The 72,089-nt window shown below is 40.1% G+C and overlaps 3 protein-coding genes across 5 annotated transcripts; 1 reads left to right on the forward strand and 2 right to left on the reverse strand.

Annotated features, from left to right (window-relative positions):
- Positions 1-7,931: 7,931 nt before the first annotated feature.
- Positions 7,932-23,024, reverse strand: LOC134819227 (uncharacterized). 2 transcript variants are annotated; one of them, XM_063829038.1, is made up of 6 exons: positions 22,942-23,024; positions 13,146-13,250; positions 12,768-12,874; positions 12,262-12,372; positions 9,246-9,321; positions 7,932-9,132 (listed from the first exon to the last, which is right to left on the reverse strand). In XM_063829038.1, exons 1-6 carry the CDS (start codon positions 22,960-22,962, stop codon positions 8,941-8,943), a joined length of 612 nt encoding a protein of 203 aa, XP_063685108.1. In that variant the 5' UTR covers positions 22,963-23,024; the 3' UTR covers positions 7,932-8,940. The 2 variants fall into 2 exon arrangements, with proteins under 2 accessions (XP_063685108.1, XP_063685107.1); XM_063829037.1 differs by lacking the exon at positions 22,942-23,024 and adding an exon at positions 18,838-18,986.
- On the forward strand, positions 22,393-29,687 carry LOC134819225 (uncharacterized). Its single transcript, XM_063829036.1, has 13 exons — positions 22,393-22,528; positions 22,668-22,744; positions 22,974-23,132; positions 23,695-23,877; positions 23,978-24,126; positions 24,237-24,728; positions 24,828-25,103; positions 25,988-26,091; positions 26,226-26,513; positions 26,620-26,748; positions 28,235-28,324; positions 28,576-28,758; positions 28,964-29,687. Exons 1-13 carry the CDS (start codon positions 22,399-22,401, stop codon positions 29,122-29,124), a joined length of 2,421 nt encoding a protein of 806 aa, XP_063685106.1. The 5' UTR covers positions 22,393-22,398; the 3' UTR covers positions 29,125-29,687.
- Positions 29,688-34,220: 4,533 nt separating this feature from the next.
- LOC134819122 (uncharacterized) lies at positions 34,221-59,655 on the reverse strand. Of its 2 annotated transcripts, XM_063828895.1 has the most exons (12): positions 59,556-59,655; positions 59,262-59,390; positions 58,733-58,837; positions 58,428-58,543; positions 58,186-58,259; positions 57,853-57,995; positions 57,515-57,634; positions 56,668-56,805; positions 49,772-49,890; positions 48,532-48,559; positions 41,933-42,003; positions 34,221-35,711 (listed from the first exon to the last, which is right to left on the reverse strand). In XM_063828895.1, exons 1-12 carry the CDS (start codon positions 59,599-59,601, stop codon positions 35,640-35,642), a joined length of 1,161 nt encoding a protein of 386 aa, XP_063684965.1. In that variant the 5' UTR covers positions 59,602-59,655; the 3' UTR covers positions 34,221-35,639. The 2 variants fall into 2 exon arrangements, with proteins under 2 accessions (XP_063684965.1, XP_063684964.1); XM_063828894.1 differs by lacking the exon at positions 41,933-42,003.
- Positions 59,656-72,089: the final 12,434 nt, after the last annotated feature.

Genomic DNA, 72,089 nt, shown 5'->3' on the forward strand with positions numbered 1-72,089 from the left:
ATAAAAGAGCAAACGAAATTCTCCGTTTGTTACACCAGTACATGAAATGCAACCTATTACATATAAATATAAAGAAATGCTGCTACATTCACTTCAAGCTGTCACGTACAGCTACTGATAATGAGGCAGATAACGAATCAGAATATATACTAACTCTGAATAATACGGTAATAAAGCAAGTTCAAGAGACCAAGTTTTTAGGTGTTATTATTGACCAAAAGCTAAAATGGGATGCTCAAATAAGAGCCCTCAACTCGAAACTTAGATGTGAGATCGGAAGACTCAGTAGAATACGACACGTTATCCCGAAAAAACACCACAAAGAATTGTACCACACGTTATTTGAGTCACGCCTAAGATTTGGAATATCGGTATGGGGTGGGTCAAGTAACAATATGCTTCAACCCATCTTCATCACCCAGAAAAAATGTATCAGAATACTATTTGGTGACCTTGAAGCATATCTAGATAAGTTTAGAACATGTGCCAGAACACGTTGTATAGATGAACAAATCCTAGGAAGGGAATTCTTTGTAAAAGAGCATACAAAGCCGTTGTTTAACAAGAACGGCCTTCTTACCGTCCACAACCTCTACAAATACACATGTCTATTAGAACTGTTCAAAATTGTCAGATTAGAATCTCCAATCTCACTCCTATCTTTACTCCACAGATCACCATCACAAAGACGTTCAGACCAGTTCATCACCCCGAACCCTCTCTCTCTCTCTGTTTTGGTCAACGGTTTCTGGCCTCCTAGTGAAGAGGGAGGCCTTCTCGCCGTGCCCACAGAGTGTGACTCCTGCTAGCCACACTCCAGGACTCCCTAAGTATATACAAAAACATAGAATAATAGATATCAACGCAACAGACCTCTGGAGTCTCGAAGCTGTTACTACCTTGCTCAGAGCAAACCCACTTCAGATGTTCTTCTTTGGCGGGCAGGCGAGGGACTTCCGAGCATGGTCCACACCTGAATATGTGTCACTATCTGGGATAGTCCTGTGTGGGTCTAGTGTATGATTGTTTATGAACCTTGGTGTATGTCCTAGATGCTTATCCAAATAGATCCTCTCTGTCAAACCTTGTTGACTGTTCCACGAATTTGATAATGTGGTCGAGTTTACTATTGATGAGTTCCTCAATTGTTAGGATGGGTTTACCAAATATCCTCATTCTAGTTGTCATCAGCTGGATGCATTTACATAGGAAGTGTTGTGATGTTTCTGCTTCCCCTGGGCAGTGTTCACAGTCTTGTGTTTCGAAATTGGAGTTGTTTGCTACCGTCTGGAAGTATGCTAGTGGGCTGTGTCCTGATAGTAGCCATGTTAGCCATCTGATGTGAGTACCTGTGATGTTAATTTTCTTGTACCTGTTTTTGTTGAGGAAAAATGTTAGTGGGGTTTTTCCTTTATCACTGAGTGCCACCTGTTTATACTTCTTGATATGGAGATTGAAGAGGTAATCTTTTATTTGGGTGTTGATTATAGTTCTTTACCGTATACTCCTTCATGTCCTGGAACAAAGTTCTACTCGATGCGAAAACCTAGCGAGTTGAGTTGGTCTGAAATGTTCAGAACGAACCTGGAGTTAAAATTGGTGCTGTTAAGGGCTTTAAATGCAGCCTGGGAATCTGAGAGGAATTTATGATTGATTGAGATCCTAAGTTATCATTAGTCCAGAAACTTGCCATGTATAACGCAAATAGCGGGTACGATTTCCTCAATGAACCTGAAGAAGGAATATCTGTCCTGAATTGATACCATGTAACGTCGAGCTTAAAAATGAATCAAAAGTTCGAGTAAATCGTTAAACGTTGTATGTCCTATTTGCATCCCCTAAGCATTGCATTGATGTTTATTCCTGGTCCGGTTAGCTTTGCGTTTCAGAAATAAAGAGGTCCACTATGCTTAAAGAGCTAAGCTGTCCACCAGGGTACTGTAGATCTAAGGGTTCCCCGTGTAATGGGGCAGGCTGTGATAAAGCATCTCTGCAGGATGTCCGAGATGAACTGATTCGAGTGTTGAGAACTTCCGCTGTAGAAACTGAATAGAACCAGTAAGGATGTCAGTCAAACTCTGCTGCTACTAGATGATTGTAGAGCGTCCAGTCACACTTCAATAAAGAGTGTGGCAAAGCTAACCCGGTCCCCTGAAAAGTGGTTACTGGAGGAAGAAGTTCCAGGAATTCTCGTTATCAGTGTGTTCTCGTAGTCAGAGTTGAAATCCCTAATTTTGTCTTATCACGAGCCTGTGTCTAGCGTGTGTCAGCCCTTACGCATTAGCTGTCTTAACTGAAAAGACCTGAAAAGTGGTTACTGGAGGGAGGAAGTGCCAAGACTACTCATTATCAGTGTGTCCTTGTAGTCAGGATGAGCGAATTGGAATCCCTAGCTCTGTGGTGGGTGACTTCGATGGGACCTGAAAGCTGGAAGAGAATTTCCTGGTGATTTAATAGCTCTTAGAGCTAGGTATCTGTGTCTAACGTATCGTCATTTGTGTGTGTACTATCTTGTAACCTGATATCTGAAAGAGAAATTTCCTGGTGCTTGGTAGCTGTTATTGTTGACTTCCTGGTTCCCATGGGAACTTTGAGTTGGCAAGTCCCAACCTTAGTACTCAACAAGAGAGCACACCACCCGTTAGTGCCAACCAGGCCACACCACGTGGAGGTTCGGAGAGGATTTCGTGACCCTCACCCCGAACCCATCCTCCTCTTTCATTTATCAATCAACAAAAATGTGGAACGACTGTCGAAAAATTGACAGTTTGATAAGCTTTACTAAGTCAACGAACTTAGTTAAAGTAACACTGAAAAGTGAGCTACTCAAGATACAGTCCAGGTACGAAGAATTAGAATGGACAGAATTAAACTTCAATAAGAATGAGCTTGTGTTTTAAAAACAGAGTCCTTTGACTTTATTATTTTGAAATTGAAGAAACGTTTGGCCATAACTCATTTTGTTCGCATTATAGATTCACATTCACTTTAACTTTCACTATCACGCACAGTACAGGGTCATACCTCAATACCAAATTATTATAGGGCACAAGAACAGATTTGTTTACAATTGTCAAAATTTGTTGAGCCCAGCAGCTTACTTCCTTTCCTCTCTTCCCCCGTCGTCTGGAGTGTGTGACTTTTGTTGATGTCCGAGCTCTTATATTTATCTTTAGTTAATGGTTAACTTTCTGTGATTGGACTCGGTATTTTCGTCCCGACCGAGTGGGACGATGCTTGCTCGCCAGTTAAGCCAGATAACACTAATTTCTACAAACCACAGAATATTAAATATAAAATGTGTCCAGTATGGCGCGAATGCATAATTTGATAATTTCTTGACGCCGTCGTCGGGGTGAGAGTTATCTGAACCAACTGCATGCCCCTACGATTGCGTCACCACTGGTGAGCAAGCATTTGTTTGTTGTTTAGTTGTGTTGAAAGGGAACATTACTTGATTAATTCATCCATTCGGATTTTAATAACGATGAGCTATGATATACCGTTCATCTTAGATTATTGGATCAATTTTATTATATGATTAGATTTTATAAACGAACTTGGCACACAAAAGATTATAATGCGGAGGTTGGCTGGCTCTTCTATAATAAATACGACACTCCAATTTACAGAATGCTTGCTAGAGATAAAACAAAATATTATCAGACTGTACATGCAGCATGAGTAACTGGTGGATAAGCCTTCGGTAAAAACGGATCCGGAAAAGTCAATGCGGCACTCGGGTCCTTGGTATTGTCGTCGGTATGTTGTCCATTATCTACGTTCTGCTTCCATAGTTTAAACAATAGTGAGTTCTAAATATACAGCTTTAAACCGATTAAGTATGAATGAATAAAATACCTGACAATCCGCACTCCTATAATTCAAAAGCATGAGTAACTCGTAGTGATGTATGATTTCTAGAAACTTTAAATTAAATTTGGCGCTCACAGGTCCTCGTGATCATGTGATCGCAGCATGAGGTTCTTCAAGCTTAAATTATTCACCTTACTGAGGCAGTCAACCAACGCGCGGCTTTATTTTTATGATATGATATGTTTTGATTGTTATTAATAAATACCAAAATTTAAATTTGTTTTCCTAAAATTTGTTTTCCTAAAATCGCCTAATATGTTCAATTTTAGGGAGGGGCACCAAAAGGGGAGGGGGCGCCAACAGAGGGGCGCCTTTTCGGCGGAGGGGCGCCAACAGGCAACGTTACGCCACTGAGGGCAGGGTCAATGATGAAAAAAAGCAGTCAAGCTTCATGCATATTATGTTGAGCATTATTAACCAATAAATGTGGGAACTCCCACAATCCAAGATAAGAACTCAATTTGATCAATTCTTGGAAGATACTTAATAAAATGGATGATGATTAATCACTCTACACTCGACTGTCACGTGACTTTTTCAACCCGTTCTCTAGCTGGTCCTGAACGACTATTCGAAATCCTAACCCTCTAATCTGATCCCAACCCTAACCCTAATATATATAACCTAATCCTTAGCAAAAGCATGTGCTGAAACCCTAACCCTAACGAGAAAAACAATCTCGAAGATCGACTGTAGAGTGATTTAGCACGCTCGGTGAATTGACATCGTCAATTAATATTTGATAAATTATTACTTTTATATTTGATGGAGAAATAGTTACTGTATATTTTTCCATGTAGAGCGATGACACTTTGTAGAAATTAGTGATGATGTTATGTCATAATTTTTACTTTACTTTACTTTATTGTTATTTGATTTTATTACGAGCGTGCTAAATCACTCTACTATACAGTCGATCTTCGAGATTGTTCTAAAAGGACCCCCAACAGTTGTAATTAACTTCAATCGATGTATTTTCGGACGCTGATTCCGAATCACCCCCATGACATGCATAGGGGTAAAATGCTCCCCTGACGAGATATTGGCGAAAAACTGTCTCGATCACGTAATATGACCGTATAAGGAAGTTAGTCTAATTTCTCGTTAGGGTTAGGGTTTCAGCACATGCTTTTGCTAAGGATTGGGTTAGGGTTAGGGTTGGGATCAGATTAGAGGGTTACGATTTCGAATAGTCGTTCAGGACCAGCTAGAGAACGGGTTGAAAAAGTTAGGTGACAATCGAGTGTAGAGTGATTAATCATCATCCTAAACGAACTACATGAATGTGTATATATAATTTTTATTAAAAGTGTTTTATTGCACACTTGATATGAAGGGAAATTATTAATTTGTTGTTTATAACCTTGCTCTAAGGTACTGGGCGGCGCTCAGCCGTACTGTCATTCCGCCGAATCTTTATTCGGGCTGAGTGAATTACGACCTCCATCGCCCTGAAAAAAGTGCGAATGCTCATTGGATGTCAGATCGCACGTGACTCGCATTCACGTGATCGTTCAAAACCAATTACAGCCGCGCAAAAGATCACGTGCACGCCAACTACCAATCAGAAAGAAGTGACGTATGCGCTAAAAGAGCCGCGCGCTGAGTTAAATTGTAAAATCTGATTATTTGTAAATTCGCATAAACGCGCCTATTTGCGCGTTTTAGTGTTTAGAGGGTTCAATTACGCCAGGCTATGTTTATGAACATAATAGCCTGGGGTCCTCAGGTAAGCTTTAAGCAGCGCTCTCTCGCTTGCAGTTGCGCGCGCGACCGACAAGCGCACCACGCAGTACGCATACACTCATGGCTATGTTGTATCATGTTGTCATACGTTTTATGACTCGCCGCGCACGAAGTGCGCGGCTCCCCTTGTATCGTCAGGACCTAGTGAAACGACCGTGGGTGTCACAACGTGATACAAGTATCATATATGTGAATTTATAATATAATTTATATTTGAACTACATATTTCACTTCCTTTATTTTCCATTTGTTAATGAACTGACCCGGCGCACGCTACTTCAAAGCTTCGTGCCTCGAGTTTTAACATTCAAAGAAAAAAGCTCGGCGCGCGCTACTTCGAAGAAAGTTAGACGAGTATCACATAGCAGCCTTCAAATTTTTAAATAATTAACTTCAAATGCAAATGTGCAATATATTTTTACAAATAATGAATGAAAAGAATATTCAGTTAGGAGGATTCCGCCGCTTCGACGCGCCGCGCAAACTATAAGTATTCTTGCTTTGTATCGAAGCAAGATTGTTGACAAAATCGTTGACAAGATCGTTGACGAAATCGTTGACCATTGTTAATATGATCTGGCCCGGCGCGCGCTACTTTGTAGCACTTGCCATCGCGGGCCATTTCTAGAAGAAAGCGGCGCGGCGCGCGCTACTTTGAAGAAATTTTGATGAGTAACATCCTTCAACGAGATCGTTGACGAGATCACGTTCGCGTTGACGAGATCGTTGCTATGCTTCGCAAAGCAACGATCTGGAAGTGTTGACATCGTCAATCAATTCTAAGTTTGATTCATACAAAATAGTTTTATAATTTTATTTTTTTATTTTTTAGTGTGTAAAGTGTAAGTTTTTAACTTTGAACTTACCAAAACGCGCCGAGTTGGAGCAACAATTTTATGATCAGTATCACCCGCGGTAAATTCAAAAACGATATTGTCTAGTATTTACTATTTATAATACCTTCCGGGAATTATATCCACTAAACACTAAAACTCGTGGACACTGAGAGCTTATAATTTGCAGATATATCCCTCAAAGGAAGCGAATGTATTATCAGCATAGACTCAGACTGGCTGGCGGCAAGTTTCAAAACAAATAACAGTAACACTGGCGTTATATATATATTACACATTATATTGTCAATTGTATCATGCGCACGTATCACATTATATTATTACACCCCTTCCAATCGGAACCAGAATGTATCATAAAATATAATACTAGGTAGTGCGCCATCGACAGTGAGCCGCGCGTGCCGACTGTAGGATGGTTTTTTAGCGCTAATTTCGGCCAGCACAATTTTCTTCAAACAAATAGATATTAAGTATCCTTCCCGACCTCTGATTGCAACAAAAATTGATAAGCTTACTTATAGACTTACAAGGAAGGTGTCCGAAAAGTTTAAAGCATATCCAACCATCAGACATTATGTTACAGCTAAAAGCAGCGTATTTTGCCCCATTTTTATCACTATATTAACTCCGATATCCATGTCCACCAAATTTTTCGGACAGTTGTGAAAGCCCTATTGGAAGGTCGTCGCCAATTTTCAGAATGATCTCATTCAAGGAACTGAAGATATATCCAAATAATACGACAAAAATCAACGAATTTGGTCAAATTTGATCAAATTACGCGACTTTTACAGCTAATTTTGCTCCAAAAGCCGCGCACCATCAAATATGGCACCCAGGCGAAACTCACTGATCTTTCCAAAAAGGTATGACAAATTTGGTATTGTGAAAATTCTCACAGTCTCTAGAAAACAATGGTACAAAAATTTTTAAAATCCGTTTTTTTCCGTATTTTTATGGTGCACCTCCTAATAATACCTTCGCTGTTTCGTGCCTTCGTACCTTCAGCACTCAGAATTAAGCGAAGGTATTATAGTATTATATTATAATTTTCGTGAAAAGTACGATGTAAATGGTTAAACAGTAGCTTTTGTTAAGGTTTAAAAAATAAGTTGTTCGTGAATAACGTAATCTCAAACGATTCCCCGTTCAATTTACGTTTTAACTTATATTAGCGTAGAATCTCAATTGACGATGTCAATCCTTCACATGAGTACTAGCTTGACGCGGCCCATACCAATAGTGCATCGCCATCATGCTACAAGTACAATGCCAAATGCAGAATCAAGCAATTTAAATAAACATTTCATACATCATACATCATACGCGCTTACCTGGGGACCTCAGGCTATCATGTTCATTATAGAGATTCGGCGGAATGACAGGCTGAGCGCGGCCCAGTAACATACGCACAAATTAAACATTAACACTAAATAAAAGAATTGATCATGTTTCAAGAACAAAAATGATTTTAAGCATTATACTTATAATTTTCATTACACATAAATTTAACGCCCTATAAATGTAAATAACAAACCTCAAGCTTTATGTAATTTAAATTATAAAAGCCGCTGATCTCGTCAGTGGTGTGAGTATATATAATTATATAACGTGTGAACGTGTCTTCATCGGTCAAAAGGTTAGTTGAAAATTAGGTTGGAAGACGATTAGAATACTTCATATTCAATTAATATATGCTTTGAATTATCTCCTCCGTTATATAATAATTGTTTAAAAAATGACTCTACGTGTACTTAGAGTTAGAGGAAAAACATGAATAGCGTCCAAATATAATACAGTATTGAGAAATTTGCTTCAGTATTGATACAGTTGACAGTATGCATATATGTACGTGACATTATGAGTTGTATAGTATCAGAAATTAAGATCGTTAATAAACTATCGTCCTTTAGAAATATTAATCTTTTACGGTAACTTTAAAATATCAAACAAATTAAATCTATAAAGCTTATTCAGCTTAGTTATGAAAAGAAAAACGTTATCAAACTGACTATAAGTATAATAACCGGTGATATGAAGATTAGAATAAAGAATTGGACCTATCCGTGTAGCAGCATGTACGTTTATTTCTTGAGATAGGGCCCTGGCCCCTGAGGGTATGAACACAACCTAGATCGATGTATTTTACACGCTGATTCCGAATCACCCCATGACATAGGGTGCTTCCCTGGGGAGTTATGAGCAAAAAATTGTTTTGGCCACGTGACATGCCAGTTAAACGCAAATTCGACTGTTTCACCGTTACGGACTACGGTTAGTGTTAGAGTTACGATAAGGGCTAGGGTTAAGGTACAACCGTTTGTACCTTGACCCTAACCGTAAAAAATCAACACATATGAACCTACAGTTACACTGATAGGTCCAATTCTAATCGCCATCATAACAAGCGACCTGCGGCGATACAACTGATTAATGATTGAGTAAAATGATAAATTAAATAAAACTATCCTTCTTTCTCTTTCTCTGACTTTTCGGGTTCCCCCACTTTTTCACGCTCCTGATCCTCCTCCTCTGCAGGTGGTTCGGGGGAATTATCTGGTGGTTCATAATCAATATCTCCAAATTCTTCTTCCATGCTGACACAGCACACTACCATGAACAGTCGAATGCAGCAAACTATCATAGCGTTTTTCACCTGAATTACAAAAAAACTGATAAACTATTCTAAAAATGAGAGAAATTATATATAGTTGTACTGTACGCTTTAAAGAAATAATTAAAGAACATAATATTGTTACATAATATAACCTGTTCTTTGGCGTCGATTTTAACCGGATCACCCTCTTCTTTTTTGTTAATGTTCATGGTCGTGTCAGCTATGAATCTGAGATATTTTACTTTTAGTAATGTAATTTAAATAGGAAGGTAAGATATATACATTATACCTAGTGAAAGTGCTGGTGACGATGAGAAAGACCATAAACCAGGGATTCCTTCGGGAGCATGTAAGATTATATCCAAAGTTTGTTCGCCAATGGGGTGTGTCTGGGTGTCAAAGATCTTCAAGGTGGGTGCTACTTGTGATGAACTCTAGAAGGATGGGATGGTAATACTCGGTCTGGCCGTCTGGAAGCCCATAGAATTCCAGTTCAGAAACCGAGTAAGGAGGTGCGGCTACTGATGAGAAGCCTCCTTAAAGTTTATTTGGGTTAGAAACGACATCTGGGTCCCTACCCTCGCACAAGATTATTCTCAATTTTCTTGTTGTGTCCACAACTATACCGTTGATCAGAGTCACATCTGATGACTTCAGTGAAAGGGCTGATGACTTCAGTGAAAGAGCTGGTGACCTAGTGAAAGTGCTGGTGACGATGAGAAAGACCATAAACCAGGGATTCCTTCGGGAGCATGTAAGATTATATCCAAAGTTTGTTCGCCAATGGGGTGTGTCTGGGTGTCAAAGATCTTCAAGGTGGGTGCTACTTGTGATGAACTCTAGAAGGATGGGATGGTAATACTCGGTCTGGCCGTCTGGAAGCCCATAGAATTCCAGTTCAGAAACCGAGTAAGGAGGTGCGGCTACTGATGAGAAGCCTCCTTAAAGTTTATTTGGGTTAGAAACGACATCTGGGTCCCTACCCTCGCACAAGATTATTCTCAATTTTCTTGTTGTGTCCACAACTATACCGTTGATCAGAGTCACATCTGATGACTTCAGTGAAAGGGCTGATGACTTCAGTGAAAGAGCTGGTGACCTAGTGAAAGTGCTGGTGACGATGAGAAAGACCATAAACCAGGGATTCCTTCGGGAGCATGTAAGATTATATCCAAAGTTTGTTCGCCAATGGGGTGTGTCTGGGTGTCAAAGATCTTCAAGGTGGGTGCTACTTGTGATGAACTCTAGAAGGATGGGATGGTAATACTCGGTCTGGCCGTCTGGAAGCCCATAGAATTCCAGTTCAGAAACCGAGTAAGGAGGTGCGGCTACTGATGAGAAGCCTCCTTAAAGTTTATTTGGGTTAGAAACGACATCTGGGTCCCTACCCTCGCACAAGATTATTCTCAATTTTCTTGTTGTGTCCACAACTATACCGTTGATCAGAGTCACATCTGATGACTTCAGTGAAAGGGCTGATGACTTCAGTGAAAGAGCTGGTGACCTAGTGAAAGTGCTGGTGACGATGAGAAAGACCATAAACCAGGGATTCCTTCGGGAGCATGTAAGATTATATCCAAAGTTTGTTCGCCAATGGGGTGTGTCTGGGTGTCAAAGATCTTCAAGGTGGGTGCTACTTGTGATGAACTCTAGAAGGATGGGATGGTAATACTCGGTCTGGCCGTCTGGAAGCCCATAGAATTCCAGTTCAGAAACCGAGTAAGGAGGTGCGGCTACTGATGAGAAGCCTCCTTAAAGTTTATTTGGGTTAGAAACGACATCTGGGTCCCTACCCTCGCACAAGATTATTCTCAATTTTCTTGTTGTGTCCACAACTATACCGTTGATCAGAGTCACATCTGATGACTTCAGTGAAAGGGCTGATGACTTCAGTGAAAGAGCTGGTGACCTAGTGAAAGTGCTGGTGACGATGAGAAAGACCATAAACCAGGGATTCCTTCGGGAGCATGTAAGATTATATCCAAAGTTTGTTCGCCAATGGGGTGTGTCTGGGTGTCAAAGATCTTCAAGGTGGGTGCTACTTGTGATGAACTCTAGAAGGATGGGATGGTAATACTCGGTCTGGCCGTCTGGAAGCCCATAGAATTCCAGTTCAGAAACCGAGTAAGGAGGTGCGGCTACTGATGAGAAGCCTCCTTAAAGTTTATTTGGGTTAGAAACGACATCTGGGTCCCTACCCTCGCACAAGATTATTCTCAATTTTCTTGTTGTGTCCACAACTATACCGTTGATCAGAGTCACATCTGATGACTTCAGTGAAAGGGCTGATGACTTCAGTGAAAGAGCTGGTGACCTAGTGAAAGTGCTGGTGACGATGAGAAAGACCATAAACCAGGGATTCCTTCGGGAGCATGTAAGATTATATCCAAAGTTTGTTCGCCAATGGGGTGTGTCTGGGTGTCAAAGATCTTCAAGGTGGGTGCTACTTGTGATGAACTCTAGAAGGATGGGATGGTAATACTCGGTCTGGCCGTCTGGAAGCCCATAGAATTCCAGTTCAGAAACCGAGTAAGGAGGTGCGGCTACTGATGAGAAGCCTCCTTAAAGTTTATTTGGGTTAGAAACGACATCTGGGTCCCTACCCTCGCACAAGATTATTCTCAATTTTCTTGTTGTGTCCACAACTATACCGTTGATCAGAGTCACATCTGATGACTTCAGTGAAAGGGCTGATGACTTCAGTGAAAGAGCTGGTGACCTAGTGAAAGTGCTGGTGACGATGAGAAAGACCATAAACCAGGGATTCCTTCGGGAGCATGTAAGATTATATCCAAAGTTTGTTCGCCAATGGGGTGTGTCTGGGTGTCAAAGATCTTCAAGGTGGGTGCTACTTGTGATGAACTCTAGAAGGATGGGATGGTAATACTCGGTCTGGCCGTCTGGAAGCCCATAGAATTCCAGTTCAGAAACCGAGTAAGGAGGTGCGGCTACTGATGAGAAGCCTCCTTAAAGTTTATTTGGGTTAGAAACGACATCTGGGTCCCTACCCTCGCACAAGATTATTCTCATTTTTCTTGTTGTGTCCACAACTATACTGCCACTGGTATTGATTCTCAGAGTTCGGACTAAAAAATGAATAAGTATAAAACGTTAAGTGGACTCAGGTTAAAACAAAGAAGGCTTAGTATTGAACAGCTTAAAACTAACCCAAAAGGCAAATTGAGGCTTTGCTGAAGAAAGTGCTCCAAGAACCCCCTCCTTTTTGATCCTTTTGTTCTGATTAGAATGAGTGTTTTTTGTCTGTTCATTTCTCTGACTCTGCAGTAACAGGTATTAGCGTTAGAACGAAAGATTTGTAATCAATAATATATTACAATACCTGTTTTAGTATTACAGATCATACCCTCTTTAATTTTCAATCTAACCAGACTCCGAATTAAATTCTGTTTCATGCAGGTTGAATGAAGAACTGTGATTCAAAAGTTTTAGAATAATTTACCTTATCGAATATAATTTTACCGGACATTCCGTGAACGGACAAAATTCTGACCGTAGTGGAATACTGATGGAATACTGAGAGTGGAAAACTTTTGGGACCAAAATTTAAACGAACTTTGACTTCATCTAAACGGACATAAATATGAACGCTAGGGCCTCCAGCGTCCACTTAATGTACGTTCCAATAAAGTCGGATAATGTAGAATAATATTTGCCTGATTTTGTTAAGGCAAACCCTCTTCCTAGGCAGGTTAGAGGGTATACACAGGATGTGACCGTCCTTCTCTGTCATCATCATCGGGGTGTAGATCTCGTTCAGCACCTGAATATTCATATTTCGTACATTACTAGCACCTGAATATTCATATTTCGTACATTACTAGCACCTGAATATTCATATTTCGTACATTACTAGCACCTGAATATTCATATTTCGTACATTACTTTCTATTGTGTGGACTAACATCATCATCCCATTCTTATCCTACGAAGCCTATCAACAAAATTTAACTTCGCTGATTACACTTCAGATTGTGACGCTCATCTCACTAAGCAAACTATAAAGTAAAAAATTAACAAGTTTCAGTATTGACCTTGTGAGGATCTTCGTTTCCAATGTACTCCTCCCAGTGCTGTTTTAAGGTCTTATTAGTGTACGTCAGTATAGATCCCCGCTTAGAGGCCTTTCTCTCCGCTTTCTGAAAAGTTTATAAAGTAGTCGTCCTGTGTTTTATTTTGCAATTACTTTCCAACACTAGTTGGTTCTCCAAGATTACAGATTATGAAAAACAGAAATTTTATTCGGCTTATAGCTGTATAATTTATTCTACGATCGAAGATCAAAAAGTGAACAATATGAATATGGTTAATCTATTGTCAATTTAATGCGGACATTAATTGGTTAGATAATATTAATAAATGTCTGATATTTGTATCACAGAACTAAAAATAACAATAAATAAGGCTGGTTTACAAAAGTCTCACAGTCAGTCTCACTGTAAACAAAGTAGAGCAATAAATTGATCAACCCTAACCGGGCAAGGATTCCATATTTAAGTTTGGAGATAATAATGATGTTGTACCCGATTGTTGATACGCGCTCTTTTCGGAAGTGAACTTCTTTCAATTTGATGGGAATCATCGTAGATTTTTGCAATTGTTCTATCAATTTGATGGGTAATAATTTTAGGTACCATCGACAACATAACAAGTACAACTGTACGACAACAGGCACGGCGCATAAATATTATTTAGCAGAGATTCGGCGTGTCATCAGGTGCTCAATAAACTGATTCGGAAAGTTGAGATCTGAAAGTGATGATTAGCACCTTTCTTCCGCTTTTAAGGCAACTTATTTTACCCCAATTTACTAATAATAATATAAAGACGACCGCCCTCAATTATTAAACATCTGTTTATCAACCCAGAAGCGTTGGCTATTTAACCTTTATTAATTATCAATTTTATGTTTAATTTATAATTATATCTATTACAAAGTTGTTAGAGTTTAGGGGGGCTTACATTTTGGATCAGACTGGGCGTCTTACTGGCTCCTATCTAAGGAAGTTATTTATGATTTGGAATGTACATGATAGGCTTCACCTCAGGGGTTGCATTTTCCGAATTTTAGGTATTTAGAAATAAAAAACGTTAAATTTGTGAATAATCCTGTCCAATTTAACGTTCGGTCGACGCGAAAACAATATTTGGATACAAAAGGCCCCGGGGGAGGGGGGCAAAAAAGAAAGCCTGATCTTTACTTAAGACATTAGAAAAATTTAAGGTGGGCGGCAAAAACAGATTCATTTTATATAAATATTAGCCAAACGTTGGGTTCTTCATTGGAGATAGAACACGATTGTTTAATATTAATTATTTACTTTTGTACGCATAATACCAAACCATTTGAACATCTAAATGTCTTGGCCCCTTCTGTTGGTACAAAATTATGTCTACCGAGGATGTCTATACAAATTGCCCGGAAATTCTAATAATCAAAGCAAGCTCCTCCTTTACCGGCAACCTTACTTTCACCCTGCTTAATTAATACAAAAATCTCAGAGTGATTATTATTTTCAGTAAAATAATATATTAGCATATCATTCAAAGTTTTATTATGAGCAATTTTGTACACTCAATTGTCATTTGTCCAAAGTAACAACTTATAGTGGCAGGGCAGTAATGGAGCAGTGCTACAGGGGTAACGCCAGGCCCTGGCGGTCAGGGTGACATGGCAGTATGGGGGCAGTGACAACAGAGTGACACGGCAGTAATCAGTATGGGGGTGGTGACACCAGGGACCAGGGTGACACGGCAGTATGGGGGTGGTGACACGGCAGTATGGGGGTGGTGTCACCAGGGTGACACGGCAGTGACATAACAGTGACAGTGGGGTAGTGATGAAAGACCCTTATAATAGAAAATAGAAATACCAGCAATCTTTGTTAAATGGTAATCCAGATTAAACAGCCAAAATTGGCATGCAATCTTTTAAAATGCTCAAAAGGGCTCCAACTTTTACATGGTTTTTAGCCCAAACAAAGTATCGACCATAAAAAGAACACAAAAATACAAATAAATTACGATTGAAAAGATTGAGAACCGAGATAGTATGACGATAACAAATACAAGCACCAGTAGTCTAGTGATAGGTCCCACACCATTTAAACAACATTTTACTCTTTTAACAAAATATTTCATATCTGGCGCTGCAAATGCCAAATGGTCCACAACTGCAATATTTCCATCTCTTCTTGAAATTTACCGAGAAAATAAAACGGAACGCAACAAAAAACACGCGAATGACCACTAAGTCACTGAAAAGTACTCTCAAAGCACTCTCAAACCTCTTCAGGAGTACAAGGTGAGTCGGATGAAGAGTAATCCTCCGAGTCGGAATATGAAGGTTCTGACTCATCATCACCATTACTCATTATCTCAGTTACTTCCTCCACCTCCATATTTCAATACTTTTAGCAGGAAAGCAAGATGTTTATTAAGAAGTATATAAATCTCAGCTGCAGGCTGGTATCGGATATTAACGAGAATTCCCAAGAACGGTAATAATGTCCACACATTATCACACAATATTAACGTACTAAAGTAGAAAGTAAAGGAATCGTGTGAAGTTTTATTATCTATCATTACAAAATGATATGCACACTCTGAGCATTATGCTCCATGAGTGACAAAGTTGCGGATGCAAAACGTTTTAACCATCAGCTAAACGACACTGTTTCCATTGTAAAAGCTGTAAACGTTAGTCATCTTAATTAAGGTACCTCCCTATTCTTATTTCTGTCAAGGGCCTTCGAATTATCCATCAATACTTATTGTCAAGATTATTTAACAAAAGCAATTTAGGCCCAAACAATTACAAAACACTATTAAATGTGCATACACGTGCATTGTACGAGCAAACGAGTGCAATTTATCATTATCAGTTAGGAAATTGCACCTTACAATCTTTTGATCCCCTTCCGCGGTTATTTGTCCTCGTGACTCTTTACAACCAACCACAACATACCTTTTCAGTGTTTATTAAAATACGGCCCCAACTGCATTGTTTCCAGAACCAGTCAAAGGGGCCACCTTCAAAATCTAAATTAGTTGCTAAAAGTAAACGGAAAATAAAAATATATAATCTCTATTTTTATCAACACTACTACAGATCACATGTATGAGTTTCCTGCAACTTTGAAGGGTTTGATTGTACGTTATTTTACTATTTTTCAGAGTGCAAACAAGAGTGAGAACTGATTGAGAAGCGGAAACCCTTCCAACCTGAAATAAAATAACTTTTTACTTAATATGATACCTTTAACTGATATTCTACAGTTTGATCCACTATCTTCTGGCTCGATGACATGTTGTTAAGGTCGGGAGAGCTGAACCTATCACCTATACTCGATCAAAGCAACAAGAACCCTCAATAAAACATGATCGCAAATAACAACTAATGCGATGTAGAGTCCTCAGCTAAGTAGAGGACAACTAAATAGTAATAAGGGGGTAGTAGTAGTAGTAATACTACTGATTATAGGGGCTGGTAGTAGTAGTACCCCTAAGTAGAGGTTGGAGACTGTGAAACTACAAACTAAGGACCCTATAATCCCTATAATGACACACCTGCACACATTTCCAGTGTCTCCTGCGGTTAAGTCTAGGGTGACAATAAGAGCAGTAGAGCTGGGCAAATCAGCAGAAATATTTAAAGTGTTATCAAATTATGATCATTATAGCAGCAGATCGCACGTGTTTCCACTTTCCATCTACTGATTGTTGAAAGTTCGTAGGATTCACATGCCTTACTGAGATACTTATAAAATTTAAGAACATAACTATGCAATTATAATTTATTTGTAAATTATAGTTTGATAGTTGGTGACGAAGTGAGAGTCTCCACACAGTGTTTCAAAACAATTAGTTGTCGATGTTTCGGCAACACACCTTTGTCGTAGACAGGACGTTACAATAACTTACATAGGCTGCAATTTACAATGTTAAAATAATTTATCAACATTTAAACATTGAAAATTGCAGCTATGTAAGTTATTGTAACGTCATGTCTATGACAAAAGTGTGTTGCCGAAACGTCGACAACTAATTGTTTTGAAACCCTGTTGTGGAGACTCTCACTTCGTCACCAACTATCAAATTATATGATCGACCCACTCATAAGAGCGAAGAAAGATTACCATAATTTGTAAATTGTTGCTATTATCATTAACTTCATCTCAGCAATTTTCCTTACAAATTCACGGAACCCGCTTATGGAAGGGATAAAATCCTGGTCAAGATGAGAAAAAGAACACGACTTTAACCATTTATGAAGTATCGTTAACTAGCAGTAGTTATTATAAAGTTGAGTAAAGTAAACGTAAAGTAAACGTGAGTATTGTCAGTCTTTACTCTTTACACGTTGGTGGCTATAAATCTTGTAAGGGACCTTTTTTATCTTTTTTTTTTAGAGAGGCTGGGCCTGGTTGGCCCACGAGAGGATAGCATATGAATGCTTCGCCTACCTCTGGGGTATGACAGTCCTGTGGGAGGATGCCAGTGGAATCAAGATGTGTAATCAAGGATGATGGTAAGTGTTGTGGGGTGTGTCATAGATAAACGCTTAAGTGGTGGTTGAGTGTGGAAGAGAGAGGCGAAATAAGACGGCGTTGTAAGGGACTGTTTGTTAATATAATATAATATAACGGAATCCAGTTCATAATCATGGGGAGTTAGCTATTACCATCATGTGTATAATAGTAATAGCGGTGGCATACCCCCACCCCGGCACCCCTCCCACCCCTCTTTCTTGGCGCCCCCTTTGGAGCTTTTTGTACCTCCACTTATATATTTCGCGTTGACCGAACGTTAAGTTGGCTGGGATATGGTATATTATGCTGCCAAATCGGACGATTTTTCGTTTTAAAAAAGAACTTCAATTCGGAAAAAGGCGTCCTGTGGTACGAGAAGCCTTTGTGATGTGACCTAATTGATGATAGAAGACACTTTGAATCAACTGATCAAGCTATAACATGTATAAGTTACTCAAACTAATCTACGTACCGCAGAGAACCATTCTTCCTCTATGAAGCGACTCCAGCTGAACGACATTGTAGGCTCACTTTATCTTACAAATAACAAGAAACTCATTCAAACTGCTGTAAACTAATGTCAGCGCTATAAAATAGAGTTGTAATAGACAGTCCCCGGAAGCCTCGTACATCGACCTTTATACATTGAGCCCTTATTTTGAACATGCCACGTGACTGTTACAGCTCTTCCTGAATCATAAAATTGTACTTCAATTAGTGACATATCTCAGGAGGAGGGGCCGCATAAGTATTTACAATACAAACCACAACCCAGCTACCATAATCTAGCTGAAGTGGGGTAGATAGGAAATCCTTGTGGTTATCTAGAGCTACTTGAATTATTGGCGGGTTTTTGTCGTGTTTATAACGTCTACAGTCGCCATAGATCACATATTTGCGACTCATTCGGGACAAACGGATATTTTCAATTCGTCGGACATGACTGATAATTTCATAGAAAGAGACGGATAATTAAATAAATAGCACATTTAATGACAGTTGACTTTATTGATGAAGGATGTTAAGCGAATACTTATGTAGTTTAGTCAGCAAACATACTTACAACTACACGTGAGGGACGAAAGTATAATTACGGTAAGTGGCGAAAGTAAAGTGACAGTAAACAGACAGTATACAGACAGTAAACAGACAGTAAACAGACAGTAAACTGACGTTAAAGATTTCACACACTCACTGTCAATAGCTCAATCTCCTCTTCTTCTACTTTCGCTTCTTGAGGGTTGTCTGCCAGGAACTCCAGAAACCACATACCAAAACAGGTTACTGTCTTCGTAGCAGGGAGGAGCTTCGGCTCCGTTATAAAGTTCATAAAATCCATCTTGATACACTGTACGGGTCGGCAAACTATAATTCTTACTCAGGGGCTATTGCTAGAAACTACAATTCTAACTCAAGGGCTATTGCTGAAAACTACAATTCTAACCCAGGGGCTATTGCTGGAAGTGGAAACTACAATTCTAACTCAGGGGCTATTGCTGCAAACTAAAATTCTAACTCAGGGGATATTGCTGCAAACTACAATTCTAACTCAGGGGCTATTGCTGCAAACTAAAATTCTAACTCAGGGGATATTGCTGCAAACTACAATTCTAACTCAGGGGCTATTGCTGCAAACTACAATTATAACTCAGGGGCTATTGCTGGAAACTACAATTCTAACTCAGGGGCTATTGCTAGAAACTACAATTCTAACTCAAGGGCTATTGCTGGAAACTACAATTCTAACCCAGGGGCTATTGCTGGAAGTGGAAACTACAATTCTAACTCAGGGGCTATTGCTGCAAACTAAAATTCTAACTCAGGGGCTATTGCTGCAAACTACAATTCTAACTCAGGGGCTATTGCTGCAAACTACAATTATAACTCAGGGGCTACCTATTGCTGCAAACTACAATTATAACTCAGGGGCTATTGCTGCAAATTACAATTCTACCTCAGGGGCTATTGCTGGATCACAAAGCAAACTACAATTCTAACTCAGGGGCTATTGCTGGATCACAAAGCAAACTACAATTCTAACTCAGGGGCTATTGCTGGATCACAAAGCAAACTACAATTCTAACCCAGGGGCTATTGCTGGAAGTGGAAACTACAATTCTAACTCAGGGGCTATTGCTGCAAACTAAAATTCTAACTCAGGGGATATTGCTGCAAACTACAATTCTAACTCAGGGGCTATTGCTGCAAACTACAATTATAACTCAGGGGCTATTGCTGGAAACTACAATTCTAACTCAGGGGCTATTGCTAGAAACTACAATTCTAACTCAAGGGCTATTGCTGGAAACTACAATTCTAACCCAGGGGCTATTGCTGGAAGTGGAAACTACAATTCTAACTCAGGGGCTATTGCTGCAAACTAAAATTCTAACTCAGGGGCTATTGCTGCAAACTACAATTCTAACTCAGGGGCTATTGCTGCAAACTACAATTATAACTCAGGGGCTACCTATTGCTGCAAACTACAATTATAACTCAGGGGCTATTGCTGCAAATTGCAATTCTACCTCAGGGGCTATTGCTGGATCACAAAGCAAACTACAATTCTAACCCAGGGGCTATTGCTGGAAGTGGAAACTACAATTCTAACTCAGGGGCTATTGCTGCAAACTAAAATTCTAACTCAGGGGCTATTGCTGCAAACTACAATTCTAACTCAGGGGCTATTGCTGCAAACTACAATTATAACTCAGGGGCTACCTATTGCTGCAAACTACAATTATAACTCAGGGGCTATTGCTGCAAATTACAATTCTACCTCAGGGGCTATTGCTGGATCACAGAGCAAACTACAATTCTAACTCAGGGGCTATTGCTGGATCACAACTCGATATAGCTGTCTGAAAATGCTATAAAACAAATAATGAGGTTTGTGAGGGAAGATGACGGCGTTACTGGCAGGTGACAGGTAATATCCGGATATTACTAATAGTCACTGGCATATTAAAATAAAGTTTAATAGAAGTAAGTGCATATTTAGCGTTATCTTGTTAGTTTATCCTGGCCAGGGACTTGTAATAATTCATTATGCTAGGGGCAGGGGCCGGCTGGGGGTACTAGGTCCTCAGTTTAGGGCTAATGAACGTTTAGACCAATATTTTGCAATTAATCGTCGTTTAAATATTACAGATATAATATCTAATAAAGTGATATTTTTATAGCATATGCCACTTAGGATCATAATGAGATTTGTGGAGGATAATAATTGCATAATTAAAATCTTGAAGTATTATTGTTCCAACTTACACCATAAAAAGTAAGTCCTCCTAAAAATGAGGCAGTCCTCCTGAAACTGCAAATTGCATGCATTGGGACAAATCCCCTATAATTATACTTAGCAGACGTCTCATCTTGGAATACTTTAGCATAAATTATTTAGTATTTTTTCGTTCATCTTCAATAATAACGTGAAATTTGGGGAAATTTACATACACGATTTTATTACTACGTCTCATGAACAGGATGTAGCAGCTGTAACAGTACTAATTTAAGTTACACTTCATAAACTCCCCTGATCCAGCTACTGCAACCAACAACACTGCTAAGCGCATCACGTCAGCAGTGTTTGTACACAAGAAGCGTGGGCAGCTCCCTACATTTCACCCAGATCACGTGACTCTAAACACGGCTTAACATTCTGCCAACAATCAATCTGCGCTAATTTCCTTTCATTTCGTTGGTTAACTCTGTAAGCTTTGAACATGACGAAGGGTGCAGTAACAACTGCAACATTTAATCCGGACACGATACCGTACTCCAACATAATCAGCCTTCTCCACCTGAACCTGCCTAATGTAGGGTACCCCATCACTAAAACCCACGTGGCAGGGTTATTCTGGGCAGTTGTACTGGGGTGGACCTCTCTGGGAGTGGTGGGGTCAGGACTGGTAGCAGATGTGTTAGCTGTAGTGTACCCCGCCTGTCAGAGCTATAGATGTGAGAGAGACAACACCTCCCCTTCTCAATGGCTTGCTTACTGGACTGTGTATTCTCTCTTCTTCATAGTAGAGTCAGGTAACCTGTTCACTCAGCTGGTCCCCTTCTACTACTCTATAAAGCTGGTTATAATGATGTGGTGTATGTATCCTGGTCCTGGTAATGGAGCTGCTGTTATCTACTCTGCGCTTAGACCTCTACTAGCCTTGTTAGATTCCCTCATGTCTGGTAACCATGGTAACTCCACTGCCTCCAGGCTCAGGAAGATTTCCTTTAACGAAGCTCCCCCGAGACGTGCTAGCAAGGAAGAGATGAAACATATGAAGGATGAAAAGCACGCTAAGCCACCCAAGGACGATCATGGTAAACATAAAGATGGGAAAAATTCACCGAAAGACAAACACAAATAACTAATTTTCTGCTGCCTATAGAATCATATTAACGTAAAAATACAATGAATTAGAGAATGATCATAGTCTATAATCACTATTACTACCCACTTGATGCCCATATAAGGAGTATATAGTTTAATTTTAAGTTTCTATCTTTTGTTTTGTCAAATTGAGTAATTTTCAATAGTAGAAATTTCCAAGCTAAAAGAATACTTTTTTGGGGATGTTTGATTGTTTTATTGTAAATTGATTGCGACGGTAAAAACATTTTTATAATTCACCGACGACAAAAGTTTAACTTTTTAGTAATGAAAGTCGTTTAAAAATTAACTTTTAGCTGAAAAAATAATAAAAGCTGATGATCCCGTTTACAGACAATCACAAAATACTTTCCTAGGATTTCAGGTATGAAATGGACCATGAAAAAGCCAAGGTTGAATCCAGAAACTGCGTTGATCGTGAAAAATGCTTTTGGAGATTTGGGCAAAAAAGCTTGGAGCTTTGCCAGCATGATGTTTCTGATAACCCTTAAGCCAGGTTAGCGACTATTTATGATTTTTCTCATTTTCAAACTGTTTCCTTTCTACTTATCTAGAGTATGATGGAAAACGTAGGGCTGGAAAAGCAATCTTTTTCGATCTAGGAGCAGATTTTCAAACTTCCCCTTCCTCTTCAGGGACTATGGATATGGTTGCTGGACACACCATGGCTATCTGCATTGCTACATTCATTTTCGCTAATTCTATCGGCTCGGTAAGATATGCAAGTTGTGAACCGTGAATTGCAAACTTTGCAAACCTTTAATCTTTTATTGTTAATAATGGATTTTAAATGACAAAACATGAAATTGCAAAACAGGGTATGACTTTGCTCAACGTGTAACCAACATTGGTCAAATTTGGTTAACATATTCAGTATCAGCAACAGTAATAAACTGAATTTATACTAACAACTATCCACTGATCATCCATATTCCCCTCAGTTAATAGACCGGATCCAAAGGTTGACTGCTATCCGGCTCGCTATAGGAGGGCAGGCTGTGGGAGTAGCTGTTATAGCTGTGATGGCTATAGCGGTCCAAGTGAAGGGGGATATACTGGAGTGTGTTCCAGTAGAACTTTACGCTGTTTTTACACTGTTAGTAAGTAAATTCACTACAAAGTAAAAACGAACAAAATAACGACAATACATAATTTGCGGTATTGTTGTGTCTTGTTGTTGTTTTAGTGGCTCAGTGGCTTAGTTGGTTAATCCGCTTGTCTACTGGTCTGAAGGTTGCGAGTTCGAAACCCAGTTGGGCCAAAATCTCAAAAACTGAAGGGCAGCCGTCACTCACCAAACCATGGTGTAAATGGTAGTGGCTTTCATTAGAGCTGCGAAAATAACACGAGTGCATATGCCTGGGCCAGCGTCCCGACTATGCTGCAGGGAAATCTGTACCGAAAGGACCGTGGCCGAGCGCTACACGAAAAGGAGATCGGCCCCTCGTTCCTAGCTTGCTAGGTTCGCCATGTTGTTGTTGTTGTTGTGTCTTGTTGTTGTTGTGTCTTGTTAAGAGCAGCTACCTGCTACAGTTGCTAGTAATAATCAGCACCCAATTCTGGGTATGAGTAGAAGTGTACACTTACAGTAAATAGTATCGTGTTATAGAGGAGGGTACTTATGTACCCTCTCAAATTACTGAAGCTGATTTATATTTTCAGTGTGTGATGGATGTAATCTCAAAGCTAGCTAAAGAGGCGAGTAATATAATCATAGGGCGAGACTGGATAGTGACTGTATGTCGTGGGGATAGGGCTAAGTTAGCTAAACTTAACGTATGGTTAACCAGGACTGACGAACTGTTTGGGATTGTGGCTCCTTTAGCAATATCTTTCCTCAGACAGGTATGATAATAATTCTTCAGCTCAATTAATATAAATTGATTTATAAAGATCGGGATTTCCAAAAGTAAGCAGTTGTAAGAACCTCCGGACGTATTTTCAGGTTCTGTCCATGATCCAGACGACCCTTATTGGAGCAAGCTGCTACTTTCTGTGCACGTGTATTCAGTACTCTCTGATAATGTACGTGTATAAACATGTTGAGGGAATCAGAGCTAGAGACGAGGGCAAACGACCCAAACGTAAAGGAAGGTTTGTTTATTTGTTAACATTTCCTTGCCTATTTTTAATAAAATGTGTGAAATTGAGGCTGTGAAATTAAAGACACTTGGCTTCACAGCTTTAAAAAACTCTATTTTCAGGCGAAAAAGTGGACAAAATTCGGAAGCTGCAATATCAGGGAGAGACGCTAAACCAAAACTAGAACTGAAAAATGATATCGAAAAGGCTGACAAAGATGTAGCTAACAGAAAAACTACCAATAAAGACAGGTTAGAGCGGAGTTGGTTACCAAGTGACTTACAAAGGGCACCAAACAACCAGGAGCAACGTGATGCCCATATAAGGGAACAACGTGATGCCCATATAAGGGAACAACCCGGTTATAGGAGGAGGAAACTGTCACCTGACCCTGCTGAAAAGTGTGATATTGAGGAAGACACTCAGGGCAAGGGTAACAGAGGAAGAGGAAGAGGGAGAGGAGGAGGGAGAGGTGATCACAAGAATAGAGCTACAGAGCAGCAGAACTCTGGTACTCCACCTGACTACCCTTCAGTCGAGGTTCGAGGAAGAGGCAAACATTCTAGAGGAAGAGGCGGGTTGAAGAAACCAGGGAATGACTCCCCCGGACAATTGTGAGTTATTTAAATACATAAAAAAGCTTGTATAATTCTTAAAAACGTTTTAATGATTGATCATTAGTCGACCAAAAAACCTTATTTCCAAAACTTCAGAAAGAAATCCGAGCCACCCAAACGACAGTCAAGAAAACCCAATGTGTTCAACCTGAGGGGGCTTCTGGACAACTTTTCCAAATTCTTCTCCTACCGAATAGCTCTGGCAGGAGTCTGCTCCTCCATGCAGCATCTGTCTCTGGTTACGTTCGGGATAGTTACTATGCTCTATTTGAGGACTCAAGGACTGAATTTTGTGTACTTGGGAGTCTCCCGTTCGTTGTGTGGGGTTATCGCTATCATCGCTTCCTTTGTCTACCCTTCCTTCGTAAAAAAGTAGGTTTACATTTATATTTAATCCTGTGCTTCGTCAAAAAAGAGAGTTTACAAGTTTATCTTACCCCGTCCTCCTACATCAAAAGCTGCTTAATCACTCTACACTCGAGATATTTCTTGAAACCACCAAGGATCGATTTGAAACGCTGATTCAAATCACCCTAAATCACTATATGATATAGGGTTAAAATGTTCCCAAAGCGAGTTATTGGCGACAAACTGTTTCGATCACGTGATATAACCATATAAGGAAGTTGGTATAGTCTATCGTTAGGCCAAATTTCGGCAAAGTAGACGGCAAAAAAGCTTCTCTTCAAAAATCTTCCAAAATCTGTTCTTCTATCCTGATGATTTACCGTTTATCAAAGCTTTCTTTGGGAATAGAACTTCCAGTACCTCAATCGTATCTTTCGCCATCCTCATTGACCTTGAAAGAAAAATTCAGTCAAAACTGTAAAAGTTGGGTCGTGGAAAGCTGAAAATGTCCTACCGGTAGGACGTTTTCAAAATTTTCCTTCCATCAAAGTTTTCTCCAGATATACTGCTTCCAGTACCTTGAGGGCGACTTGTGTCACTCTCATCGACCTCACTGATTGGTCACTGGTCAAAATGCAGTCAAAACTGCGAAATTTCGGTCAAGGAGACGGCAGAAAAGCTTTTCTGCAAAAATCTTCCAAAATCTGTTTTTCTATTCAGATGATTTCCCTTTATTAAAATCTTGTCATTCATGTGAATCCCTCATCTAGAGAACTTCTATAAATAAATCACGTGATAGTCGAGTGTAGAGTGATTTATCATCAACCTCACAAATTGTTATGTTTGATATTGAGTGGTGTTTGCCAGGAATGAATTAATTCAAAGGACAGTGACAAATTTATTTTTAGGAATGGTCTTGTTTTGGCCGGGTGGTTAGGATGCTGTATTCAGTTCATTGCATGTTTTGGTGCACTTATCTCAATGTACCTACCCGCCTACGAAATTGCTTCAAGTATGTAAATTGGAGTTCTCTTTGAATAAGAAATATGTTGGGTTTGCATCACGAAGAATTGCCACTTTAAAATGAATTACCGCTAATTTCAATATCTTCCCTACTACACACTCTTCTTACTTCACACTTTTCAGGTTCAGCAGCCGGTGTTTCAATTGACAGGTGCTTTGTAAAAGTTCCGATCAATGAATCCTACCCTCTTCTAGACTACGACTCTAAGTTCGGGGTGGTTGATGATAACTTCTACCTCGGAGATATGACTGAAAGGAAAGACAGAAACAGAAATGGAACAATGCCTGATAATGTCAGGGTGATAGGGTTGCGACCCACCAACAATTTGAGTAGCCATATTCTACCTAAAACTCGTCCGGGACCCGTTAACATAAGTGTGTCCAACAACACAGACCAGAAACCTCCTAAAGGTTTTTTAAAAATTTACCATTTATTTTACTACAGCTAGTTTTTATTGGCTTTGCACCTAATAATGATTATTATAACCATGTCGAAATTAATACTGTTTATTATCAGGTAAAAAGAAACCTCCTCCCAAAGGAGGACGAGGTGATGACACTAAAGAACGAGGTGGTCCTAAAAATAACACTAAAAATACTGAAGAGGACAAAATGTCACCTTCATTAGCTGCTTTTGTACTACTAGGTAGAAACATTAAACATGATACACAGAAGTTATTTATCAAAAAATTATCAAATATTATTTACACATGTACATTCAAAATGTAACTCAAAATCACTCCAATAATCCAGAGAGATTATTAGAGCAGATAGTGTTCTCGTAGATAGTGTAGCTATTGCACCTCGAATAGCTAGAAACATCCAGTATTCTCTCATTCTCCTCTGGTAGATCCCCCGTAATGAAGGTGTGGTTGAGAGCTTGCTCAAATGTTAGCCTGTCTGCAGGTTTCCTCTGCATCATTCCTCTTATGAGATGCCGAGCAGAGTGGGACAATAGATCAGGAAAGAAGAGGTTAGCTTTAACAACGTGCTCCTCGCTGATGAAGGGTAGAGCTCCAGTCAGGGTCTCGAATAGAACTACTCCGCAAGACCATATTGTGGTAGGTTCAGGTCTGTAGGCTGCTCCGATCTGCCATTCAGGAGGAGAGAAGGCTGGGGTACCGTGTCTGCCTGTAAACTGATCCTTGTCTGCGTACACAGCAGTACCAAAGTCTATAATCTTGATGTGGTAGGTGTAGAAGTTTATGAGGATGTTCTCTGATTTAATATCTCGGTGGAAAATGAGAAGTTCGTTCAGGTAATCGCACACTGTTAGGAGTTGTTGGGCGATGTAGGAACCAACTGCGTCGTTCTGAGGGCCATATTTCTCCACAAAAGCTCCAACATCCATAGAAGATAGGGGTCTTTCCAGAACTAGGGCAAACTTGGATTTAAACTCGAATAGATCCACTAAAGAGATGATGTTGGGGTGCTCCAAGGTATTTAGAAGTACTGCTTCTGAAGGTAGTTTCTTTCCATCCACCATCAGAGTAGATTCCACATCCTTCCTCTTCACGTATTTCACTGCAACACTTCGGAACGTGAAATTATCCGTAGCTTCCACGATCTGACCGAATGTTCCAGAACCAAGGGATTTTCCGAGGGTGTACTTTGAGAGGAACTCTTTCTTGCTGTAGGACTTGAGAAAGCGAGTTGGACTGATTCCCATGATGAGGATTGAGTAGCTAAGTTCGAGATAAAAGTAAAATATAGAGTTGATTGATTGATAGAGTGGAAGTTAGTCACTACATTAAGTAGTAATCTAATGTGTTCGAGTTCTTGGCCTGATAGTTCGTCAGGACTTGATAGTTCGTCAGTGCAGAGGTGTCAGTCATGAAGTTGGTGACATGTTTCAGAGCCAGATAGGTGTCAACTATCTGGAGATCTGATGATATGAGCCGTACGGTTGATCTGACCCACATTCTTGGTGTCAAGGTAATGATACACAGAGAAATTAGAGGTTATCGGAGCATCAAAAATAACCGACTGAAAATACTCTGAAAAATTTTAAAACCCCTTTGTCTCCCCTTTTGAAAAGGGGAGACAAAGTTCAGAAAATACTAAATTTATAACAAAAATTTATTAAATTTAAAACATTTTACACAATACTGGGTAACCTCATAATTCGTTAGGATCCCTTCTATTTGGGAGATTTGGAACGACTCTCTCAAAGGTTTCAATACATCAGCTGTACCAAGAGGAAGTTCCAAGACACGAGAGAGGTAAGACATGACAGCTTGATACATTAAAACCCCGATTTACCGCGGAGTTTGAGGAAAAGGAACCATCCGGGTAAATCGGGGTCCGTGGTAAATCGGATTGTGTTTGTTAACACTATAAATGTTAAGCCCTATTTTGGGAATTTACCGCGGTAAATCGGGGTTTGCAGTAAATCGGGGTTTTGCTGTACTTTATTTGGGCATGTTTCAAGAGCGCTAGCTTGCTGGCTGTTCTACTAATATCTCCAACCCAGGTATGATAGCGGGTGTCCAGGTAACAATGAACACTTTCTTCACTACAATCTCAATGTCCCTGGTGCTCTACGCTAGCACCCCGACTAACTTCATCTACCTGGTGTGGATGAGCATTGTGGTGGAGGCTGTCATCTTCATTTTGTATTCTTACTTCGCTTACAGCTACACTTTCAGAAGAGGAGGTCTGTTGATATAACACGTGGTATCAGTTAGTACGATAAGTGATATTATGTGGTGCATGGTAAATTAAACATCAGGCATTAGCAGTTTGCTGCACTGCATGGTACAATTACGACTTTAGTTATAGCTAAATCATATTTAAGACCTAACTAAGTCTTACATACGCTGTTTTGCAGCAAAAATGATAATTAACCGCACGTCACTCAGGAATCAGTGATAGAGAGGGAACACAACCTAAAATTTTAGAGGAAGATGACAACGTCACTATAAGTCTGACTTCACTGACTCTTGAAGATGGTCACGAAGAAACACTAGAGCTTCAGGAAGATTCTTTGAGCACAGAGAAATGTCCCATATATCAAGTGTAACTGGTGGACACATTTATCTTGTCAATACCGGGTTTTTAAAAGAATTTTTGGATTACCGGATTATTTTTATGATCACATGGACCACTAACTAATACAAATGTGAAACATCGGTATACAATTCCCATTTTGCACTGATCAAAGATGAAACTTTTTAATTATCTTTTCGATATATTTACATACCGATACATCTTTCTACCTTTATTGGTTTCAAACAGTTACACTTTAATCAGAGGGCATTGTTCAGTGTATTTCTTATGTGTGTTCGCTGAATGTAATCGAACTCTCGAGTCTCGAAGTATTGTTTATATCACGCCAAGTAATTAACTTATGATTATGAAACATGTGGACTAATAATATAAGGAACCGCATATTACGTTCACCTTTGCGGCGTCATGCCAGCTTAGGACTAAGGGGATTTGGAGAAGCTTGGAACTTGTACACAATTCACAAGTGGCTTAGGGAGGAGAATGGGAGTCTAAAATGGCCAGAACATACGTAATATGTAAACGATCCCTAATATGAACACAATTCTACGATACTTTCATTTTGTATTATCACATGCTAAGAAAAAGACTTTTACTTTCAAACTACCAAGAGATTGATTTGAAACTGTAGAACTCATTTAACTAATACAGTAAGACCAATATTTTCCGTAAACCCCTATTTGCATTACTAGTGCCTCTTCCCTTTCGCCAGTATTTAAATTTTTAGTTTGATATCATATTAAAATGATATCACATTATGATCCTTTGAAATATAAATCGGTCGGTATATTATCGGCTTTTACATAAACCTTAACGGTAACCCCAACTGTGGCTGCAACCCCGAAGATAACCATAAGCGATAACCCTTGCCCTAATCCTAAACAACCGAATTTGCGTTTTTAGCCTGTCAAGTGTCACGTGACCAAAATAATTTTTGCTCACAACTCCTCAGTAAAATGTTTTTATCCTATATCATGTCACTCACACTGGACAGAACAGGAACTCAATGCTGGAGTGGGCCGGTGGCACGTGTCTCTGACGCGCTACTACCTGGCGGTGGAGATGGACATTCTTGGCCTGGTAGCACTCTAGCTCGGAACCCAACCCAAGTAACCCAAGTAAGTAACTCTGAATCAGCTACTTCAGTTTCAATTGTACATTCAGGGCCCTTTCACTAGAATTTTAAAGGATTTGGGGCTTGGGCGAGCGAGTGATTTAGTGGAAGCGAGTGACATGATTTCTGCCGTTCCCTGAGAAAACGCATTAAGTCCATTTTTTCGAAATTTTGAGATATTGGTACCAAAATTTTCAGGAGAAGATTCTCTACAACTTAAGCTATGAATCAAGTTATCAAAATACTGTTTTAGCTACCGCCAAAGGCATTAAGTCACACAAAACGTGAATATTTAGCTCGTTATTCTAAAACCTTCCCTGAGAAAAGGCATTAAGTCCATTTGTAATGCCTTCTCTGAGGGAACTTTTTCTGTTCCTTGAGATTCCCTGAGAAAAGGCATTAAGTCCAGACTTTATTTGCAGTTTTTATAGTTTTTGGCCTATAACTTCCACAGTTTTAGTTATATCGAAACAATTTTTATGTGGTCGTAATCAGCTCAGCAAGCAAACAATTTTGGTACTAATATTTCAAAATTTAAAGAAATATTATTTTCAAAATTTTTAAACCTGAACACAAGGGTCCCCCCTTGTGTGAATTATTGAAACATTTTTTGAAAAATTTGGTGCTTTAAATATTGTATGTTTAAATATTTGTACCCAAATTAATGCGTCTGACCGAGCTGAATACGATGCTGTAAAAATTATTCCAAAAGTGGAGCTGATCTCTGCAAAATGAACTACCACAGTAAACTTAGTAACGCCAGCACCGCTATCAACACCTGGAGTAAGAGAGACTTAACTCTGATAGGAAAGTGTACAATTATTAAATCTCTTATTCTTTCCCAGTTCACTTACCTTATCATACCACTAGAAACTCCTGATACTAACACCATCAGTAAAATAGACACTATGATATTTCACTTCTTGTGGGGTTGTAAGAGGGATAAGTTGAAACGTGATATTGTTACTTCTCCTCGTGAATGTGGAGGTCTAGGTCTCTTCTATACTAACGATTTTATTATAGGTTTAAAAGTGTCACTTATAGGAAAAGTTATCGATCCTAATTTCCAACATGCCTGGAAAAATATTATCATCAATCAGCTTTTACACCCAAATATACCAACTGTGTGTATAGAAAACTGTCTCACATTAAAGAATACTGGTTTTACCTTTAACCTTCTTCGCCAGTATAAGCTTTGGAAGTCTATTTCTTCACAGTCAAGTAAGAGTACAGTCAACCACTGTGTGTGGGGAAGCGACGTAATAACGGACATTGGCTCCAAGCTCTGGAACGATATTCTTATTGATAGAAATATCATCTATCTTTCTGATTTCGTTTCAGAGGAAGGTAACCTCTTAAGTTTTCAGCAATTTCTGAGAAAGTGGGGCCAAACAAGTAGTATAATCTCTTCGACTCAATATGCGAGTATAAAATTGGGAATACGTCGATTTAATAATACCGATACGTTTACAAGTAACATTACATTTATCGATACCCAACTTTCACTTCGCTTTTGGGGAGGTAGGAATACCCCCAACTCTAGAGATACTCCTCTCACTATCAAAGGTAGAAACATTAGAGATACCATGTCTAAGCGTTTAGATCCCAGCACCCTTCCTCCAATGAGGAACTGGAGTGCTAACCTCTCCTTAACGGATATTGATTGGATTAGTATTTTTACGGATATTTTTACTTCTTTCTCAAATAACTTCAAACTTATTCAGTACCAATATAAGCTCCTTCACCGGATTAGTACTTGTCGGTACATGAGATATAAAATGAAGATTGAAAAAGATAGTCCAAATTGCTCGTTATGTAGTCACAACCTCGAAACTATCTCTCACATATTTATTGACTGTCCAGCCACAAGCTCTTTCCTACAGGGAGTAAATCTGTTTATTAGATCGAATATTGACGCAAATTATGACGACCCATATCGCCACTATTTGATTTGCTTAAATCACAGAGATAAAAGTGTTAACTTCATAAATTCGGTTTGCTGTTGGTTTATTGGAAGGAGTTTCCAGAACAAGGAACCCCTATTCTGGGAGCGATATCTTAAACATCTTAAGCTTTTCTTATTAGGTGAAAAACCGGATATTATACGGTGTCTTAAAGACGTTATACCTTGATGACCATTTTATACCCAAAGTTCTGGATCCACTATACACTCTTGTTTATATATTCTCTCGAAATTACAGCCGTGCCTTACCTTTACCCTTTATTTCACAAGTTGTAGCCAGTGGAGTTATCTCCACTACTAGTATTGATATAGAGTCATATTTAAAACCAGTAGTATCTCTCCTTTTTCTCTCCATCTTATGTGCATTTTATTACTCTATATCCACTGACTTTATTCGACGTATTATCTAAAAGAATAAAAAAAATTGTGTGCGTGTGTTTTTATATTTATTTTGCTACGGCGCATGTGAAACCCCAGGGCATCCAGCACCGGAGAAGCTGAATTGACACTCTCTGAACCCTTGGTGCCGCTCAGATTTTGCCTCTTGGCTGGCAAGCCGAGTCTTGATCGATTAACTCAGCTTCTTCGGTACAACACAGACCGGAGGGTACTATTAGCCGCTTTGCCGGTGGTATCCTCCTGGTGTCCTGGGGTTTGGCAGGTTCCTCATTAAAAAAAAAAAAAAAAAAAAAAAAAAAAAAAAAAAAAAAAAATATTGTATGTTTAAATATTTGTACCCAAATTAATGCGTCTGACCGAGCTGAATACGATGCTGTAAAAATTATTCCAAAATATTTGATGTTTAAGAAGTTATAGGCATTTTGAGCGAAAAATTATCCATTTTTCGTCAATATTACTTACTTGCAATGCACAGGAGGCCCACATAATTATATTGCAAAGATATGATCAAAAATATAGAAATATTGTATTTTCTGTGTTGACTTTATCTGAGAAAAAATGGACTTACTGCCTTTCTAGAGAGGAATCGGTTGAAATCGATCCTGATAAAAGGCATTAAGTCCGCAATTCCCTCAGAAAAGGCATTAAGTCCAATGCGGATGGGAAAATAGTTCAGTTATTCTGGAGGAAAATGGTTTCTGTAGATCAGTGTTGGTGAATTTATGCTTTTAAGCATGTTTAGGACATATGACAATAATTCATTTACAAATAGATGTCAAAATTAACCCCGTTTATGCGAATAAAATTTCTTAAAAAACGACTAACACGTTTGTCCCATTTTCTCAAAATGACATCGATGTGACTTAATGCGTTTTCTCAGGGAACGGCAGATTAGATAGGTGTTTCACTGTTGTATTTCGAGAGTAGAGCTAGATCAGAGCTCGATCTAGAGCTCTAGCTTGACATGACGCGCGCACTATTTCTTATCCACATTTTTGCGCAAACCTTATCATATAAGATTTTGATGCGCGTTCCGTATAGTAAACTCTTTTAAATTAGAGCAATCCGATACTATAAATTTAACTTTGATACGAAGTTATTTCATTTTATCTTATTTTGAAAGCCCAGTCATGGCAACAACAAACATCATATAACTCGTTTGTCTAGGAAATAAAGATCGTAAACGGAATCCAACTGACTTGAGCATGTCTTCAGTCCAGCACAAATGGATCATGCAGCTCTTCAAACAGTTACTTACGCTATACTAATACAGTTCACCAGAATTCAATTAACTTACTGTCTGCAATTATGACTTGTGTCTTATTTCCAAAGTTTAAGCAGTTTCAAGTCTCATGTTTCAAAGTGCCCAGCTGAGTTACACTGAGTTACTGGAGTTACCACGCCCTCAGTTCACACTAACCACTCATCTCAAACTAACGAGAGGGAGTTATACACACTAGCTGTGTGTGGTAGCAGATCTCTTTCTTAACAGCTATTGTTCACTATTCAGTGGAGAAAACATTGGCTATATTGCTTTATTTAGTCGGTGTGGCTCGGAGACAGTGGATAACTTCTTATTTTTTTACAGTATAATTAATGATCTCATTATTCGGCCAATAACCATTAAAACTCAATATTATGATCAAAGCAATTTAATTTGCTTCGTCGATCCGATCTTTAAATATCGCAACTAACAGTAATATTAAAATACTCTAAACTTCTCCGGTCATTTCTTAAGGGAAATATGAGGTTAATTCCTTAAAAATAGCTGGTTAGAGTTTTAATTAAGCGCAAAATCTCATATCTGACTGAAAATCAGATTTTTTAATAACCAGAGACAAACTTGTTATATATGTGCCAATCCAATAAATCCTATAAATAAAACGTACACATACGATTCTGTCAATATGAGATGAACGGGAAAATTAAAAGCCTCACTATGTGAAAATGGCCGTCAGAAATAACCGAAAGATTAGAAATCTCAACTTTGGAATATTTTTAATTCTTGAAATAACCCCATTGAAAATCTAAATATAGAATAGAAACTAAGTTTACTGATTTAATATCAAGTAAGATAAAATTCTAAAAGATAATACATAACAATGATTTAAAGCAACATTAAAATTTTTAATTTTTAGGGTATATTTTGTTTTCATTGGCAATCAAAAAATAAATCGCCATTAATCTGAAACATCTCTGAGAACATTTTGGTAAAACAGCAATTTAGTGGTCATATCATTTTAATTAATAAAAATCTACCGAACGAAAGAAACTTTACGGTTGTATATTATCCGCGGACTTCTGAGCTTCTGATAAAAATATCAGCCAACAAATTACTCTTGAAAAGTGACGACTTTTCTTAATGAAATATAAATTAATGGCGCATCCTATTGATGACCACGTCTTATTAAACTAATTAACCAAGATAACCGTACCTAACACGCATACTGTTATCAGAGGGCATTACACTAAACACCACTCAGTCAGGCTCACAAGGGGTCGCCAGGTTTCACAGAGTTTGAAATATCTTACCAGATCAGATCTCAGCACATAAGAAGGAAGCAAACTAAAAGACACATCCTTATCCGAACTTTTAAACAATCAAACAAAAAAAGCTCTGTACAATGGAAATGATTACAGATCAGCTTTCAGTTGGTTAAAACCAATGAGCTGTCAGACATGGGCCGAACCTTAACGTCCCTGGTGGAAACGTCAGTTAATTCCCGAGCTACCCCCTCACTCTCAGTTTGTTCTCTACTCTCAGTATGTGCGGGGTGTGTACCACCCTTCCCACTATCCACCTCCCTTACGTCATCATCACTACCAAAGTTTAAGTTCTCTTCTAGAGAAGATGTCTGTTGACGATCCTGCCCTAGAGAAGATGTCTGTTGACGATGTTGCATAACGGTGGCTATCCTCTCGTCCCCCTGCTGCACAATCTGGACCGGTTCGTCCTCAAAGTGAGGCCCCTCATCAGGCCCCTCATCCGGTGAGGGAGGGTTGTGAGAGGGGGGCTTGAGCGCGGAGGAGGGTGTCAGGTATTGGTTGCCTTCTGTTAGATTATTTGGGATGATTGTTTGCTGACCTCCCCCCCGTTTATGGGCGTGGCTCCTCCCTTGGTTTTCACCTGCAGTTACAAAACTTTTATAATTATATGTCGACTCAACTCAATAACATACATGTATTAACTGATTTATCTCAATTCTTATTCAACCATTTAGGAGAAATAATAAAGTTTTTTAAATCACATGGGAGGAAAAATAAAATGTTGGTTGTACTACTAGTTGAGTAACATGCAATATTAGAATGAAAACAACAATGTTTAGAAGGAGTACAGCCAGCTATAATAATAAGCAATCATTCCTGAGGAGTCAAGTGAACTTCTGCGCACGTGCACTTCTGCACACGTACACTTCTGCGCACGTGCAGATTTGTTTTAAGCTTGCAACCATGCCGAATATTTGACAGCTTCAGCAAAAATTCACCTCATAACTATGAAAATCTTCAGAGAAATTTAGATTTGATTATATTCATTTTGATGTACAGATATAGGAAAGGACGATCAACAATAAAAAAGCAGATAACTGATCTAACGTCCTAATCAAAAAGATCTACTCTTATTTTTTCTTTTAAGATCACTCTGTACTTAGTAACTGATATATTTAATTGTCCAATCAGTATTAACAATAATCAGTATTAAAAATTACTTGAAAATTAAATTAAGAGGGAATTAAACATATAAGCAATGATATCGTATAAATATTGTTTCTTTGAATACTGCTTGACATCTATAATGACTACTATAATGATCAATATTATATGCCAACTTACCAGTACCATAATAACGAGGGATACGGATTACAGCTGTGTACAAGATATTATCATTAGATAAAGGTCATGATTCTCTCTCCCTCCCTCTCCCTCTCTTATCTTACCTGATGATTATATCAAACACCAAATAAGTTCAGGTAACACACACACAGTGCGCATCCTCTACTAACAGTATCTTGCAGCAAGCCCCACTACTAGCCTCACTGCTCTCAGCTGGTTAGTTACTGGTGTACAGTGTTTAGAGGATTGGAGAGAGAGAGAGAGAGAGAGAGAGAGAGAGAGAGAGAGAGAGAGAGAGAGAGAGAGAGAGAGAGAGAGAGAGAGAGAGAGAGAGAGAGAGAGAGAGAGAGAGAGAGAGAGAGAGAGAGAGAGAGAGAGAGAGAGAGAGAGAGAGAGAGAGAGAGAGAGAGAGAGAGAGAGAGAGAGAGAGAGAGAGAGAGAGAGAGAGAGAGAGAGAGAGAGAGAGAGAGAGAGAGAGAGAGAGAGAGAGAGAGAGAGAGAGAGAGAGAGAGAGAGAGAGAGAGAGAGAGAGAGAGAGAGAGAGAGAGAGAGAGAGAGAGAGAGAGAGAGAGAGAGAGAGAGAGAGAGAGAGAGAGAGAGAGAGAGAGAGAGAGAGAGAGAGAGAGAGAGAGAGAGAGAGAGAGAGAGAGAGAGAGAGAGAGAGAGAGAGAGGAGAGAGAGAGAGAGAGAGAGAGAGAGAGAGAGAGAGAGAGAGAGAGAGAGAGAGAGAGAGAGAGAGAGAGAGAGAGAGAGAGAGAGAGAGAGAGAGAGAGAGAGAGAGAGAGAGAGAGAGAGAGAGAGAGAGAGAGAGAGAGAGAGAGAGAGAGAGAGAGAGAGAGAGAGAGAGAGAGAGAGAGAGAGAGAGAGAGAGAGGAGAGAGAGAGAGAGAGAGAGAGAGAGAGAGAGAGAGAGAGAGAGAGAGAGAGAGAGAGAGAGAGAGAGAGAGAGAGAGAGAGAGCTATAGGAAACGCGGTGGGAGCGCGTGTACAATGTGCACGTGCACTTTACTGTATGTGCACGTGCACTTTACTGTATGTGCACGTGTGCTCCAAATATTCCCACCTATATGGTGATATATTTGTTTTCTGAACACGGTCCCTACTGGTGTAGTAACAGTAGTATAACGGTGTGTAGGTATATTATAAGAGTTAATGAAACATATGGGAGATGGTAAGATTATACAGCAGGAGTGGGGGAGACTTGAAATCACTGAGAATAGAGATGTCAGCAGACAGCAACATGACATTCATTCTGCCCAAAACAAATACAACCTGTACATTGTGATGTTTAACAAATACACAGGATGAGCAGATAAGATAAGTATTATGAAGTATTTGTAGACCACAAATATGTGTTAGACTCATAGCTTTCTGAAGAACAATGATCTTATGTTGAGGGAAATAGTTACCAATAGTTACCAATAGTTACCAATAGTTACCAATAGTTACCAATAGTTACCAATAGTTACCAATAGTTACCAATAGTTACCAATAGTTACCAATAGTTACCAATAGTTACCAATAGTTACCAATAGTTACCAATAGTATGGTAAGTAATGAAAGAAATTCAAGATTAAGATAGAGGGAACAACTAAAATGCACATTATGCGTGAGTTATTTTATATTCTGCCTCGCTCTATAGGGGGAGCTGTATTACATCTCCTGCTCTGTGTATAATGAAGCAGGGTAACGATAACCATGGTAAGTGGTAACCATGGTAACGATACATTTATGACAGGGGTAGAGCTGCTATTTGCATAGAGACACCTGAAAAACATTAATCTCACGTGTTCCTTGGTATTATGATAAGATTCAGTGCAATTCATAACGTAACGAGTTGCCAACACTAGAACATGCTAGAGAAGTATTTGAACATTATTTCCAATACAGAAATTAAGTCCTCTGATTGGTTGGTTTTATGCACGTGATGAACGCTCTGATAGCTGATTGGCTGTGTTGCAATATCTCTATTAGTCAGTTTAACTTGATAATATTACTGCTGCTGCAGGCAGCGCCGCTATTAAAACTGCTCGAGACAGCTGTATCCTTCATTTGAACGGTTTGACGTACACCAGAACGTCACACTCAATCAGAGAGCAGTATTCTAGTCACGTGACTGGGGTAAACCAATCAGAGAGGAGCTTGACATTCGATCAAGCGACGTGAGATTAAAATCTCGCTCAAATGCGTGGAAACGGTTATTAAATTGAGAGTGTCCGACAGTATAAAGTATATTTAAAACCGGTGTCTTGCATTACTACTATCCCCAAACATAATGTATCGTTACCAGGTCTGAACAAGGTCTTAGGTCAAGTGAGGGACAGTAATCTAATTAACATTAGTTACTTAGTTACTTAGTTACTTAGTTACTAGCTATAATTAACCTCCTGACTATTATAACTGACTAGATGTCTCTGACAGCCGGCACCGTATTAACTATCTTACTGACCTGGCACCCAGCTTGCTACCTAGCCTGCTAGCTACCTAGCCTGGCACCTAGCCTGCTACCTAGCCTGCTAGCTACCTAGCCTGGCACCCAGCCTGCTACCTAGCCTGCTAGCTACCTAGCCTGGCACCCAGCCTGCTACCTAGTCTGCTAGCTACCTAGCCTGGCACCCAGCCTGCTACCTAGCCTGCTAGCTACCTAGCCTGGCACCCAGCCTGCTACCTAGCCTGCTAGCTACCTAGCCTGGCACCCAGCCTGCTACCTAGCCTGCTAGCTACCTAGCCTGGCACCCAGCCTGCTACCTAGCCTGCTAGCTACCTAGCCTGGCTCCCAGCCTGCTACCTAGCCTGCTAGCTACCTAGCCTGGCACCCAGCCTGCTACCTAGCCTGCTAGCTACCTAGCCTGGCACCCAGCCTGCTACCTAGCCTGCTAGCTACCTAGCCTGGCACCCAGCCTGCTACCTAACCTGCTAGCTACCTAGCCTGGCACCCAGCCTGCTACCTAGCCTGCTAGCTACCTAGCCTGGCACCCAGCTTGCTACCTAGCCTGCTAGCTACCTAGCCTGGCACCCAGCCTGCTACCTAGCCTGCTAGCTACCTAGCCTGGCACCCAGCCTGCTACCTAGCCTGCTAGCTACCTAGCCTGGCACCCAGCCTGCTACCTAACCTGCTAGCTACCTAGCCTGGCACCCAGCCTGCTACCTAGCCTGCTAGCTACCTAGCCTGGCACCCAGCCTGCTACCTAGCCTGCTAGCTACCTAGCCTGGCACCCAGCCTGCTACCTAGCCTGCTAGCTACCTAGCCTGGCACCCAGCCTGCTACCTAGCCTGCTAGCTACCTAGCCTGGCACCCAGCCTGCTACCTAGCCTGCTAGCTACCTAGCCTGGCACCCAGCCTGCTACCTAGCCTGCTAGCTACCTAGCCTGGCACCCAGCCTGCTACCTAGCCTGCTAGCTACCTAGCCTGCTACCTTGCCTGCTAGCTACCTAGCCTGGCACCCAGCCTGGCACCCAGCCTGCTAGCTACCTAGCCTGGCACCCAGCCTGCTACCCAGCCTGCTAGCTACCTAGCCTGGCACCCAGCTTGCTACCTAGCCTGCTAGCTACCTAGCCTGGCACCCAGCTTGCTACCTAGCCTGCTAGCTACCTAGCCTGGCACCCAGCCTGCTACCTAACCTGCTAGCTACCTAGCCTGGCACCCAGCCTGCTACCTAGCCTGCTAGCTACCTAGCCTGGCACCCAGCCTGCTACCTAGCCTGCTAGCTACCTAGCCTGGCACCCAGCCTGCTACCTAGCCTGCTAGCTACCTAGCCTGGCACCCAGCCTGCTACCTAGCCTGCTAGCTACCTAGCCTGGCACCCAGCCTGCTACCTAGCCTGCTAGCTACCTAGCCTGGCTCCCAGCCTGCTACCTAGCCTGCTAGCTACCTAGCCTGGCACCCAGCCTGCTACCTAGCCTGCTAGCTACCTAGCCTGGCACCCAGCCTGCTACCTAGCCTGCTAGCTACCTAGCCTGGCACCCAGCCTGCTACCTAGCCTGCTAGCTACCTAGCCTGGCACCCAGCCTGCTACCTAGCCTGCTAGCTACCTAGCCTGGCACCCAGCCTGCTACCTAGCCTGCTAGCTACCTAGCCTGGCACCCAGCCTGCTACCTAGCCTGCTAGCTACCTAGCCTGGCACCCAGCCTGCTACCTAGCCTGCTAGCTACCTAGCCTGGCACCCAGCCTGCTACCTAGCCTGCTAAGAACTTGCTTACAATTTGCTTAAAACGTGCTCTTTACTAGAGATATAAGGGTCGTATTTACCAACCTTTAGATCATACTTAAACAGCAGTTTAACGATGAGGTTGCACTTAAAAAGGAGTTTAAGTGGCAACTCTACAAATGGTATTATATTCACGAAATTCTCTATTAAGTTCAGTTATGTAGCCGGACTAACATCGCCTCCCCACTATTGTGCTACACAGTTCACATGTCCTTCCTCTCTGCAATTAGTTCTATCCTAGTTGATCTGAAGTTAATGACCTGCAACAGTGGTTCTATGAGGTATGCCTATCAGGTGGTACGCTCCTCCAATTAGTGCACACCTGTACAAATAGTGCACACCTGGAGTGAGCTCCAGGTGTGCACTATTTGTACAGGTGTGCACTATTTGTACAGGTGGTGTAAATGATATTAATATCATTCAATCTCCCTTTTAACACATCACTGGATTCACTGTAATAAGCAAAACCTTCCAATTATTACGACACAATAGCTTATTTTGGGAAATACGAGAACTATAATAAGTGACGATATGTTAAAGGGGGGGGGGGGGGGGGGGGGGGGGTTGGGGTGTCCCCGGGGGGGGGGGGGGGGGGGGTCACACCTCTTGAAGAAGGCTCTCTGACATTGGTTTACACTAAACTTATAGCTGTATGAGGGGCTTGTTATTATACACGGGGCTTGAGTCAGGACAAGCTGCGCTACCAAGTATTCAGTCTGATAATAAAAACTGAGTGTTTAGAAAAGTTACTGCTATTTTAATTAATCATCTGCAATATTTAATTTACATGTAATTAAGTAACTGGGGAGATATACACACAGTTACAGGTCCTATCTAGTAGTATCTGCAGGTCCCTAATACAATAATAGAAGCGCAATGTTCACTGTACACCCTGTATATAATACTGTATATTAGCAGTATAAGACAATACAGTGAGTAGCGTGTAATATACTGTCCCGGTAACAGGGCAGTGTAAGAGAGAGGGACTGAGTGTACTTCTGCTGAAAAACAACAAAGGACAAGAAAAGTGTTTTATTTACAGATTATATTCAAACTTTGCACTGAATTTTGAGCCATCATGCAGGTTGCATAGTTGAAGAATGAAATACCTCAGCTTTAGCGGGGATCGTTCATGCAATAAGAAGAACTGACAGGCAGGATTCTTTAAGTATATTTTCAGACTTTGATAAAGCCGTAAAAGTGGAATCTAGAGACCCAGCGATAAAAGGAAAATGTAATTAATTAATCAGTATATTCAACTAGTCAACATTTAGTTGATCGCCTTATCAGTCCTAGAGTACTATTAAAACCTTTAAGTTGAATTTCTCGTCAGATGCACACCGGTTCTCCTTTACTATGGAAACTTGCGGTACAAATTTAGCTGAAACAGTGAAGTGTGTACAATTAGTGACTCAGCGCTTCAAGAGAACATATGTTAAACATTGAATAACTTATTTGTGCTATTTTACATTACATAAGATAGGTGGGGCTTTAACAATTTAGCGAATAGTCTTCATAACAATTAACCTGAAGCTAGCAGAAAATTCAGCATTAATGTTGGGACAATGACAGTGATGAAGATGTGGAATTGTGTGAGGTTACTAGGGTGATGTTAGAGGTTACTATGGTTACTATGGTTACTAGGGTGATGTTAGAGGTTACTATGGTTAATATGGTTACTAGGGTGATGTTAGAGGTTAATATGGTTACTATGGTTACTAGGATTACTATGGTTACTAGGGTGTTGTAGCTGGACATGATGTTGAAAGACTAATTTTGATTAGAAAACGTCCTCAAAATGAACAGTAAAACGTTTTATTATAACAGATCTTTGTAATGCAATATTTACAGTTCTTTTATCTCCGCTGTCAAAAGTTTGTACATTATATGCTGATTGCCTGATTGAGTTAATATTTCAACATATTATATTAACAATGACCCCAGGTGTAGGAATCAAATAGTGAATACCGCAGACTATAGAGACACAGAGCATTGGTCTGTGTCCATTACATATTCTACACTTGGCTATTAACCGTGTCTGAAAAGCCATTTTCAGACACAGCTGGTATCTAGTAGTCCTGTCTGATAACTAGGCACTACAGTGTGTGACAGTTGACTCCTCGGACCAATCAAAACCCAGCATTCACACCACGTGACGCTTTCTCCTCCAATCAGAATGAAATACAGAGTTTCAGCGCGGTTCTACTACCGTGTTCCACCGTGAGTCCAATGGGGGCGGGGACAGTAAGCTTGTTAACGAGGCATATATATACATATCACCGGAGACTCGCGGGCGGAACAAAATATTGCACGCGCACGCGCGTGCAATATTTCATATGTCCCCGAGGGCGCTAGCCCGAGGAGGACATATTTTCGTATAGCACGGAGGGCCCATCGGGCCCGAGTGCTATACGATTTTTCCGCCCGCAGGTCGAGGTGATGTGGATTATATCCACCAGCGGGCGTATTACAGTTAATATATAATTTTATAAATAAACAATGGAGCTTGTATAAAAGTCAACTCTAGAAAAGGTCGCCACTAATTGTTGTAACCATGGTAACACGTCACGTGTTCAATGTAAGCCAATCATAAAGGGCTGTGTCGTATATAGGGGCTGAAACTACAATAAACAGAAACTACACTTATAATTAGCTCACTGTACGATTATTGCAATTGAATTCATCGTTAATGAAATTGAATTAAACCGGTTTCAACTATAGTTCTAAGTAACTTGTAAGTTGTTGTCTTATGGAATTTCACATGGAGACGATACAGAAACTGAAAATATTTTAGAGAACTCCGGGCTATATTGCTACTGGTCAAATTAAATGTCACTTGTTAGCGGGCTATATCATGAGCGGGCTGTAGAGATATCGGGCCCTTTGACAGCGGGCTGGTGAGAGCCCGCTATGCGAAAAAGCGCACGCTGGTGGATATACAATGCTGTTCGATCGTAAAGTGCTCTATATTCAATATTCTCGAGAATAAAGACAAAAGGGACCTATAGTACATTATTAGCCTCGGTCTGTACTCTCATGTTGAATACCTAAAACTATCTTGTAGCGATGTAGCCAGAAAATAGTTAGTGGGTGTGGATTTTGTTAATTCAGAATAGCTCAAGGGGCATTAAAACATGAAACATACATTGTGATAAATTGAGATGTGATTATAGAGGGTGATGTAGTTGTATCCTCTTTGTTCGGTAGTGGATCCTGTTGTTTTAATCCGGCTAGCTGTGGTAATATTATAACCGTACACTAAGAATAATAAAAGACGGTGAGCTTCAAAGGTAATCTTACTCTTCTTGAAGTTTTCTAAATAATTGAACTCCGTGTTTTCTATTGTTTTCACTTTCAGTTTTAGCAATGGCTAATGAGTAAAGGTATTTACAAATGATGTGAGATGTCCCCTAGTTCACACCTCACACACCACTCCTCACCAGATATAACGAGGACTCCTCAGCTAGCAAGCCTGTCCCGCACGACACAGTGTACCACTAACCTGGAAGTGTGTCCTAGTAACCGTCAACTAACCTAGTTATCATCAGTCTACTTCCTTATATGGGCATCATGATTGCCTTATATGGTCATAACACCGCCGCGCCACACGGAGTTGAGAACAAGTAATTGTGTATCGTGTTACTTTATTGTCGACCAGTTCAAACCACATTGTTCAGGTTCCTTCAGCTAATATTAATATGTCATGGTTTGATACGACAGAGAAGAGATTTAATGCTTACTTCAGAACTTAGAGCAAAGCTGGATAGTTTAGATATTGGCTTATCAATAAGTTTACATATTTAACCTTTCTAACAGAAGTAAAAGCGCCTTTACTAGTATGACCGCTCTAAAAGCCACATAATACAAATTAAATAGGTAACCATGGCAACACTTGCCGTTAATATGACCGCACTGCAATCTGTTGGTTGCCACGTGATGGAACGGGAAGTGCAACATGAAGCTACCACCAAGTGGGGACTTCCATGAGGTCCCGTCCACCTTAAATACACTACAAATATAAATAAAAGGTTTAATTCAAGCCACATCACTAGTATTAACTTACCGTTTCACCAATTATATTCTGAGACTCTGAACTCATTATATTTGTGAGACGATCAGACGATGTATGTAATGAAGCTACAACTATAGATCGGTGTTGATATTATATATAGCCTGTTGCTAGGCAACTACAATTTCATTTGACTCCCATGGAGCAGATAAAGTTTTTAAATCTCTTAATGTTCCGTTTAAAGAGGTACGGCTAGACAAGACATCCTGCTCTTACTACTAAAGCTACCACCAGCTATTTAGAAGATATCGCTACATTTTATAAGTTCCTTCATAATACTGCAACAGTAGCTTTAGATTGTTGGTAATCCAGGAGTGATGGAGTTTGGCGATGATCCCCTGCACAACTGGTTATATATGAAGACTTGTGTCCCACATGTAATTACACACTGTGTCCCACACTGTGTCCCACATGTAATTACACACTGTGTCCCACATGTAATTACACACTGATTGGGGACCAGCTTTTGGTACACTGGTTAATGTTTACTATAATATTAAAGTATTACAATTACATAAAATTAGATAAATATAAATTCCCTTTGCTTAGGACGTACCAAAATATCCAAAAATGAAACGATGCACCTTAGCACACAACACAATACATAAACAACTGGCAGTGTTCCCTCAGAAAAGAGCCCTATAGATAAACCTGGCCTGGGTGAGACCTGCATTGCGATTGCTATTCAGCGATGTGTGCTCTACAAGTCATCACATACCTGAGTTACAATCACGGTTAAACGTTCCTCGTTATCGGCCGAAATCAACAAATACACGCCGAAATCAACAAATACACGCCGAAATCAACAAATACACGCCGAAATCAACAAATACACGCAACAGCCATAGATAAGAGCCTTATAGTACACTTAAATCAAAGTAATATGGATATCAAAAACACTATATGTTACATCTTGACCTTATCTACACTTAAAATCTTGCCGTCTCTGATATAATGATACTTTGTTGGCTGAGCAGCAATCATTTCCTTCATTTTTACAACAAGTTTCTGGTGAGCTGCTTTCTCCTCCCTATTTCTGTCAGGTGTGATGTACCATGTGTGGTACGCTACATAATTAGATTTCTTCAGATTTCTTGCTCGAGCAAGAACCATTTTGACTGATTCCGTGCAAGCCAATGTCACTTTTAACGGTCTTGGTTTACCACTATCTGCAGGTTTTTTAATCCCGATCAAACTTGCTGCCACCACTTGAGGATCACACCCCGATGATTCCCAAATTTCGGTAATCACTTCTTCTGCCACTATATGTGGATCACTGCCGTAATTCTCTGGCACACCGTAAACAATGAAATTCTTACTGCGGACGTCATCTTCAACTACAGTTTTCACAGCTGTCTTTATACTGTCAATCGACGGAGCACTGGTAGTTGTTTCACAGTTCTCCTTCACGATGTCGCACCATGTTTTTTTCATCTCAGTTTGTACAGTTTGCTGGACAGAGTCGAGCTCTTTCTGTTGCTGTTTGATAAGATCCTTCTGATAGTTAAGCTGCTCTGATTTCAGTCTGTCTATCGTACTGGCCGCATATTTACATAGTTCAATATTGCCTGTCATCAATTTAGAAAGTTTTTCGACAGCATTAGCCAAGGGGTCTTTCGTAATGGCCATTAATCTCGAATGATTCAGCTCTGTAACGGTTTGAGTTTTCGAGAGTTTCAAAATGTCATACAACGCCACTGATAACTCTTTTTCGAGTCTGTTCAAATTTTCCACAGTGAAGTCCATTGTACAAAGCAAAGGCAAGCTGAGTAGCTGGCGTGTCGATGTAAAGATAAAACAACTGATGTAAAGATAAAACAACTGTGTCCCACATGTTATTACACACCGTGTCCCACATGTTATTACACACTGTGTCCCACATGTAATTACACACCGTGTCCCACATGTAATTACACACCGTGTCCCACATGTTATTACACACTGTGTCCCACATGTAATTACACACCGTGTCCCACATGTAATTACACACCGTGTCCCACATGTTATTACACACTGTGTCCCACATGTTATTACACACTGTGTCCCACATGTTATTACACACTGTGTCCCACATGTAATTACACACCGTGTCCCACATGTAATTACACACCGTGTCCCACATGTTATTACACACTGTGTCCCACATGTTATTACACACTGTGTCCCACATGTTATTACACACTGTGTCCCACATGTTATTACACACTGTGTCCCACATGTTATTACACACTGTGTCCCACATGTTATTACACACTGTGTCCCACATGTTATTACACACTGTGTCCCACATGTTATTACACACTGTGTCCCACATGTTATTACACACTGTGTCCCACATGTTATTACACACTGTGTCCCACATGTTATTACACACTGTGTCCCACATGTTATTACACACTGTGTCCCACATGTTATTACACACTGTGTCCCACATGTAATTACACACTGTGTCCCACATGTTATTACACACTGTGTCCCACATGTTATTACACACTGTGTCCCACATGTTATTACACACTGTGTCCCACATGTTATTACACACTGTGTCCCACATGTTATTACACACTGTGTCCCACATGTTATTACACACTGTGTCCCACATGTTATTACACACTGTGTCCCACATGTTATTACACACTGTGTCCCACATGTTATTACACACTGTGTCCCACATGTTATTACACACTGTGTCCCACATGTAATTACACACTGTGTCCCACATGTAATTACACACTGTGTCCCACATGTTATTACACACTGTGTCCCACATGTTATTACACACTGTGTCCCACATGTTATTACACACTGTGTCCCACATGTTATTACACACTGTGTCCCACATGTTATTACACACTGTGTCCCACATGTAATTACACACTGTGTCCCACATGTAATTACACACTGTGTCCCACATGTTATTACACACTGTGTCCCACATGTTATTACACACTGTGTCCCACATGTTATTACACACAGTAGACCGACACTATCAGTATACACCACATGATATCAGGCGGGCAATCTAGCCGGAAAATGCTGAATAACAATCATATTACAGAAATTCTTCCCAATATGCGTACACAATGTGGCCGTCTAACACAGGGTCGTAGTACCCACACTAGTACACCAGCTAAAATACACCCGTCTGATCTGGTAATGGTGTGAACTCAGCATAGAGATGATTATGAAACTACTCCAATATGTTGTATTATTATTAGTATGTTCACGTGGCTAACCAAGTGCTAACACCAGGTAACCTAGGTAACCACATAATAATAATAGTTAGGTTACCTACGTAACCACCTCTAAATAATTACAGCTCTTGAAAATACGTAACTTTAACACTGATCCACTTCTATTCACTTCTATTCACCGAGTACAGCAATGTCTGGCTCAATAGGCAACTATAAAAGTATAAAGTACATTTAATGAAACTGGAAATGATCACGTGATCTTATTGTGAGAACATTTTCCTTCCGTGAAATGTGCTAAGCAACTGGAATCGGAGGTGGTATTTTGCTACTTAATTAAGTACGTTCAACATTTTAACTTCTTGACAATTATTAATACTTTGGAATAGAAGCTAAAAGAGGGAATGACTTTTTGTAAGACGTATTGAATTGTGAAAATAATGAGACATTGGGTTAAATGTGATTTTATTAATATGTTGCAACACTGAATAGCTTGGGCATCAGTCAATACGACACAAACTACTAACTTTGCTCCCGCCCAAATAACCTCTCACACTCCCAATTTAACCTAAATTTAACCATTAGTTTAGTAGTTTGTGTCACATAATGTGGGTTGTTGATGTTTGGGGGGCAGCGATGTTTATCTTACCTGCAGGACCAGACTTAGTGACATGAACCTGGGGAAACAGAGTTTTAGAGTTCACTTTTAGAGTTCACTTTAGAGTTCACCTTAGAGTTCACCTTAGAGTTCACTTTAGAGTTCACTTTAGAGTTCACTTTAGAGTTCACTTTAGAGTTCACTTTAGAGTTCACTTTAGAGTTCACTTTAGAGTTCACTTTAGAGTTCACTTTAGAGTTCACTTTAGAGTTCACTTTTAGAGTTCACGTTACCCCAATGTTAGTAGCAGTAATAGTTACCCCAATGTTAGCAGTAGTAATAGTTACCCCAATATACCCCATATTACCCCAACATTACCCCAATATACCCTCTATATACAACTATTTACTATTTACTATTTACGCAACTATTTACATCGTCACAATGAGCACACGGTTCTACAGTTTCCTTTCTTTACTACAAGGTTTTCTCTAATTCCAATAGATGCTGATTTGATGTAACACGGTTTATTTCAGCACATATACAGGGCTTTAAGGGCTCTTTGGCACACATATGTTAACTGCTGAGTTTAGTCAAGACTATAATGGATCTAATGGCTCAAAGATGAGCTGGAATACCGCTACAACCTGGAGATAACAACCAGTAGTACTATCAGAGTTATCATTTATCAATTAAGTAATAAACAAAGTTCCTCTAGAATATCATATCATAACACAATAACTCAGTGTGTTTTATACTTTAAAAGTATTTATTATTTAATGACCGTCAATTATAGTGGACAGAAATAACATGCTTGTTATTAACATTGAACTTGCGTTTTGTCGATTTGGTTTCAGTCTCAATAATCAATAAAGAACATACTGCTTACTAATTTATCGTTTTTGGTGCTAAGGTATTAAAGTGTAATAATATAAAGAAAAGAAATGTTGCTGCACAGTGCACACTGCACACACAGCACAGTGCACACACAATGCACATACAGTATAGTGCACAATGCACACACAGCACAGTGCACAGTGCACACACGGTGCACACACAGCACGAAAATGCTTATATCCTTATTAAATAAATCAGCGAGAGTTTTAAACACAAACAGCTGAACGTCATAATGACGTCGTCATTACTTGTATAACAAATACTTAGTCAACGGAGCAAATTTAAGGATGAGTTAGCCAATTCAAACGTTAATAATTAGCCAATTCAAACTTTAATTAGCTAATTCAAACCTTAATTAGCTTATTCAAACGTAAATTAGATAATTTATAATTACCTTGGGAAGAACTGATCGTTTTTCCTCGTAGCTCTTGTAGCACATTAGTATGGTCAGAAGACACAACATAACGAAGATCACCAGAGGTAGAATTAGTTTAGATGAGGAGAACTCCAACTCTGAAATTAATTCGTTAAGTAATTGGAAGTTAATTGGTTAATTGGAAGTTAATTGGTGAATTGAGTTGGAGTTGAGAGAATATTCATTATCCCCACTGATATCAAGCCTGGTTCGGGCTGGTTGGTTGCAGTGAAACTAGCTGCCTCATCAGACAAACTCTTCTGCTTGTAAGATTACGCAGAGAAGTAGCACACGGTATCACGTGACAGAAATAACCCATTAAGCTAACAGTATTGACTATTGACCAATCAGAGCCCAGAATCAAGATCACGTGTTAATCTCTCCCTCGTCTATAGTAATATTTAAACATTCCTCAGTGAAACTACCAGTTTTGATTACAAAATTGTTGAAATAAAACATCCGTTCTTTAATTCCCATGTAAGAAAAGCGCACAAAGAAAAAGGACGTGTATAAAGAGATTATTAATGGCACTGAATGACGAGTGTGTCTGAGTGGGCAGGTGGTACAGTGTGGTACAGTGTGGTACAGTGGTACAGTGTGTCCTAAAATAGAGGAGATCACTTTCTCAGCAGCTTTACTTACTGCTAAAGACTATATTCCTAGCTTTATGTTAACAGGTAATGAGAGGATGGAAACACATTCGTCCTAATATAATGAGAACAAGGTAGTAATCCCCCTATTATAGGTTGCTGGAATGTTCCCTTCTGTTTGATTGGCGGCTGGAGAATTCTCCTTACATTTGATTGGTTAAACTTAGGAGATGAAAGGAAAATGGCACCTGTCACAAAGCAGATGAGTTTCAAATAATGAAGAAATAAAGACATGTTACAGGTAGTTGCAGGTAGGTAATTAATATCACAACACGTAATGTAACAGGTAGGTAGATTACTGTAGTTAGACTTACAGCTGCTATAATATATATATAATACAGCAACCAATCAGATCACTCCATCAGGGATGATATTTGGAATCTTTTCTCATTTTTCCTCGTCGACAAGTGACCAAGCTCAGTAAGTGTACCGATTCATAACGATACTAGAAACTTCTGAGGTTAACAAGTTATCGTTCTGTATCATTAAATATAGGAAACTGAAGACCTTATAGTCTTCCGTAAGGGCTGCAATCACCTTTGGATTGCAGGTTGCAAGCTTATGTTTTTTATACCATGTCGAGGCAGAAAAGGTGCAGGAAAGCACCTACCCCACGATGGCATCTAATACTACTATTATAATACAGTATGTTATCTGCAAAGCAACAGCTCTCAAATATAAAACATGGCGGAGCTATTAAGGCCAACGCATGTCCAGTGACTTTCGGCCAACCCTGTAGTTATATGATATTATAGTTTGCAGGAATTGTAGCTTATCATAGAAACAATATGTTGAATATATTGTTGTAAAGAAAAAGAACTTCTATGCGGGTAATTCTAGATTTATACATTACGAATCGTCAGGAAAGTCAGTGTAAGACATTAACATTGTAAGTTATCTGTTGTGTCGAATTCAACAATCGTGTCAGGCAACGCTATATACTACGCCGTTGTATAGTCCAACCTGAGACTGCCTAAAGTCTGCAAATTTTGCCCATTCCCTAACATAGCAACATTGCACACTTCATTATCCCTCTGTAACAGATATGATAGCATTATCACAGTGGATAATATACATTTATTACTCTTATCATTATTTAAAGGTAAGTAGTATTAGTTATGTTATGGGGGGGGGGGGGGGGGGGGGGGGTGTCATGTCCGTCTATGTCCGCCTATGTCCTGTCCTTTTTGGATTCTATGAGACAACAGACGTGTTTTTTGGGACATTGGCGGACACGGACGGACATTGGCGGACTCGGACGGACATTGGCGGACTCGGACGGACATTGGCGGACTCGGACGGACATTGGCGGACCCGGACGGACATTGGCGGACTTGGATGGACATTAGCGGACATTGGTGGACATTAGCAGACAAACATTTTGAGGACTGAAGAGTACTGAAGAGTACTGAAGAGTACTGAGGAGGATGGCTGAGAAGGATGGCTGAGTAGGATGGCTGAGGAGGATGACTGAGGAGGATGACTGAGGAGGATGACTGAGAGGGAGGAGAAGGATCAGGAAGACCCAGGAGGAGGAGGAGGAGGAGGACCCAGAAGGAGGATCTAGGAGGAGGAGGAGGAGGAGGAGGAGAACTGAGGAGGATGACTCAGGAGGAGGATGACTCAGGAGGAGGACTGAGGAGGACTGAGAAGGAGGAGGACTGAGGAGGATGGCTGAGGAGGATGGCTGAGGAGGATGGCTGAGAGGGAGGAGGAGGAGGAAGAGGAAGAAGAGGACTGAGGAGGAGGAGGAGAAGGACTGAGCAGGAGAAGGAGGACCCAGAAGGAGGAGGACCCAGGAGGAGGACCCAGGAAAAGGCCCCAGGAGGAGGAGGAGGAGGAGAACTGTTGAGGACTGATGAGGAGGACTGAGGACGAGGAGGAAGAGTAGGAGGAGGACTGAGGAGGGGAGGAGGAAGAGGACTGGGGAGGATCAGGAAGACCCAGGAGGCTGGAGGACCCAGGAGGAGGAGGAGGACCCAGGAGGAGGAGGAGGACTGAGGAGGACTGAGGAGGATGGCTGAGAAGGATGGCTGAGGAGGATGGCTGAGGAGGATGACTGAGGAGGATGACTGAGAGGGAGGAGAAGGATCAGGAAGACCCAGGAGGAGGAGGAGGAGGAGGACCCAGAAGGAGGACCTAGGAGGAAGAGGAGGAGGAGGAGGAGGAGATTTCAGGAGGATGACTGAGGAGGAGGAGGACTCAGGAGGATGACTGAGGAGGACTGAGAAGGAGGAGGACTGAGGAGGATGGCTGAGGAGGATGGCTGAAGAGGATGGCTGAGGAGGATGGCTGAGAGGGAGGAGGAGGAGGAAGAGGAAGAAGAGGACTGAGGAGGAGGAGGAGAAGGACTGAGGAGGAGAAGGAGGACCCAGGAGGAGGAGGACCCAGGAGGAGGACCCAGGAAAAGGCCCCAGGAGGAGGAGGAGGACTGGGGAGGAGGAGAACTGTTGAGGACTGATGAGGAGGACTGAGGACGAAGAGGAAGAGTAGGAGGAGGACTGAGGAGGGGAGGAGGAAGAGGACTGGGGAGGATCAGGAAGACCCAGGAGGCTGGAGGACCCAGGAGGAGGAGGAGGAGGAGGACCCAGGAGGAGGAGGAGGACTGAGGAGGATGGCTGAGAAGGATGGCTGAGGAGGATGGCTGAGGAGGATGACTGAGGAGGATGACTGAGAGGGAGGAGAAGGATCAGGAAAACCCAGGAGGAGGAGGAGGAGGACCCAGAAGGAGGACCTAGGAGGAGGAGGAGGAGGAGGAGGAGGAGAACTCAGGAGGATGACTGAGGAGGAAAAGGACTCAGGAGGAGGACTGACGAGGACTGAGAAGGAGGAGGACTGAGGAGGATGGCTGAGGAGGATGGCTGAAGAGGATGGCTGAGGAGGATGGCTGAGAGGGAGGAGGAGGAGGAAGAGGAAGAAGAGGACTGAGGAGGAGGAGGAGAAGGACTGAGCAGGAGAAGGAGGACCCAGGAGGAGGAGGACCCAGGAGGAGGAGGACCCAGGAGGAGGAGGACCCAGGAGGAGAACCCAGGAAAAGGCCCCAGGAGGAGGAGGAGGACTGGGGAGGAGGAGAACTGTTGAGGACTGATGAGGAGGACTGAGGACGAGGAGGAAGAGTAGGAGGAGGACTGAGGAGGGGAGGAGGAAGAGGACTGGGGAGGATCAGGAAGACCCAGGAGGCTGGAGGACCCAGGAGGAGGAGGAGGAGGAGGACCCAGGAGGAGGAGGAGGACTGAGGAGGACTGAGGAGGATGGCTGAGAAGGATGGCTGATGAGGATGGCTGAGGAGGATGACTGAGAGGGAGGAGAAGGATCAGGAAGACCCAGGAGGAGGAGGAGGAGGAGGAGGACCCAGAAGGAGGACCTAGGAGGAGGAGGAGGAGGAGGAGGAGAACTCAGGAGGATGACTGAGGAGGAGGAGGACTCAGGAGGAGGACTGACGAGGACTGAGAAGGAGGAGGACTGAGGAGGATGGCTGAGGAGGATGGCTGAAGATGATGGCTGAGGAGGATGGCTGAGAGGGAGGAGGAAGAGGACTGGGGAGGATCAGGAAGACCCAGGAGGCTGGAGGACCCAGGAGGAGGAGGAGGACCTAGGAGGAGGAGGACTGAGGAGGACTGAGGAGGAGGACTGACGATGACTGAGAAGGAGGAGGACTGAGGAGTACTGAGGAGGATGGCTGAGGAGGATGGCTGAGGAGGACGACTGAGGAGGATGACTGAGAGGGAGGAGGAGGAGGACTCAGGAGGAGGACTTAGGAGAAATGAGAAGGAGGACTAAGGAGAACTGAGGAGGAGGAGGAGGAGGACTGAATAGGAGGAGGAGGAGGAGGGGGACTGGGAGAGGACTGGGGAGGAGGACTGATGAGAAGGATGAGGAGGAGGACCCAGGGGGAGGAGGACTGAGGACCGAGGAGGAAGAGGAGGAGGATGAAGAGGAGGAGGAGGACCCAGGAGGAGGAGGACTGAGGAGGATGGCTGAGGAGGATAACTGAGAGGGAAGAGGAGGAGGAGGAGGAGGACTGAGGAGGACTGAGAAGGAGGAGGAGGAGGACTGAGGAGGACTGAGAAGGAGGAGGAGGAGGACTGAATAGGAGGAGGAGGAGGGGGACTGGGGGAGGACTGAGGAGGAGGATGGAGGACTGAGGAGAAGGATGAGGAGGAGGACTGAGGACTGAGGAGGAAGAGGAGGAGGATGAAGAGGAGGAGGAGGACCCAGGAGGAGGACCCAGGAGGAGGACTCAGGAGGAGGAGGACTGGGGAGGAGGAGGACTGTTGAGGACTGATGAGGAGGACTGAGGACGAGGAGGAGGAGTAGGAGGAGGACTGAGGAGGAGAGGAGGAAGAGGACTGAGGAAGATCAGGAAGACCCAGGGGGAGGAGGAGGAAGAGTAGGAGGAGGAAGCATCTAAATGTTATTTCCATTTTTGTCCGTTTTTGTCCGCTCTATTTTTTGTCCGTTTTGAAAATATAGGGTACCGAACGGACAAAAAACATGATCCCCCTATAACAGCAAAAATTGAACATTTTATTTAGCAATTTAGGTGTCCATTAATGTCCGCCTATGTCCGCCTATGTCCGTCTATGTCCGCCTATGTCCGCCTATGTCCGCCTATGTCCGTCTATGTCCGCCTATGTCCTGTCCTTTTTGGATTCTATGAGACAAGCGGACATAGACGGACGTGACACCCCCCCCCCCCCCCCCCCCCCCCCCGTTATGTAACTACCTTAGTTCCCAAAAATTTGTGTGCTATTAAATTGAGCACAATTTATTTGAGCCCGAAAAATTTGGGCAGAAAATTTGAACTCATTTGGGCGACCGAAAATTTGGGCACAAATTCTTCGAAAAATGAACGATTTTCCACTAAAATTTCAGTTAGATATTTGCCTTAGTTCATTATTATTCCTTATTATTCCAGTCATTTTGCTTTCAATTTTAAGCATGTAGGTGGTAGTCTGAGTTGTTTCACATTATAAAATTTACGATCTGCCCAGTAACTACTAAAAAATACAGTGATGATGGCACAGTACAAAATGATAGATATACAATAGTGATATTTAGTCTCTCGATCAGATAGTATATTTAAAAGGGAGGCCAGATGACATAAGGAAAGGCTTTGAGAAGTCGGGTATAACTGATGCTTGTAGATCAGACTTTACGGTGGATGATAATCCATTTGCAGATCTTGTTTAAATCTCTAGCTATCCGTACCTCTAGCCATTTGTTTTATTAGTAGCTGTTAGCTATTCCAGTTATTTCTATTCATTTAAAATATAAGCCTTTTTAATTGGTCAAGCCATGAATGACAGATTAGAAAACTAAAATTTCAAATATTATTTCACTTGGATATGAAGAAAAAGCATCTTTCTATAGATTTCAGGGCCACAGGCCAAATGCCAAAAGTTTGGTTAGCAAAAAATTTAGCAGACGGAAACGATTTATGCAATTAATTTGGTCTGCAAAAAATTTGGGCGAGAGGCCCGCTCAAATTTTTTGTCGCCCAAATTTTTGGGAATTAAGGTATGTTACTTATGTGGTTACATTTTCTGAATAAATGATATTATATAATAACTAGAAAACCCGTGGTCACAGGGAGGACGCTAATAGTATTCTTTGTTAGTAAGTTTAAATCGCGTCAAAAAATATCCTACACAACCGAAGATACAGCCAATTAAAATGTTGGTCGTACTAAACACAGCGTAATATCAACAAAACCGATAAAAATGACGTTAAAACAATCATTGCACGTGCACGTGCGTGTAATAACCCTCGTTACCATGGTAACTACGCAACTTCCTATTTCTCATCTAATTTGCACGTGGGCGGTCGTACAGTGTACAGACAGAAAGAATTCTCTGAATTATATTAGAGATGATGCTTTTCATACATAAGATAATGAGATTGATATAAGAAGTAAGAACTATTGCTCCTAAAACAAGCACTACTACTATTATTATTACTAACTCTCAGCAACCTCCCTGTACAGTGTACAGCCATCTTCAGTCCCAATCTAGTTACTAGTTTCTATCATTCTCTTCCCGACATAAACTTAAATGTTCTTTAAAAATCATATTTTCAGCGAGACAACGGCTTATCACTGTAATGCAGGATTATACAAATACTTATAACTGTTGCTTTTATCTTAAATAAACAGATCCCACAAATATTGATGAAGTGACAATTGACATGTAGTCCCCCCCCCCCCCCCTCTGTAAGTATACTTACGGAGACAGTTGCCACACTGGCTACAGTAGTTAGCTATAGTATCAGTCTCTACATCAGCACACTTCTTCCTCTCGTCCAAGTAGCTTTTACACCATGCAGTGTCTTTTGAACACTGTCCATTACCTTCCATGAAATCTCCTGAACATATTCCTTATTTTACTTACGTAACAAGATGGTAATAACTAAAAACATTTGATATATAATTATAGTAATTTCCAAAGCTAGTGGTTGATGCAGACTATAATACATTACCAAGAAGGACAAGTGGGTAGACACAGGACTAATTTGTATGATATTATTGTGAAAAAGGACCTATTTAAGAGAGAAAATGAAGATGATTTTACCAACTTAGTGAACTTAGCAAGAGATAGAGTAGGATGGAGGAGTTTATTTACTTTGAGACATATTGAACGAATGAGTCTTCGTAAGCGTAAATAGGCCAGCACTTTGCTGAGCCTCTTTAGGTGCTCTTTTGTTTATAAATGTTATTATATAAGAAGGACAATGAGTCATTAATGGATCATCAGGTGATATACTTAAATTATTATAAGTTCAGTTATTGTTCTGGTTAGAAAGAAGGTTTCAAAAGAACGTGTGACTTATGATGAGTGACTACATTTACACAGACTTAAACACACGATAACAGCGTGTTTGCTGCTTACTATACTCAAGAGAAGAAATAGGGAGTGCTGCTTGGTTAACCTGAGCACTTCTTACAATTTACAAGTTTCTATCACATTCTCCACGGATATTGCAACAAATATCTCCGTATTTGTGACTAAATGTTGGGACTAACAGAACATGTTTACACAGCCCCCCCCCCCCCTGTACTCTGTAGTCTGTATACCTGGTTCGTACTGGTAAGTGAAGCACTCCTTACAGTCGTTACTGCACGTAGTGTCATCAATAACTGACACACTGTGACACTTATCCTTCGTCACACATCTCTCCCCCATGTGACACTCATCTGAAATCAGTATAAATATAGAATAAATATTAAATATTAAATATAGAATAAATATTAAATATTAATTATAGAATAAATATTAAATATTAAATATAGAATAAATATTAAATATTAAATATAGAATATTACATGTTTTTCCCTACCATTGCCGAAGGGAACAAGAAGTCGGGAATACTCGTCATCACATCACGTGACCGGAGTGACGTCATTAAACTTACTAGTAGGTCTGATGAGGGCTGACACGGTGTGTTCTACAACTGAGTTATCGCTCAAAGTAAAGGAACATGTTAAGTGAGCTGTCTCCGCTAGGTTTTCTATCTTTAGATTTGTTTGTTGTGAATCGTATTTATATTCCCCTGACCTGTAACAATTATCTTATTATTATTACTAATTATAGCATTGAATAAATTCAAAAGCTGTCATGTGTTGCATCATATCTTACATCTGCAAAATTAACATGGGGTCTGCCCAAATAATTAGTCTTGTGTATTTTTCATATGCAAAGTTAGACGTCTAACCTTAACTTCAAGAAAAATCAAAACTTATTTTACCTGTGAGTATATTTAGTATTAGGTTTATTATCATCCCCATTATCGACCTCTTCGGATTCGCCCACTTTTAAGTCCTGTAAAATCAACCAATCTAAAACATATATTCTAAAAATGTAGTCAGATGACACAAAATAACTTATTAGAGAACTGTACATTGTACACTGATAGCAAATTTAACAGTATAAATTAAATCTTAATTAATTCCTGATCATATTGTTCCTGTTTGAATAATCTCTAATCACCTCCGTTAAACCATTGATAGACCACTTAATTTCAGTAGGTTCGTTCTCCAGCGGATATAAAGCACAAGACACTTCACACCCTACCCGACAGTTACCGCTTGAAACCCCCGCTACATCTGAAATTAACATCTTTTATCTGACTATCCAATAAAAAGATTAAGTTTAATAATCGATAATTAGCAAAGACTTGCATACAATAATTGCAGATGCAATGAAATTCAGTTGCTAATCAAAATAAAGTTAAATGCCACAAAGTGTGCAGTGTGCATAATACTATAAATTAGTATTTGTTAGACTAAACTTACTTATAACACTAATTGTATCAGATGCATGAACGTTATCATTTTTAATGCAATCGACATCTGTGCTTTCAGTTATCTTTTTAATGGTGATACTAGCTCCGTCCACAACTGAAGATAAGTAATGGTTAATGTATCTGTCTTGTGCAGAAGTTTCCATCTTAGACAAAAAATGTGGCCACATTCGTTTTATGGGCATCCGATCTATTTCCTAATCCACAGCATTTCATATAACTTATTCCAACTCATTTCCATTTCTCAGTCCTATGTGCAAGTTCTAATTAGCGATTTTTTGTCAGCAACGACACGCACTAACTATTTTATTCATACAGACGCGAATTCGGTCACTACTCTGGCAAATCAAAATATAACCTTGATTTCTAACCCTCGATAATACTTTTTTGAGGCTTCACCTCAAAAACCATGGACCAGGAAAAAATTGTATACAAAAAAACCGTATCCATTAACAAAGAAATTAATTAATTAATTAAGAAAAGCCATGAACAATAATCACTAATTAAAGCAATTTAAGTACCATGTTCAGCAGTAGGTGCTTTTCTATTCACGGTCCATGTGCCTTCCTCTGAGCAGATGACAGTCACAGCACTTCCATATGGTACTGTTTTATACGGTTTAATAGAACTTATTGTCAGAACACTGTAACCTGAGCATTAGAAATTACTTCAAACTGTTAAATCTCTTTACAAAAGAATCAATAAAAGAAAAATGCAATCAAAACATGGTTGTGCCATTCAATCCTAAAATCAAGACACCATGAACCATTTAGTGAAAGTATTAATAAAATTACTCTTGCATAAGAGGAAATTACCTTTAGAAAAGATAATAAATAGCAGAAGAAGGGAGATTTGAACCATGATCTGTTCATAATGCCGTGCAGGTCTCTACACCATCCCTTAAGATAATTAAAATTTAGTCTTGCCACTTATCTGTTATGAATTATTATCATAAATATGTAAAATGATATGGTTGTCCTTATCATTCCCTGCTTGGGATTCCAAAATGGTAACTTTGCAGCTATTAACCAGAAAAAGGGCCATCTCCACTTTCAACTTGAAAGCAATATACACTATATACAGTAAAACCCCGATATACCGCAGTTTGGGAGAAAGAAAACATCTGCGGTAAATTGGGACCTGCGGTAAATCTGGGTTTTGTTTGTTTAAATTATGCATGCTAAGCCCTATTTAGGGGAAGGAAACGCGGGTTTGCGGTAAATCATGTTATATGTACATGGATAACTGACAATCATTTGTAAAGGAAAACAACCTCTAGTAAAACTCCTGTGCGAGAAGATATGTTGTGCAACAATTATGGGCTAATTCTAAATAAACCTTGGGAGAAAGTCAGAGGAATTGAAGTAGGAGTTGTGAGTTTTCTTAAAAAATACCCAGTGCGCCATGCACTTTGTGAGCATTTGTTTCATTCTTCTCAACCGAGTGAAGTTTTTTTTGGTCCACTTGATTGTTGATAATTAATTAATGTTGGTGGGGAAATATTTATTATATATTTTTTCACACAGTGCGATGATAGTTTGTAGACATGTGTGATGATGTGATGTCATAAATTTTACTTTACTTTACTTTACTTTACTTATCAATTAAAATTTATTCAACAAAATATAAAGTCACTCAGATCAAGTGTTGCATTTGGCAGTGCACAATACACAGGTAACCGAAAGAAGTAACCTAGCAAGCAGGGTGAGGACAGGCTGTCTCTTCAGTTTCATCAATAATAGCATTTATGAAGGAGCAATTGGTGAAATTAGAACTGTTTTGATAAGAGGGCCCTTGGGCAATGAATAAGGGGTTTACTGGAAGTTAGACAAGCTGAAAGTTTCTCAAAAAATCATCTTGTGATCTAGTTTTCACAGCAATATTCAAGCATAGGATACCTTGTAAAGCTTATTGACGGTATTGAACCATTTCGAAAATGGCCTAACCAAATGTCGAAATGCTGAAATAGCTCAAATTCTAAATGCCAAAATAATTTCACAATTTGAAGCAATCGCGTTATAAAAATACTGTTTTAGCTATCAAGAAAGGCAGTAAGTCACACAAAACGTGACAATTTAGCACGTTATCCCAGAACCTTCCCTGAGAAAAGGCATTAAGTCCATTTGTACAGGCAGTAAGTCCATTTGTATGCAGCCTTCTCTGAGGGAACCTTTTCTGTTCCCTGCAAAAAGGCAGTAAGTCCAGACTTTATTTGCAGTTTTTATTGGTTTTGGCCTATAACTTTCACAGTTTTAGTTATATCGAAATAATTTTTATGTGGTCGTAATCAGCTCAGCAAGAAAAAAAATTGTGGCACTAATATTTCAAAATGTAAATAAATATTATTTTCAAAATTTATGAACCTGAACACATTATCGAAGAAGGTTGTGCTTTAAATAAAAAATATTTTCCCCCAAAATAATGCGTCTGGCCGAGCTGAATATGATCAATGATGCTGTACAAATTATTCCAAAATATTCGACATTTAATAAGTTATAGGTTTTTTTGAGCGATAAATTATCTATTTTTCGTCATATAATTACACACTTCCAATGCCCAAGAGGTCCATATAATTATATTGCAAGGATATGATCAAGAATATAGTTGTAGCGCAATTTGTAGCGCGATGCACTACTGGGTCGCGCGCGCATCAAATAATGCTTCTCGCAACCACAGATCGGCAAGATGCGAAGGATTGACATCGTGAATCAATAGCGCGATGCGTTACTGTGTCGCGCGGCGCACTCAATGAGGCTTCTAGATCGGCGAAATGCGCTACTGTGCCGCGCCGAGCTGAGATGAATTGACATCGTCAATTAAGAATATAGAAAAGTTGTATTTTTGTGTTCAAGAAAACAACAAATTTTTTTCAAGAAAACAACAAATTTTTATTTAAATCAATTATAGCAACAATTTGAAAAACTTTAAAGCTCTTCTATTACCATGGAATATACTACGGGTATGGTGACTTGGGCTATTGAGTTGTTAAGTAGATTAAGATTAGTAAACCTGCACTTGCATTGTATATTTTATAAAAACTAGAAATTAGGCTTCACGGTAAAATGGAGAAGCAGGCTGATCTTGGAGAGAGCAGACCGTAAAGTTTACGCACCCACCAGGGCTACCTACCTACCCCAGTTGTTCTTTTTGGTTTATCAGCTTGTATTGTTATATTTATGGACCCCAAGTCACCACACTAAGAAGGAGTATGTAAAAAAAAAATAATAATAATAAATTAAGTTAAGTTATTATCATCATATCTGTTTAAAACAGTAAAAGTCAAGTTGAGGATTGACTTTCCTAGTTAATTTAAAGGTTCAAACGTTTGGGAATATAATAATGTTGGTATTTGTATCTGCTGCAGCAATAATATCGAAATATCATTTGTCTAGAAAATTTTCGCCACTTCAATAGATATTGGGTCGGCAATTTGGTGAGTGAGTGATGAGATGGTTTGGTCTGTGATTGAGTGAGGGGCGATGTGAAAGTTGTGGTAAGTCCAGGTGTTATTATTGTTGATGGATTGAGATCCCAGGATGATACTTTTACAGCGTAATTTAACCAAAGATACAGAAGTAGTGAGGATTTCCCCATTCCCATTTAGAATCCGTTTATGTATCTGAGTTATGAACAGCTTATCGTTTGGTTGGTCTTTGAGAGCTGAGCCCCAAACACTTATTCCGTAAGCAAGATGTGATTCCAATAATGCAGAGTATATTTTTTGGTAGTGTTCCCCTGGAACTGAATGTTTAATCCTGTTAAGTGCTCCTGTAGTGGATCTAATTTTTTTTCTTAGATATTCTATATGTGGTCCCCAGCTAAGTTTTTCATCAATTACTACACCAAGAAATTTGGTGTTGCTAACCTTGACAATTTTGTGTCCATTTATAAATATTCCTTGTGATTTGTCATGTTCATTGGCATACGGCCTAACCCTGGCGCAGGTTTCATCAGATTCGTATGCAGGTAGAAAATGTATGTAGCAGCATTTAGACATATTTATATGTAAGAGATTACTTCTCATGAATTTGCATACGAAATCAAGAACTTTATTGGCTTTCACATTTCAAGTATGTTGCTTCTTTGGACGGTCCAGTGATAAATATATTTGTGTCATCAGCATAGAGCACAAATTTGCATTCATCGCCTTTGTAACAGTTTATTATGTCGTTCATATATAATAAGAAAAGTAGAGGGCCTAGTATGGAACCTTGGGGAACTCCATATTTTACATTCATAGTCTCTGATGTAGTGTTGAGAAATGAAACATACTGTGATCTATCGGATAAATAGCTTTTTAGAAGTTCTAGAGCTAGACCTCTAACCCCATAATTTTCCAGTTTCCTCAGGAGAATGCCATGGTCAAGAGTATCAAAAGCTTTGCTTAGGTCAATAAAGATTCCTAGAACATGATTACCACTGGATGTTGATGTTGTGATTGAATGAACTGATTTGTGGAGTGCATGTGAGGTTCATTGTTCATGATATGCACTACCTAAGTAAGCAGTCTATTCTACTTAGACTTGATGATTGCTCTCAGACCAAATTCTCACCCCCAATTGCTACAGAACTTTGTCTACTGACGCCGAACAAGCACAGCATGAGTACAACTCAATTATGCTTCTCGCTAGATCGGCGAGCTGCGATGAATTGACATCGTCAATTAAATGTTAACTTACTCTTAGGAAAATGGACTTACTGCCTTTCTATTGACCATCGTTAATGATCTGGCCCAGCGCGCGCTACTTCGTAGCACTTGCCATCGGGCAACATTTCGCGAAGAAAGCGGCGCGCGCTACTTCGAAGAAATTTAGACGAGTAACATCCGTCAACCTTTCTAGAGAGGAGTCGGTTGAAATCGTTTTTGATAAAAAGGCAGTAAGTCCGCAATTCCCTCAGAAAAGGATGTAAGTTCAATGTTGATAAGAAAATAGTTCAGTTAGTCTGAAGAAAAATGGTTTTTATAAATTAGTGTTGGTGAATTTATGCTTTAATTAAGCATGTTTCGGATTTAACGGGTGATACTCGTAAAATATCTGTTCCATATATTGGACCGTCGACGAGTCTAACTCGGCGCACGTCCTGGTAGGTTATAAACCTACAAGTTTCGGATATGTGACAATAATTTATTTACGCATGAATTTCAAAATTAACCCCGTTTATGCGATTAAAATTACCCCAAAACGACGAATACGTTTGTCCCATTTTCTCAAAATGACATCGATGTGACTTACTGCCTTTTCTCAGGGAACGGCAGTGTAGCCTGGGTCCCCAGATAAAGCAAATAGAATATCACGCTAAAACATGATGATTTGCTCTAACCAGAGCCCTCGTGCTTGCAATAGCGCGCGCCCGCTATTGTAGGTTTATAACCTACCAGGACGCGCGCCGAGTTGGACTCGTCGACGGTCCAATATATGGAACAGATATTTTACGAGTATCACCCGTTAATGGTGACGTCATAGTCACGTCACACGTGACCTCAGGCTCATAATCATGTGACCTCAGACCCAATCAATTAGGTTTTGGCCTGGTCAGCCCCCTGTCACCCGATCTTGAAGTGACGTACGACACCTCGTTAACCCAATCATTGTCAGGAAGGCTGCAAATTTTCATATGCCAAACTCACAATGGTTTTAATAGGGGGTGCAACATAAAAATAAACTTGCTCGGATTTTAAAAATTTTTGTACCATTGTTTTCTAGAGACTGTGAGAATTTTCACAATACCAAATTTGTCATACCTTTTTGGAAAGATCAGTGAGTTTCGCCTAGGTGCCATATTTGATGGTGCGCGGCTTTTGGAGCAAAATTAGCTGTAAAAGTCGCGTAATTTGACCAAATTTGACCAAATTCGTTGATTTTTGTCGTATTATTTGGATATATCTTCAGTTCCTTGAATGAGATCATTCTGAAAATTGGCGACGACCTTCCAATAGGGCATTCACAACTGTCCGAAAAATTTGGTGGATATCGGAGTTGATATAGTGATCAAAATGGGGCAAAATACGCTGCTTTTAGCTGCAACATAATGTCTGATGGTTGGATATGCTTTAAACTTTTCGGACACTTTCCTTGCAAGTCTATGAGTAAGCTTATCAATTTTTGTGGCAATCGGAGGTCGGGAAGGATACTTAATATCTGTTTGTTTGAAGAAAATTGTGCTGGCCGAAATTAGCGCTAAAAAACCATCCTACAGTCGGCACGCGCGGCTCACTGTCGATGGCGCACTACCTAGTTTTAAAGAGTTGTGCGAGATGATGATACATAGAGGCCGCAGAATTATGAGGACTACCAGTACCAGATCCTGGTGGAACCTAAGCGATCCATGATATCACGACTGGCCCTAGGGTTAGGGTTAGGGTTATGGGGAGGGTTATAGTATATGGAAAGCTTCGGGGTTCCGGTTATGGTTACTGTTAGGGTTAGGGTTGGGATTATTGGTTTTGTAAAACCGTTTTGATTGCCGCGACATCTAGCGCTAAATAGCGCTAGAAGTCGCCCACAAAAAGACAAAAAGGTTTGCGACAGTTCACGTTAGATGTCGCCGCGACATCTAGCGCTAGATCGCGACATTGAAAAGGTGCCCCGCAATTGGCGGCATTGTCGCTAATTGTCGCTATCTAGCGTCATCTACCAACATCTAGCATCATCTAGCGTCATTTTAAGCTAGATGACGCTAGATTGTAGATTACGCTAAATAACGCTAGATGTCGAATTTAAACAATCGGTAAAGGTCCCACTTAGCAACATTTAGCAACACATAGCAACACGTGGCAACACGTGATTAGAATATTATAACAGTTAACTACATAATTACACACAGCTACGCAGTCGGTTACCTATACTATGACCCTGCTAATACATCACGTGTTAACATGTGTAACCTTGGTAACAGGTGTTACCTTGGTAACAGGTGCTACCTTGGTAACATGAGCTGCTGTTATTTAATACCTATGGTGCGAAGCGAAGCTGAAACTAACAGTTATACTGAAGCTTTAGTTTGGATATCACTTCTAGTAAATGGTTAGAAGATTAATAAGTTTCGTAGTTTAATAGCTTTACTTGGCTTTATAAGAATTAGCATTATCCGAATACCTTGTTAACATTAAGTTGAACCTGTTTCAAATTTGGTAACCACATTCGCTTGTTTTCTATTTTCTGGTTTACTATTATCACTTTTTAAAAGCTTGTTTTTACCTGATGTCAGATGTAAACAAAGCGAAAAACTCCTCAAATAAACACTGAGATTTAGTTTTGTACAGTCCTTGACTTATTAGTGAAATGGAGCATCAAAATGTTCCAGACTTTAAAGATGAGATGAAGATAGAAGAAGAAAGTATTTCACCGGAATTGATCAAGACAGAGATTAAGAAGGAGGAAGATAATTTTCTTATTAAATCAGAAGTGTATTCGAATGCAGTTTCTCAGTTGGATTGTACCAACCAGGAGTCAGCAATAGCTCGCCACCAGTGGGTTAATACCAGTGAAAATGCTTACATTCGCTCCGAATTTTCCTACAATACAAACCAAAAAACAGCTTTAGTTTCACATCAGCAAACTTATACCGGTGATAAACCGTATAAATGCTCTGAATGTTCCTTCAGTTCAAGTCAAAAATCAACACTGGTTTGGCATCAGCGGACTCATACCGGTGAAAAACCGTATAAATGCTCTGAATGTTCCTTTAGTACTGGCTGGAAATCAAATCTGGTTAACCATCGGATGACTCATACCGGTGAAAAACCTTACATATGCTCTGAATGTTCCTACAGTACAAGCATAAAACAAAACTTAGTTCGCCATCAGATGACTCATAACGGTAAAAAACCATATAAATGCTCCGAATATTCCTACAGTTCAAGCCAAAAATCAAACCTGCTAAGTCATCAGATGACTCATACCGGTGAAAAACCTTATATATGCTCTGAATGTTCCTACAGTACAAGCATAAAACAAAACTTAGTTCGCCATCAGATGACTCATACCGGTGAAAAACCGTATAAATGCTCCGAATGTTCCTACAGTTCAAGCCAAAAATCAAACCTGCTTAGTCATCAGATGACTCATACCGGTGAAAAACCGTATAAATGCTCTGAATGTTCCTTTAGTTCAAGCCAAAAATCAAACCTGCTTAATCATCAGATGACTCATAACAGTGAAAAACGATATGAATGCACCGAATGTTCCTACAGTTCAAGCCAAAAATCAGACCTAGTTAACCATCGGATGACTCATACCGGTGAAAAACCGTATAAATGCTCCGAATATTCCTACAGTCCAAGCCAAAAATCAAACCTGCTTAGTCATCAGATGACTCATACCGCTGAAAAACCGTATAAATGCTCTGAATGTTCCTTTAGTACTGGCTGGAAATCAAATCCGGTTCGCCATTATATGACTCATCCCGGTGAAAAACCATATAAATGCACCGAATGTTCCTACAGTTCCAGCCAAAAATCAGACCTAGTTAACCATCGGATGACTCATACTGGTGAAAAACCGTATAAATGCTCTGAATGTTTCTACAGTACAAGCATAAAACAATACTTAGTTCGCCATCAGATGACTCATAACGGTAAAAAACCATATAAATGCTCCGAATATTCCTACAGTTCAAGCCAAAAATCAAACCTGCTAAGTCATCAGATGACTCATACCGGTGAAAAACCTTATATATGCTCTGAATGTTCCTACAGTACAAGCATAAAACAAAACTTAGTTCGCCATCAGATGACTCATACCGGTGAAAAACCGTATAAATGCTCCGAATGTTCCTACAGTTCAAGCCAAAAATCAAACCTGCTTAGTCATCAGATGACTCATACCGGTGAAAAACCGTATAAATGCTCTGAATGTTCCTTTAGTTCAAGCCAAAAATCAAACCTGCTTAATCATCAGATGACTCATAACAGTGAAAAACGATATGAATGCACCGAATGTTCCTACAGTTCAAGCCAAAAATCAGACCTAGTTAACCATCGGATGACTCATACCGGTGAAAAACCGTATAAATGCTCCGAATATTCCTACAGTCCAAGCCAAAAATCAAACCTGCTTAGTCATCAGATGACTCATACCGCTGAAAAACCGTATAAATGCTCTGAATGTTCCTTTAGTACTGGCTGGAAATCAAATCCGGTTCGCCATTATATGACTCATACCGGTGAAAAACCATATAAATGCACCGAATGTTCCTACAGTTCCAGCCAAAAATCAGACCTAGTTAACCATCGGATGACTCATACTGGTGAAAAACCGTATAAATGCTCTGAATGTTTCTACAGTACAAGCATAAAACAATACTTAGTTCGCCATCAGATGACTCATACTGGCGAAAAACCGTATCAGCGGAATAACTCACATTTTTTTTCATGAAAGTGGTCAGGCTTCGACTTTATTTCAAAAGGATAGTGTTGGAGGACCCATTTTTGTTAAGCCTCTACCTTTCGTGAAGCCTCTCACATTTGCAAAGCCTCTGTACTTTGATGACCCCTTTTTTCCAGTTCCAGCTTACCTCCCTGTTCCTTCTCCTGTAACCAACCAGAATCTCACAAGTCTCACCCTTCAGCTCCTCTGACTCCTCTCACCTTCTCACCTGGTGAATCTGTTTTCACACCTGCTCCCACTGTCCCACCTACCTTATACTCTACAACATTTCCTTCCCCTCTCATATTTCCTGCCAGTTCAGCGACCATGGGGCGTAAATCAAAATTTATGTGATATGTTATGATGAGGACGAAGTTTCTGGTTCAAATCAAATATCAATTAAGCAATTAGCACAATGCTGACTTAAAGGGTCTTTAAGCAAATTTGGTAAATCCTAGTAGTTTTACTATTAAAATGTACATTGGGGGATATGTGACAAAGTATAAATCAAAACTGTCTGGTTCTATAAAGTTAAGTAATTATTATCAATAATTAGGGAATATTACAAAATCTATGTTAATTTTATTAGAAGTTATTATAATACTTTATACGTTAATATTTTTATTTATTAAGGTTTTGAACAGGAACCCGTATAACTCTAAAATTGTGTCAAGACTCAAGAGACTAAAATAATTATTACCTATTTAATTCGTGTTTTTGACACCATTCGGGGGTCCAAATTTGGGGCTCTAAAACTATTTCTTGGCCAATTTTTATTTTTTCATACTGATTTGGAGGCCATTAAAGCATTTGACCCAGTCAAAAAGGTTTCGGTTGTATGTATTTTACGGTTGTTGCGGAAAATCGCGTTAAAGTTGATGCCGTGGTGTCAGTAAAATGTTACGGATCCACCCAGCCATATATATCGTCTCGCTTTATATATAGCAAGATGACAATTTATTGATAATTATTATATTCAGAGTATTGAATTGACTTAACATAAGTGATAAAAAGGCAGGACCGGACTCAGGGCTTAAAACAACTTAAGTTTAGATTTTAAGAAGCATGAAATAGGATCAAGTTCAACTGCTTAGCTACTTTCCAAGTAAAATGCATGCAGGTGTTGACAGGATGAATCTTTCTATTAATTATACGAAAGATTTCAGATAGAATATCATAATCGTTAGAAATACTTTGTAGTCGCTAAAAGTAAATGTGTAATTGGTAATTCTGATTTCTGGTATTGAATTAATGTTTAGAGTTAGACCATGGTATTAACCATGCTATTCTATCATAACAGGTGAAGGTCCGAGCTATGAAGGTAAATTTTTTTTTTTAATTTGAAAATTCAATTAATCATTATATATATAAATCAAGCGTTACATTTCAGCCATGCAAAGTTACAATGACATATTTTGATGTACTAAATGATAAATGGTACTGCAATATAAGTTGCTTAATGTTTGGCCGGATGACAACTAACGAGAAAAATAAACTTGATTATATAATAATTAATTCGGCTGAACCAACACATAGCAAGAGCCACATTAACGTTGGGGCCGTCTACCAAATTTGAATGACAAACATTAACAAGTAATCAAACATATCATATATAATTATAAGGATTTTGTTCATTACAATTCCGTCACAACTGATAAGAAAAAAGAAAAGGACAAGCAGATAGGAAATTGGACGGACAGAATTGTAACCAACAAAAACAAATTTCTTAGACTCATAAGACTGCAACTGATGAGCTAATCTGGCCAGACTGTATCGGCAGCCCAGAGGTACTTGATCAGTTTGGCCTTAAAAGTAGAAATCCGCTCTGACCTCTTGGCCTCCTATCACTACTTGTTGTTGTCGCCCCTCAAGATAGGACTTAATAAATTTAAGCATTAGTCCATCGACATTAAAAATATTCTTTAATTTACTTAAAATAAGGTCATGCGAAACGCTATCAAAAGCTTTCGCAAAATCAAAATATATTATATCAGTCCTGGACCTGTTATTCAATGCAAGTGCAAGATTGTCCGTGAAAGGTATCATTTGGGTTGTGCATGAACGTTCATTAACAAAACCGTGTTGTCGGTCATCCAACAGATCAGAGCATGCAGCGTATAATGCAGTCTTTATGCACCTTTCAAAGACTTTCATTACAAGAGATGTTAACGAGATAGGCCTGTAGTTCTCAACCGAAGACTTATCGCCCTTTTTGTGCACTGGTACTACAAGTGCCAGCTTCCAATCAGGGGGTATGCATCCGCTCGAGAAAGACAGGTTAAATAAAACACTAAGTGGGTATGCAAGGCTTTGGGCACAGTTTTTGAGGACTCTCCCATGAATCCCATCAGGGCCAGGGGCCTTGTTAGGATTTAACTTTTTAAGAATCAACAGAACATCTTCTCTACTAAACACAAGACTTGAAAAACAATCATCACGAAAATCTATGTCAATGCCATAATCGCTCTCTTGAGAAAACTGCTCATAAAAATATTCGTTAAAAAGGGCAGCTTGATCAGATGGATTGTTTCGAAAGCGATTATGATATTTGACAGTTTCAGGGATCCTGGTTGACTTTGATTTAGATTGAACGTAGGTCCAGAATTTCTTGGAGATAAGAGCATCATCGGAGTCATCCTCAACACTGAGTCTCATTCTTTCGTCCATCAAATTTTTAAATTTTGTGCGAAATGCACGAAACTTTTGTTTATGAGACTCAGAGTTGCTCCCCTTATGCCTTATTCTCCATTTCTCCTTATTTCGTAGGAGACGATCACATTCGGAGTCATACCATGGGGGCTGGAACTGAGACTTAATGGTCTTTTTAGGGATCCATCGGTCACAGGCTGCATCAAGAACTCCTCTGAATCGACTCCAGGCAAGATAAGGATCATTACACTCAAATATACTATCCCAATCGATGCTAAATAAGTCAGAATTCAGGCCCCTAAAATTACCTTTACTATAATTAAAGATCTTTCTTTTAGGCTGCTTAATATACTTGGTCTTAATATCAATGTCAAATGTGATACAAAAGTGGTCGGACATACACATTGATTGACTGTTCTCAATTTCGTTCACCTGTCATAGCGTTCCGGGAAAACTTATTTTTCCTCCGCGACTTAAAGGAACACCGGGAATCGATTCAGCAAGCCGACATTGTACTCATAAGTGCTGGCATAAACGATATCCAGAAAAACAGAGCGAGTGCCGTCCTGCTGCATAATCACATCAGAAGTTTCATAGAACAGTTCCCGCGCACTATGTTCTTATTCGATGCAGTCAGTCCACTATCGATACATGCTGACCGATTCAACACCCACAACGACATTAGACAGCTTCGCAGTCTATGTTCGTAAGACCAACTACCGAAAGTGAAGTTGAACAAATTATTAGCAAGCTTAAGAATAAATCCACTCAAGACACTAAAATTGAACCCCTAAAAATGGTAAAAGACTGCCCCTCCTTCTGTAAAGTCTTGTCCATAATCATTAACACATCATTTAGTCAAGGTATCTTCCCATCATCTCTCAAAATAGCTAAAGTTATACCAATTCACAAAGGAGGCAGCAAATCCGACGCCACTAACTATCGGCCCATATCTTTGCTGTGCACCTTTTCCAAATTGTATGAAAAACTTATGCATAATAGAGTAATGGACTTCCTTGACAAGAAAGGCTCGCTCTTTGAAGGGCAATATGGCTTCCGGCCAGGCCGATCCTGTGAGCATGCTCTTTTGGATGCTCAACACACGATTCTGAATTCCCTTGCCAAAAAGGAAGTTGCTCTATTACTCCTAGTCGACTTTAGTAAAGCTTTTGACGTTTTGTCTCATGATGTATTGATTGACAAACTCCAGCACTATGGAATCCGTGGGCAAGCTTTGCAATGGTTTAAATCCTACCTGAGCACACGTCAGCAATATGTATGTTTGAATGGTATTAAATCAGCTCTTAAACCTATTACATACGGAGTTCCACA

This window comes from Bolinopsis microptera, chromosome 8 (genome assembly GCF_026151205.1).
Source record: "Bolinopsis microptera isolate Bmic1 chromosome 8, MBARI_Bmic_1.0, whole genome shotgun sequence".
NCBI lineage: Eukaryota > Metazoa > Ctenophora > Tentaculata > Lobata > Bolinopsidae > Bolinopsis > Bolinopsis microptera.

What these genes read in the sequence shown, in the direction of transcription:
- LOC134819225 (XM_063829036.1), top strand. Translation starts at nt 22,399, where the DNA reads ATGAAATGGACCATGAAAAAGCCAAGGTTGAATCCAGAAACTGCGTTG. An exon ending in AATGACTCCCCCGGACAATT is followed by an intron (nt 24,729 to 24,827) that starts GTGAGTTATTTA and finishes CCAAAACTTCAG; the next exon opens with AAAGAAATCCGAGCCACCCA. An exon ending in CGCCTACGAAATTGCTTCAA is followed by an intron (nt 26,092 to 26,225) that starts GTATGTAAATTG and finishes CACACTTTTCAG; the next exon opens with GTTCAGCAGCCGGTGTTTCA.
- LOC134819122 (XM_063828894.1), bottom strand. Translation starts at nt 59,601, where the DNA reads ATGGTTCAAATCTCCCTTCTTCTGCTATTTATTATCTTTTCTAAAG. An exon ending in CTATCAATGGTTTAACGGAG is followed by an intron (nt 58,260 to 58,427) that starts GTGATTAGAGAT and finishes TTGATTTTACAG; the next exon opens with GACTTAAAAGTGGGCGAATC. An exon ending in AATACTAAATATACTCACAG is followed by an intron (nt 57,996 to 58,185) that starts GTAAAATAAGTT and finishes TAATTGTTACAG; the next exon opens with GTCAGGGGAATATAAATACG.
- LOC134819227 (XM_063829037.1), bottom strand. Translation starts at nt 18,981, where the DNA reads ATGGATTTTATGAACTTTATAACGGAGCCGAAGCTCCTCCCTGCTACG. An exon ending in GAAACGAAGATCCTCACAAG is followed by an intron (nt 12,875 to 13,145) that starts GTCAATACTGAA and finishes ATGAATATTCAG; the next exon opens with GTGCTGAACGAGATCTACAC. An exon ending in GTTTGCCTTAACAAAATCAG is followed by an intron (nt 12,373 to 12,767) that starts GCAAATATTATT and finishes CTGTTACTGCAG; the next exon opens with AGTCAGAGAAATGAACAGAC.